The sequence below is a fragment of the Chenopodium album genome, chromosome 11, assembly GCF_948465745.1.
Source record: "Chenopodium album chromosome 11, dcCheAlbu1.1, whole genome shotgun sequence".
Taxonomy (NCBI): domain Eukaryota; kingdom Viridiplantae; phylum Streptophyta; class Magnoliopsida; order Caryophyllales; family Amaranthaceae; genus Chenopodium; species Chenopodium album.
Window position 1 is genome coordinate 6,602,374 of NC_137844.1, and position 72,089 is coordinate 6,674,462.

Sequence of the window (72,089 nt, forward strand, 5' to 3'; positions counted from 1 at the left end):
GTATTCTTTTTTTCAAGGTTAATAGTTTTCCATTGATGCTTTGGTCATACTTTAATCTTTATCCATGTTAATTGTTCTTCTACAGTTATTTAATGGAGATTTGGGTTGAAGGTTAAATACTTGGAAGTTCATCAATGGCATCGATAACAAACAGTTTTTTTTTTTCCAGTTTTTTCCCATAAATAAAGCAGTTTTAAAAAATTAATTATAATTTAGAAGTCAAGTATATGAATGGACAAGATTGATCATTAATATTTAAACGGTTGAGATTGAAAATAGTTACAATGGCTACATTTTTTATGTAGCCATTGAAAAGTCTTCCAAAAAATTAAAGGGCAGTTGTACAATTATATTAATGGACAGTTTTCAAATGGTTACAATAATATTGTAGCCACTGTATTAGATTAAATCTCAACCCTTTATTTATTTTAACTAATATAAACCATTGATTGAGGATTAAAAATGACTTTTTTACTTTTTACAAAATTGATTAAAAAAAACATATTCTTTTGTAATATTTGATCTGCAATCTTATCGATCTCATATTAATGCCGAAATTTGCAACTTTCTTGATGATATTACAATGTTCCTTCGATCCCTTTCCTCCTCATTTTGCTTTCATGGGGCAAAGTTTATGGTAGAATATGCGCCATTGAAATTGTTATTCCGAAACAAGAACATCAGTACCATATGTCCATATTCAATTTTTTTTTTTCAAAAAAAACTGCCGCAACATTTATCTCCATTATATACAAGTACATATTAATTTGGCGTAATCCTTTAACATCTAAATAAAGTAAGAAGGATTCCAAAAGAAAGAGGATCATAGATCAAATAACTGAAGGAGAAACTGAATCCATGAATGTATTCTTTTTTTTTTTTTTTTTTTTTTTTTTTGGTGTCAATTTTCCTTTTTTTTTAAAAAAAAAATTAAATAGTCATTTAAATCAACGGTTTATATTGTCAAAATAAATAAAAGGCTGGGATTTGATCTAATATAATGGCCACAATTATATTGTAACCATTCAAAAGTCATCCTATATTAATTTAACATAAGATTTAACATGATTTTAAAGTAATCCTAATAGATTTTATTGCGTATATTGACATATATTTATAATAACAGAGTAGATTATATTGAATTGAAAAAAAAAACGGATTAGAATTTATTGCACTTGTTGATACAGATATAATCCGTATTTTAATTACATGCATTGATATAACAAACTAAAAGATACGTAATATTTGCTGTCGAAAAAATTTAAGCATATCAGGAAAAGAAAAAAAAAAATGGAGTTATAAACTAATTAAGGGCACTCCGTATTTTATCCGTATTAATTTAGTTAATAACTTGGTCAACAATTTACTCACCTAAACTTTCCTTAAGTAGTGATAGATTATCTATTAGATTATGTTTAAAATTAAATCATATCCTTAGTCACGTTTGAAACCCTAAGCTTTATAAATACACATGCATGCATAAACATTATTATTACAGCTTCAAATTATCTTAGCTACAACCGTAGTATTATTCTTTCTCCCTTGTCTTAACCCTAAACTAAACAATGGCTTTTTCTGGTAATCATAATCATGTCAAAACTAAACCAAAGATTGATGATCTTGAACCGGAATTTCCGAGTAATCTAAGGTTGGAAGAGTCATGGACCTCTTGGTTGTGTGATCATTATTGTTTATACTTTCCATGCATTATTTCATCTCGAGTTGACTTAGATGACAACGAAGTTAAGTGTTACACTGATGATGATCTTGATGCATATGATGATGAGTTCGTCTATCCTTACAACCTTCTTACCACGGAAGAACTTTTCGAAAGTATGGTTAACGTTGTTTCTAGTGTCGATAATGATGCCCCCTTGAAGAACAAAGAAGAGGAAAAGAAAATGGTGGATCATGGAAGTTACGAAGATAGTTGTACGGATGAAATCAAGAACGACGAGGACTGTTACCGTGGCAGAGCTTTTGGATGATTTACATGAAAAGTGTTGTTAATCGAAGACGCCAGGAATGTCACGGATGTTACATAGGTAATCATACGGATGAAAGCGAGAGCGAAAGGTGTTGTTACAAGGACTATTTAGTTTTTCATTAAATATGTATGCACTACTCTTAGCTAGTTTCTTGGATTGACATTATTTAGTTCAGATTTTATTATCTATGTTTTATTTAAACTCCCTAATTTTATACTTTATTAAATAGAGGGATTAATCTTTATTTCATTAGATCATTTGCTATGGAAAGTACTTTAAAACTAAATCCCTCAGTAATAATGTTTTAAAGGAATTGAAGGGAAAAACAAGATCATTGCAACACAAGTATGGTTTAGTAAACGATGAATTTGGATTAAAGTCATGAACATACCATGAGCAACGTACATAATTGCGTAGCTAGTAGAATCAATTCTTTTAAATTAGTGTATCTAGTTTCTTGAATTATTATATTTTAAGTTTAAGTCAATGCTTTAATAATATAAAACACTCTTATAGTTCCTAATAAATAATTGACTTTAGCAAGTTTTTTTTTTTTAAATTTTTTTTTTCTTTTCATTTTACTATAACAAGTAATAGTAGACTATCCCGTCAAAAAAAAAAAAAAGTAATAGTAGACTAGTGTTTTCATTTTATTATAGTTTTTTTATTCTAATACTAGTAGTTATACTCCACACTAATTTAATTTAATCCTCGTGTATGTGGATCTCTTGAGGTATCCATGTAAATATTTGATCATAAATATTTCTAATTTAATGATAAATAGATTTTAAATGGGAGATTATTGCGGAACAAAGAATATTACCTAGTATAGTACAAAGAAAGTGAAGTCACCATAATTATTTTCAATATTAACCCTTTGAATATAAGGGTCAATCATGTCCATTCATATGTTGACTCTTAAAATTAAATTATAATTAAGTAAAAGAGTTTTTTTTATTATTATAACTAATTCTTCATTTTCTCCTATTAATTTGGCCAAAAAAAAAACTTTAATTAATTGTTTGTCGTCATTGATTGATCATCAATTCTATGGTAGTCATCTTTAAAATGACTACCATTATACTAATTTTTTAATTGACTGATTTAGATTTATTTTTAATGTCAAAATTAATTATAAATTATTTTTTTATTTTTAAAAATTCATATATAAATTTTGAAAGAATTTTTAAAATTTTTTAAAATAATTTTCCTAATTAATTCACAAAATTCAATTTTAATATTATTAAAATTATAAAAATATCCATAAATTTAATTATAAAAATATAAAGAAATAAAAAATTAGTTTTAAAAATAAGAAAATCATTTACATTTAATTTTGACATAAAAAATCAGTACTCCGTATAATGACAATCATTTTAAGGATGACTACCATTTCAAATTTCAGGTCTTTTACCTTCCATCTTCAATATAAATCTCCATTAAATATGTATGGGAAAATAGTTAGAGATCCCAAACATAGTTAGAATTACTTCTGTACTTCCATCAATTAATTTTGAGCCACCATATTCTCTAAAAAAAAAAAAACATTCATCATGAATACTAAAAAATTATTCCATGAAATTAATAAATTTAATTTCCGAATGTACATCTGACAATGATTGACAAATTGATGATTGTCAATAACGAACTCAACATATAAGTCTAGGGGTAATAAAATCAAATTGAATATGATGAAACTCAAACCCAAAATTAGCCAAATGAAACTTGAATTGCATGACTTGACCATAGGATGGGTTAATGTGTGAGAGATTCCAGATTGGTATGACGTCTTTGTTCTTTTTTTTTCCCTGCCAAAAAAAAAAAAAAAAAAAAAAAGGTGAGCTGCTATGCACATCAATGCGACTAAGCTTATGATCGATTGCATATGCATACATACCACCCAAAGTAAACGGAAGAACCAAAGACGAGAGCAGCAAAAACAGGCAGGACCCAAAAGTAGTGAGAGTGGTTGGGGCCAAGGAGGATTGGACTGCATATAAACATTAAACCAATGTAAAACACAACATGTCCAACCCTCTCCAAGTAAACAGCTGGTTTACGGTACCTGTGTTTTATATTAAAACCCACCACCATAAATAGAATGGACAACCATAAATAAAATGACGACTCCACTTCGTGCCACTGATTCAAAACTCTTCATTTCAGATGCCAGAAAGATCCCCCCTACAGCTAGAGGGATCAGAATTTTCGACATCAACTTTGTTGCATCAGCGCCTCTACTACCCCCCCGCTATACTCTTCCGGATAATGTGGTCCTCTTTCTTATGGTTACCCCCATGAAGTTACCGAAAACGAACTCCCATCGACAATGATGTTTCAGGATAAACTTGTGAACACTACATAAAATATTTAGTTTTCTTCTGAAAAATTTGCAAGGGTAAAGCTTTTACCGATGAAGATATCAAAGAAAGAAGGGGAATACACAAGAGATAATCAATGGATGATATTAGCAACTTCTACTTTAATTCTTAGTCTTATGCCATGGTTATCTTCAAACGGTAATAAAATCCCAAACATATTCCAACAATGTCCGAGTTTGTTTTATGTCTTCATTCGTCTTCACGCTCATGATAGCATCTCCAACTTCTCTTTGTTCATTGGATATTCCTAGTAAGTACTCTGTATTCGCGCGCTTTTGCAGTTATGTTGCCATCGTCTCCATGCTCATTGCGTGTTCTTTGCTCCTCCTTTCATCAATCCTTTGGGAGTTCAGCTTCTAAGAGAATGTAACTGAAGAAGAAGGTTTTTTTTTTTTTTTTTTTTTTTTTTTTTTTTTAAGGTTCATTGTAATGTCCCTAAAATTACATTGCTATTATATATAATTACAGTATGATAATTTTTTGTAAAACATTTAGATATTTTTATCTAAATGGCCCGGGAGATGCCTCGTGTAATAACAATAATTACAAATATGCATCAATTATATTTTATATTATGGTTATGTAATAAACTGCCTTTATTTCAGTGTTATTAATGTATCAAATTATATTGAAATCAATTAAACTAACTATTTATTGAAATTTCAAGATTATATTGCCTATTTATTTTTGAAATATTATTACAGTGCCTAAGAATTTTTTTTTTTTTTTTTTTGGCCTCTCACCTCGATAAGATCATGTTATCACAGAAACTTTAACTTTTGCATTTGAAGTGACAAAATTGTATAGTAAATTTAAGGATAAAGCATCCAAATTGTGGCACGTGTCTCGAAGTGCCCAAAATTTTAATCATCAAAATAATCACTCAAAGCACCAATTATGTTATTCTAACTTACCAATTGTTAAATTTGGGAGTTTAAGGTGGAAGAAATGAGAAGAGAGAAAGAGCAGCCATTAATGGACCTTGAACAGAGGAAGAGAAGAAGAGGGAAAGAGAGAGAAAGTGAGTATTTTTTATTATGTAGAATGAATAGAATTGTACTGAACACTATTAAATTACATGTGTTATATATACTACATACTAAACTTATACTAGTACACTAATACTAATAATACAAGTATATTCCAACACCAATGCTATATTGCAACAACTCGAAGATGTTAACATTGGTAAGTTGCTTTGTACAGCGTAGTTATTAAGGGCATGATGATCTGAGTTAGATTTTGTAGTTATTAAAACTCAAACAGATAACAAATATTAGATTATATACGAATTGGAGTAGATTTTATATATTCTGATGACCACAATTACTCAAGATTTGTGAGTAAAGGCTGTTACGTACAAATTGTGTACTTCTTTCTTTCTCTTATATACATGGCCTTCCTAAAACCCATTCTAAACCTTACAATATACCACTTGGTAGGGAGGATCGCGTGTTTGATTCTCCGCAATAACAATTGGGAGGGGATTGAAACCTAACCACCCAGAAGTGAGCTTTAAATCTGGATTAGCCCAAAGGGTGGATCGGGTGGAGCATCAAAAAAAACATATTTTCTATGCACCTTTCTTATGTATACACGACTTTCCTTAAACCCTTGCTAAATTTTAATCAGGGCAATATCAGTCTCGGATCATATATTCATATGCATTATTGTTTACATTAAAGATCAATGCAAATCTATCATCTTCATTTTCATGAAGTGTAAATAATCTACCTTAGATTAAAAAAAAAAAAAAAAAAAAAAAAAAAAAAAAAAAAAAAAAAAACCTAATTACGGCAGTGATTGAGAGTTTAATTTAGTGAACCACTACCTGGGAGCTTAGCAATTATTCTCTCCGTTTTTTTTTTACGTACTACTCACTATTATTTCGTGCGGTCTCCAACGTATATGTTTGACCAATTATAAATTTAATTGCGTGTTAAGATAAATTATGAAATATGATATTTAGATACTAAATATAGAAACAATTTAATCAGGATCACATACGTACGTATGATAAACTTTGCTTTGTACATATGCCACAATAGATGGTTAAAATTTTAATAGTTTAACCAAATGAATAGTATGGTGCAATCAGAATTAATGGAGGAAAAGCAAGCACAATTCCAAATACGAACAAATATATTTTCAATCAATAAATTTAACTCCGGAATCCACTAGAAAAGAGTTAAAACTCTCAAAATTATTATAATTGAAAAATTGATTGCTAATGACGATTTGAATAGTCTAAATAAAACCCTAATACGAAAATTAGGCAAAAATAACTTTCGGAAAATGTTTAAAAACCGTTGTTTTTGGGCTGTAAATGAACTAGAATGGTTTAAAAGCATGTCGGTCACAGCGCTGTGTGTTGGACTCGTAGACCCATTTTGAAAATATATTATTTTTATCAAGCAATCCATCTCCGAAAGCCTGACTAGTAGAAATCATGACTAGCTACTAAAAATCAACTCAAACCTTCCAAAGCTGAACTATTTCGTCGAACCATGCAGCTAATAATCTACCTACGGCATAGTAATTGAGTTGAAAAAAAACGGAGGTAGCATATAACAACATAAGTCGAATAAACATGGAAAAAATTGAACAAAAAATTGAATAGAAATGAAATTTTAAATCAAATCAATAGTCACACATGAAAAACATAGTGTTCTCAAGAAATATACATGACTAGCATTAAAGATTTAAGATGAATAATATAACAAAATATTATTAAAAATAAATAATAAAAAATTATTGATAAAAATATGAACAAACTTTTTTAGAGATCATTTTTGAAAGAAAGAGAATGAAATAAAATATTTTGAAAACTGAAATTTTGAAAATGAAATCTTATGGACAAAATAATTTAGAATGAGAAATACTAGAAAAATAATTTATTTAAAAAATAATAATTACCATTTAATACAGGTTAAAAGACATTCTAGTAAGTTTTTTTATAACTATTTCAAACAAATGCTCAGAAGTTGTCGCTTTCATTTTCATATTCTTTATATTTCAATTATCACAAATTTTTATATGTAGCAAGCCATACTGTGTGGCCGAGTTACTTATTTAGAGGTTACTTGATTGGCTAAGGGTTACTTATAGGGATTACTCTTACACAAAAAGCGCACTAACTTGTAGGGATTACTTATTCAGGGGTTACTCGATTCAGGGGTTGCTTGTAGGGTTACTTATTTAGGGGTTACTCTTACACAAAAAGCGCACTAATCAATCGAGTAAATTTAGAATAAGTAACCCTAACCGACATAGTAGCCCCTAAATAACCTCGGAATAAGTAACCCCGGCGAAAACATGTTTACCGAATGAGTAACCCCAGAATAAGTAACCTTTAATTTGACCGACTTAGTAACCCCTAAATAAGTAACCTCTTAATAAGTAATGCCTATAAGTAAGCCCTGAATAAGTAACCTCGGTCACACGGTGTGACAAACCACACATTTGAAGCAACGTTCAGTTGTATGTTTTTCCTTTTTATTAAAGGACATAAAGGTTATAGCTTTTAAAATCGTTGTGTTAATGTTTAGGGGGTGTCGTTTTGGATTGAATGTAGCCGTGTAGGAACCACTAACTATTGATAAATAAATCTAGCTAATCAATAATTACTTTTTTTTTTTTTTTTTTTTGTGAGGGAAATCAATAATTACTACTCATAAAACTAAACTAGGCCATTCCGTCAAAAAAAAAAAAAAAAAAAAACCTATACTAGGCCATAAGCCCATAACTAATCAACCATGAGATCCATGAGCTACCCTTTGTGAGATTTGGAAGACCATAAATTGGTAAAAAGGGCCTAAAACTAGAAAGAAAATGAACACAATTGGGAGACTTTCAAAGCAAAAAGCCAACGAAGTAAGAAAGCTTATGACCCTTTCCTTTTCCCTCCACCATCCGTGCACATTTGCATCGCCACCTTCTTCCACCACCCACTCTCGCTTACTCAGCCCGTGCCGCCACCTCGCACGGCCTCCATCTTCCTCTCCCTCCTCCATTAGAATGAGCTCCTCCATCGTTGACGGTGGAAAAATTGGCAGTTCCGGCAATGTTGCTGCTACTGAACTGGACCCCATTTTCAAGCAGAAACGCCTCATTCGATCCAAAGTTCGTAAATCCCTTAAGGAAATGGACCATTCTCAGCGCGCCATGGAAGGTATAATATAAAAATATCTAAACTTTCTTCAATTCTTGTTGATTTGATTGTATTTGTGAATTGGGGTTTTAGTAGAATTGCTTAATTGTTGGTGTATTGATTATATTGGGGAATTTCAGTGGAGTGTTAATTGGGAAGTGGAATTGGGTATTTTGGAAGTTTGATCATGTGGGTATTTAAATTGTGAATTTGATCAATTTCTTCTATGAATTAGTATATTTTACTACTGTATTTTATTTGGATGAACTCAATATTGGATCATTTACCAAGAGAAATTTAGTTTTTGTAAAAGATTAGACGAACAATTGGATAAACTTGCACTAGTTTCATTGATTTTGGAGGGAGTCGTAAAATACCCTATTGTGAGGTCTTAACTTGATCTTTAAATAGTGAAGGAATGGGGAGCATTGATGACTCCTACCGGTCGGGTTTACTAGTTCGAATAAAACTATTGATGTGACTATTAATTCCAGACGGAGTATAGAATAGCATTAATTTTTTTGTGTATTGGGCGTATGGCAAACTTTTTGGAAGCACTATTGTGTCCTAAAATGTACTTGTACTAAATTGTATATATGTTAGTGCAAACTGCATAAATTATTGTACACAGTTTCATTTAGGACCAGCACTAAAGTCTGGTTTGATCAATTTGAAAAATTTTAATTTTTGATGAGGGGTTGGTCATATTCTGGTTCCACTTTGGTAATAATGAAAGTGCGTGGATAGAGGTTATTGTAAGCACATCATGATCCTCATGCACACCAAACACAAATACACTCTTCTTCCTTCTCATTGACAAATGAAAGAATACAAAAAGAATTCACCTCTTAGATTTGCACTATAAGTTCAAGAAAGTTCTTTAATCTCTATGCAAAAATTGTCTCCTTAGGCATCATTTCAAAATAAACCAAATGGGCAAAATCTTTGATAAAGTAATTTTTAAAATGTTGCAGCACTATCTGGATTAATCTCATAAAACCAATGCGGGTTGGTTCTTTGTTACAAGAGTATTACACAGAACAGGTTCTTTGGTATGGGTCGGTCCTGTGGCATGGTGTGATGATTCAACCTATTAAGACCCTCTTGATCTTTGCACAGCATTCTTGAATTTAACTACAACCTGCAAAGCCTAGGAAATCCAATGCTCTGGTATAAAGTCATTGTAGTTTTACAGGAGAAGAATTGAATAACTTGAGGAGTGCTCCATTCTCATATGTGTCCTGCATAGTTGACATGGTTTGACATTTGGAGATATCTGCAGTAGTGGGCCTTCCCTGCTTGACAACAGACTTTTACCACCGTGTGCTTGCATCTTCCTGCTGCCATCCTTTTTCTGAATTTCATATGTATAAATTGTAATAACATTAATAGGTCACTGTTACCTTACTCACGTATTTTGTATTATTAACTTTCTACTCAGATGATGCAGTTCAGAGTTTGGTACTGGATGCTCCATGGTTTAAATCTAGCAGAAGGTTATGTGCATATATAAGCTGCCGTGCCTTACGAGAAGTTGATACGTCTAAAGTTTTGGCAAAGATCCTACAGACCACAGACAAAGGTTTGACTCTGTAATTTAACCCTTAACTCTTAACTTCAAGAACTCTAGTGTTTGGGCAGTATAATGATCTTCTGAAGGTCAATGATATGAAGTTAATCAAGAATGTTCACTCGTACTTGTTAAATTTATCTGTCATTAAGGTCTGGAAGTGACAGAAAGTCATAGAATTTGCCATTGGTATCTATTAAGACTATTAATTTGGAAGTTTACATGTACTCTGTATTATTGGTGGTAGTAAATAGAATTCCCGGATTGACCACTATCTTGAAAGCACTGGTCCAGTATTCTTCATCTTCTTTTGACAATTTTAAACTTAGTTTTGGCTTGCAGGCGAACAGAAACTCGAACAGAAAACGCTTTATGTGCCAAGGGTGGAGGACAAGAACAGCTATATGCGGATGCTCAACATCTCTAGCATGGATGATCTAATTGCAAACTCAATGGACATTCTGGAACCTGCTCCTGTAGATAGTGGAGGAAATCAACGTGAAAATGGTAGCTTATATATCTAGCTCGTTATTGACTTGATTCTGTTGTGTTATGTGTTGTTTAGGTGACTTATCTGTGGCTATAACTGAATGAACTCATTGTATTTATGTCATGAAGTTAACTGAAATTTGGCTTGCCTAAATACAGTAGATTTTAACTGCCGGCTTTTCTACAGCTCTGTATTGGGTATGTATAATAATAATTCATTTGCTTCAGTACCCAATCCAGGTAAATTGCTACATTTTCTTCAGCTGTATAAATTCATGCTTTGGTTTTCTCATGTCTCAAATCCAGTCTCTACTAAATTATCTGTTTATAAACATGAAAAAAAGAAGTCAAATTTCCGTTTCATTCTTGTTTGGTTGTCATGAGTAGGGATATATTCATGGTGCTCAAGTGATAAAGTTGATGTTAGGGGGACAAGTGTCCAAATTTAATTTGTGTAGCATATCTGGTAAAAAAATCCTTCATTTTGTTTGTAGTTAGTAGGCCATTAGCATCCTTTGGTTTTTGCTTTTCTTGATTATGGATCTAACATTGATAAAAGCAAGTTATGATATATGATCTCTTGTTGCAGTTATGCATGCAAACGAAGGAATTGATCTCTTGCTCTTACCTGGTAATATAGCTTATTAGTTGCTCTGATCATGTCCACATTGCTGATATTGAAAGTGTAACCTTTTAGTTGATTTATGTTATTCCCTTCTCCAGGACTTGCATTTGACAAATCTGGAAGGCGCTTAGGCCGTGGTGGAGGGTATGTGAAAAAAATTTCAAGTGCCTAAAGTGATATTTCTTGATTGGTTTTGCTAATTTTTTGTGTGTTACAAACTATTACTCTGGTGCCGTGAGGTGTGAACTCCACCACGTCTCTCTGAGTATGCTTCTCTGACATTCCAGTATTCCACCCTCCCTTTCTTATCATAAAGGGAAGATAAAAATGAAAATAGTGCCTATGTGTAGCATGTATCAGGTCACTAGCATTTAGTTTACCTTAAAAAAAAAAAAAAGCTCCATTGGCATAGACTACTAGGGTGAAATAGGAGGGCTACAAAGTGTAAGCTTAAATTTGGATGGTTGTTTTAGTAATCTTCTAATCTTTTGTGTTCCAACCTTTTGAAGTTACTACGACACCTTTCTGAAGAACTACCAACAGCTTGCCAACGAGAAGAACTGGAAACAACCACTGCTTGGTATGTTTTTTACCCCTCCCTGTATTAGCTATCATTCTTGTTAGGAATTTGTCTAAAGATCAGATATATTGATTCATTGATTTTGTTCTGTAGTTGCTTTGTCGTATTCTGTTCAAATCTTGGATGATGGAGTCATTCCGATCACGCCCAATGATGTTTTTGTGGATGCCTTAGTATCTCCAGCTGGTATTATTCCCATAAGCTCAGCTGCAATTCAAAGGTATCAAATTGTATTTTTATCACCATCAGTTGCTTTTCTTATAATTACTCTGTTTATTTTAAATGCAACACTTTGACCTGGACGGAGTAATAGCCATATAAATTAAATTGTATAATGTTTCAGGATAAAGCATGACATATGACTTCTGAGGCGCCAGTGTCTCAATCTATTCGTCAGTTAGTAGTCTCAGACTCTGATGTATTCAAAGTTGCTTATGCTTAATCTCTGAAAATGAAATGTATTCTATCAAACTTTCTTGATTGGGTTAAGTTGTTTAATACCCCGGCTGCGTAGCCTTTTTACTTGGTATAGTGACCCTCTTCATTGCTCTTTTTTAATTGAGCTGAGAAACAATGTGGTTTCGTCTGAGAATGCTACAAGGGGAGAACTTATACATGACCACCTGCTAAAAGCCAAAGGTTTTGGGTCACAGTGGAAATTGTTATTCATATATCGAATAATATACAAATTGATAGTAACTTGTGTATTTTTGTGACTAATTGAGTTTAGTGTGTGAAAGCTGGTTTATCTTAAACAAAACATGAGCTTCTTCCATGTTCAACAAGTTGAATGAGTCTTTTACCTCCCAAGTCTCCAACCACTACAACTTACCATATCAAAATCAAGGGATTACCTATGTTCTTCCCTCAGCAATGCTAAAGTTTCGTTGTAAACATCATTTGCAGCAGTCTTAATGAATATAATATATTTTTGCATGTCCTTGACAAAGTCGCAAAGATAGCCTATATAAACACCTTAATCTAATTCTTCAGACATAAAAAACACTCTTCCAAATACATACTCATGGCTGCCCTACTTTACATTGTAGTTTTCTTGCTAGCTCCTTTCCTCTCCAACGCAGCTGATCCTGATCCCTTGCTGGACTTCTGCATAGCAGACCTCAACTCCTCCCCCACGTTTGCCAACTTGCCTTGCAAGCCTACCTCAAATGTCACCTCCGAAGACTTCTTCTTCGATGGGTTGATGAAGGAAGGCAACACTTCAAACATGTTTGGATCGAAGGTCACACCTGGGAACGTTCTCACATTTCCCGCCCTAAACATGCTTGGACTTTCAATGAACAGGCTTGATATCGCGCCTAATGGACTGAACCCACCTCACACCCACCCACGATCAACCGAAAGTGGGGTGGTGATCAGTGGTAAAGTCCTAGTCGGGTTTGTGACTTCCGGGAACGTATTCTACTCCAAGGTGTTGGTTCCAGGGCAGATGTTTGTGATCCCCAGGGGATTAGTTCATTTTGAGAAGAATGTGGGGAATAAGAAGGCAGTAATTATAACAGCTTTCAATAGCCAGAATCCAGGGGTAGTGGTTGTACCCACAACTCTATTTGGTGCACAACCTTCAATTCCAGATGATGTTTTGGCCCAAACTTTCCAAATTGATTCAAGCGTTGTCCACGAAATAGAATCCAAATTCTGAAATTTGGATGGTATATACTAGTACCATGAAGATCATGTCAAAAAAAAAAAAAAAAAAAAAAAAAAAAAAAAAAAAAAAACAACTTACTGTGAAGATTTCCTTTATTCTTTTTACGATGTTTCACGTAAATAACTGAATAAGGATTGATGTTTTTAGGCATGTTATATTCATTATTAATAAATTAAAATAAATGAAGTAGTTTTTAAGCTGCTCGCCTATTCTTGGCAAAATATATCAATAAAATATTCGAGTTGTATGCGAACTTTTTATTTTGTTTCCTAAATGAATGAAGAAAGTCATGGTAGATTATCTAACACTAGTTGAACGTGGAATATCTAATCACGGCAAAGAAACTATGAAGGAAATCAACCTTTATATGACAAAAGTCAAAGTCACCTCTAGTTATATAACATGAGATCGGCTTATGTAACTTCCACCTTCATTTTCACTTCTACCATTTCTATTTTTCATCGATGCACAGGTACACTCTAGTTATAATGAATATAAACGCTATTAGGATTTCAATTTACCCAATTGCACACAAAATTAATATGTAGCTTAGAGTTTTTTATTTTTACTTTATTTTATTTTATTATTATGTGAAGCTGTTACATCCTACATGGGCAAGTTTAATTTTAAGGAAATTCTCAATGGTGCTTTCAAGTATTTTATTTTTCTCAATAGTGAACAACAAGAATTCCAATGATCTTTGGTAATCACGAATTATTAGAATTGATTAATCATAACATTAATGATTGATTTTGGTTAAAACTTTAATGAGGGTTTGATTTTTTTTTTTATTTATGTTTTTAATTAAATTATTTTCAAAATAATTAAAAAAAAACCACCCCTTCCCCTACAGCCCAGTCAACCCCGCCGTTCACCAACCCCGGGAGCTGACGCGCCTAGACCCCTCCCTCCCTTTGTCGCATCTCCCTTCTGACAAACTCCCAACTTCTTCCCGAAAATCCCGCTCCTTCCTCCACAAAACCCCCTAAAAACCATCAACCCACGATTGAAAAACCCTAATCTGCCCTCCCCTACCGTCACTAGGGTTTTGGTTGGGGTTTTTCGAGGGTTAGGGATGGTTTTTAAAGGGATTAGGGTTTCGTGGGGGTAAGGAAGGGGGATTAGGGCCGAGCGAGGGTGGTGGGTTTTTAAAAAAAAAAAATAATTTAATTGTTAAAACAATAAAGGAAAATGTGATTTTCAAATATATGTTAGACAATTTGCATTTAGTTAACTATGGTTAGACTTATAATTGTAGATTAATCTCATTAATGTCACCACTAAATAAGTAACACAAATATTAGATTACAAAGATATTTGATTTTTTTGCTTTTATCATTGAGAAAAAAAAAAAAAAAAAAAAAAAAAAAAAAAAAAAAAAAACTTAAAGCACCATTGAGAATTTACTTTAATTTAGTTAAATCTAATATATATATATATATATATATATATATATATATATATATATATATATATATATATATATATATATATATATATATATATATATATATATATATATATATATATATATATATATATATATAAAGGGGAGTTTTTCCTCGAGTTTTTAGAGAGCCACGTAGGATTTAATTTTCTTAGTGCGCCATGTAGGATTATAAATTTAAGTTGTAGCCAATTAAATAAAAGATTATTAATTTCTTTTACAATTAAATAATTCAAATGACACGTAAGCAAAATTGACGAATGAGATTTTAAAGTTTAAATTAATTAAATACAAAATATTATCTTTGAGATTAAGAATTTTATCTAATATTTTAAAACTAATATCATAACAATTTTAATCGCATAAATATGAAAAATATTTTTAAAAAAATACTAACAAACCGTGCATCGCACGGGTTTCATCTAGTTTCCCTTAATTTTATCATTTTTTGACGGAGGGCTTTAATTTACTTTTATCCAAGTTTTTTTTTTTTTTTTGTAAACAAATTTCCTAATCTTTTGGGTGCTATGGCTAATTTGTTTTCCTAAATATTCTAGGTTTAAGATATATTTTTTTTTTTTCCCGAGGGGTTCTAGGTTTAAGAAATTAAGATTATTAGTGTTCTTTCAATTTTTTGTTTTTTCCATTACATCACATATTATTTTGATACCAGAACAAATCATATTATTCCACAGATTATCATATCATAAAGCCGAACAATTGGTACGAACTATAGAGTGATTTTGTGACAATGACACACTCTATAACATGGAAGAATGATTCCGTATTTCCGGAAAGCAATCATTTACTGCCGGAGTTATGGATCGACATCTTCGCTCGATTGCCGGTAAAAAACCCTTTTAAAAATCAGGTGCGTGTGTAAATCCTGGTGCTCTGTAATCGATTCTTCAAAGTTTGTATACTTGCATCTTAATCGTTACAACAACAATCGCGACAAAACCCACGTGTTAGTCAAGGGAGGGTTTGCCAAGAGATGCATGTTTTATCTTCACAATATTCACGATTTTAAAAAAATTGGTTTTGTTCATGGTACTCGTGATTCGTACACCCTTGTCGGAAGTTGTAATGGGCTATTGCTAATGCGTGATACATCAAGCGAAGAAGTCGAAAATAAGAAGGTCATTGTTACTTCCTCGACCTCCTTATTCGCATCGACAGTGGGTTATTATGGGGTTTGTACCTCGTAGTAACGATTTTAAGGTTGTCGCCTTTGGTGGTTTTTTTTTCTACTGATGTAATGTCCTTTGCAGTTTATTCACTCATTGATCATCGTTGGAGGATCGAGACCATGACTAAGGTTAATCGCAATGTTAGTGTGATGAGATTGCAATGTGGAGGTGGGTATGTTTATTTGGATGGGGTTGCGTATTGGATAGGAGGTTTTCCATACAAACCTAAATACGAGAGTCATGTTGTCTGCTTTGATTTTGATCTCGAGGAGTTCAGCTTTGTTAAATTGCCTGATGCAAGGGAAGAAGTGACTGGTAGGATCGCGTTTCTCCTTGATGAGTCGTTAGCTGTTTTGAGTGTCTCTTCTAAAAACAGTTGTGTGTGGGTTATGGAAAAGGATGGTAAAGGAAAGGAGACGTGGAGGGCATGGTTTTCAGGGGACTCGAATTCAGAGGCTTCTGATTTCATCAAAGATTGCATTAACAAGAATGTAGTGATTCTTCATGTTAAGAAACACTGATTTGATTTTTGTAGTACTCTCTGGAAACGCATATTACTATAACATCAGGACTCAGCAATTAAGACAGTGTGTAAAAACTATTCGCCGTTTAGATTCTGTTTGTACTTATGTTGAGAGCTTGGTGTTGCACTAGGATTCAAATGATTGGTTTAAGAACAAATAGTAAAAGCATTGTATTTGCAGTCTATAATAATAATACACTTTTTTCCCCTGTTCTTACAACCTTCTTACATATCCATCTATATTCAGATGTTCTTGTGGATTTTGTATTGCTGTGTCTCATTACAAATAATCTGCTTCAGCGATTGTTATATGCCTTGCGCGATAATGATGGTATATGGGTACTTTGTTTCGTCTTCTGACCATCTGGTAGTGACAGTAAGACTAAAAATTTACCAATTGACAGCAATTTTTATCATTATTAATTTGAAACTTAACATGGGAATTAATTGTTTAGTGATGAATCTGTTCCTCTGGGATTTGCTGAAGTAAAGTAGATTATTGACAGACTGTTGAGGCTTATTTCATATGTAATTCCATTTTCTGAATACTGTTTTTCGGTTTCTTACAATTGCTGATTTCAAGTCTTAACTTGCTACATACTTTGCTGTGATGCTTGCTAGGCATCATTGTTGTCATGTACTGAATCATCTCATCATTATTTATCTCATGAAGTTGTTTGAAATTTGGCTTCACTAGATAAACTCAGTTTAGTTTACTGTCTTATATCTGCTCCATTGTTATTAATTTGTCAGTCCAAGTATATTGTTGCATTCTAACTATTCTGAAATCCGAATGCATGAACTATTCAGGAACTCATCTCTTGTAATCAAGAGAACATTAAGTTGAGTGTCCAAGATGATTGCAGGAAGAATTTGGTGTGCGAAAATCAGATTAATTAATCTTAGGTAAAACATGAGCTTATTCCATGTTAAACTAGTTGAATTAGTCTTTAATTACATCATAAATGACCAGGTCTCTAACAACTACAGCTTGTTATTTACTCGATTCTTCCCTCAGCAATGATATATTTTCTTTGTATAAACATCATTCCCAGGTTTTTAATTGATTAATATATTTTGTATGCCTTGACAAAGTCATGTTTTATTAGGCTATATAAACACCTTAATCTTAGTCTTCAGATATCAGATATTATACCAATCACCTTCCTAAAAACATACTCATGGCTGCCATACTATGCATTGTAGTTCTCTTGCTAACTCCTTTTCTCTCCCACGCCGCTGATCCTGATCCCTTATTGGACTTCTGTGTAGCAGACATCAACGCCTCTCCCTCATTTGCCAACTTCCCATGCAAGCCTACCACAAATGTCACCTCTGAAGATTTCTTCTTTGATGGGCTTATGAAGGAGGGCAACACATCGAACCTCTTTGGAGTCGGTATCTCACAAGGTAATGTTCTCACATTTCCTGCCCTAAACATGCTTGGACTTTCAATGAACCGGGTTGATCTAGCTCCTAATGGACTGAACCCGCCTCACTCCCACCCACGAGCAACTGAAAGTGGGGTGGTGATCAATGGAAAAATCCTAGTCGGGTTTGTGACTACAGGGAATGTGTTCTACTCAAAGGTGTTGAATCCGGGGCAGATGTTTGTGATCCCAAGGGGATTAGTCCATTTTCAGAAGAATGTGGGGAATAAGAAGGCAGTAATTATAACAGCTTTCAATAGCCAAAATCCAGGGGCAGTGATTTTACCCACAACTCTATTTGGTGCACAACCTTCAATTCCTGATGATGTTTTGGCCCAAACTTTCCAAATTGATTCGAGCGTTGTCCATGGAATAGAATCCAAATTTGGATCACCCATTTACTAAGAAGATCATGTCAAATTGATTTTACTCTGAAGATTTTCTTTTATTCTTTTTACAGTATTTTGTGAACAAGGATTGAAGCTATATATGTATTTTTACTTTTGTTACATACAATAAATGATGTAGTTTTTTTATCTGTTAACCTTGCTCATTGGCAAAAGACATCAAAATAAAAACATTTTACTTCTGTGCAAAGTTTTTGTGTTTTTCATGAACAAAGTCTTGGTAAATTGGTTAAAAGAGCATGCAATAAGACTGAAAATTACTATGAATAATACTTTCTGCCAAATTTACAGAGGACAGTATTTTTGTATAATCCATGAAACTATATACAAAATTAAACACGATTACTCGAGCAGTAAATAAGATAGCAGTCGGATTCTTGACTCACAATGGATCATCATGTTGTTCGTTCATAACTTTCAACTGATTGCATATGTATGTAATCACTGATGCAATCTTCTTATTTCTGCTGCCAATTCTCTTGCAGCTTGTTCCAAGATCATGGCTCTTGGATCAACTGAGGGTACACTAAGCTGATTAACTTGGATAGATCCATATTATATGCTATTTTAGTAGCTATATATATAAACCTTTTAAGTAACCCTCAGTAGGATTTTATGCTACATTGACTTCAGTTCATAGGAACTTTACCCTTGGACTTGCGATACACATTAAGCTTGAGCATTCCGATTAGACCCAAACATATGAAATCTTATAAACTAGCCAATACAGGATAGTAGCCAAAAATTCTGTGCTACATGTACGATAATCACATAGTATTAGTTTTCTAGGTGTGGTGCATATGAATTATGAACCAATTCCTCAAGTATGATAAAAGAACAAGTGTTTTGTTGTGATGTTTCTTCATATAGCTGACGTACTTTGACACTCTAGTTGTTATTAGCTATGATACATATTCTTGACAATCGGCCCTTAGATCATTATTCTTTGAGTAGTATGTATGTTGATGCTAGCCGAGGTCTTATGTATCAAAGTTTAATGGCATCTAAATACTTTGTTTTTGTCTTCTGACATTCATCTGGTTGTGACAGTACACAGTAGTATTAGATATTCATCATTTAGTATAAGAAAACTAGTACTAATGCAAGAACTAATTGCTTAATGGCGATTCTGTTAGTTCCTCTGAGATTTGCTGAACCTAGTAGTAGATAATGATGATTGAGACTTTCATATGTAATATTTTTTGTCTGAATCATCCTGGGAAGTTACTCTTAATTGGGTTGTTTACAATTGTGATTTTATTTTTACTTTTTAGCTTGCAGATAAAACAGAATTTCGAAACTTAGCTTGGTGGCCTATAACAGTCATTTGTAGTTGCTTAACATCTCTAGCTTGATGCGCGATAGCCAAATTATTTTTTAAAGCAAAATATGATCTTCTCCCAAGTTCTACAAGTTTGAATTAGTCTTTATATACATCATAAATGACTAAGTCTGCAACTACAGCTACAAATTTAGTCTCTTTTCTTCCCTCAGCAATGTTATATTTTCTACGTATAAACATCTATCATTCTCAGCTCTCTAACTGGATAATTATATACTTTACATGCCTTTGACAAAGTTACGTTTCATTGGATCTTAAATTTTTCATTACTATAGTTTGTATATGATGATTGAAGTATTATGCATTTTGAATTAATGATTTGTAAAGTAAACGAATAAATATAATGTTCGAGTTGCTTTGTTGGCAAGACACAACAAATAAACATTTGTGTCGTATGCAAAATATGTATGGAGAATGTCGGCCATATCTTACTAATTTTACTCTGAATCCGTCTCATACACGACTTTACCACCTTAAGATCTTTCATACTGCGTTCAAGAGTTAAGAAAACCCCAACTCCGCACACAAATTAGAAGACCATATCTCACAATAAAGTCATTATAATACGTAGTAGCAGATTTTTCTTAGAAGCATAATTATCTCGGTTATACAGATTCAACACTTTCAGCAACCTAGGACTCTTCAGTCTTTGGGTACTAGTTAGAGGGTCATACAACAGGGCTGACGGTTACAATGAATACTTTCTACAGAAGGTAGTATTCTTGTATTACAAATCAAGGATAACTAAATATAGAAATAAACATCCCCACCCAAACAGTAGAATGATGTAGGTAGAGTAGTTCCCTGATTATGTGAAATAATTGATTTAGTGAATTTCAAAGCGATCTTTTACAAAGAATCATGTTCGTTCGAAACTTCCACCTAATTGCATATGTAACCACTCTGATTGCGGTCCTCCTCCTCCTCCTCCTCCTCCTCCTCCTCCTCCTCCTCCTGTTGCGGCTGCTAATTCTCTTGCAGCATGTGCCAACATCATACTTGGATCAAATGAGGACATCCCTAGCTGATTAACCTGGATAGATGAATTATATTCATTATATTAGCAGCCAAATATACTTCAAGAAATTTTCAAAACAAAGTTTGTTATGTAGCCTTCTATCCTCTGGAAAATTACCAATATTACTAAGACGTTAAGCTTGAGCATTTTAAATTGACCCAGAGATGTCTCAAAAACTAGCCAAATTCACTCTTTTCGTACTCAGGTATGTCTCCTGATGTGAAGTGGAAGGCAGAACAATCAACTGAACAAGTGCTTTATGAGCACGACTGTCAATCACAGATTAACAAGTTTTAAGACATGCAGCATATATATCATGAGCTTCATAATTCCTTCAGTATCAGAAGAGGAAAAGGATAAAAGACATGCAGCATATATATCATGAGTTTACTTAAATCTCCATATAGCACACTTCAAATCACCAGCCAGGACTTCAGGTCATTAGCTCATATTCTCTTACAGAATACGCTTTAACAAAAAAAGCACACTGTTTCAGTTGCTTTAGGGATTGAGTTGGTCAAGGACATTACTCAATAAGAATATAGTAGATCCAAGAAGTAACAGATCGCAAGAGATCAGGTTGATTTACCAGTCTTACTACATTAAAATGCAAAGCAATGATATTGGGTCAAGGACTGACAGATTTTCAAACTTACATCTTTTGAATGGAATCCTCCGATAGAAGGGACCATCCCAGAATTGACTGCTTCAAGCTTCATGGACAAGAACTGCAACATAAAGAAGATAAAGTGAGCAACAAGCCAATAAGATTGTAAGCTTTGCTAACAATAAATGTAGGCAACATAGCAATAAACATCTGACAAAATTTAGGATTGGAATTTGATGGGAGCCATGAGAAGCCTAATTTTCAGAAAATCAAAATATATGACACAAAATTAAAGACAGGATCGATGACAGAAGATCCCAATGAATGGAGTATCTTCAGACTTCACAAATATCCAGATGCGACTCACCTCAACCTGTCGTTGTAAAGATTGTATATAGTTGATGATCTCATCAAGGACAAGTGCTTTTCCAATAACCTGCTCAAGAAAGTAAAACTCAATTGCGAGAAAATGATAAGTGTGAAAGCATTTCTAAAATTCAGGAAAAGATAGCTGACCACCCAGAAATTTAAATTCCCAAAAAAAAAAAAAAAAAAAAAAAAGAACATATTGTATTTTTTTAGCTCAAAGGTTCTACACATGATTATCTAAATGACTTATTCATACCCATTTATTGATCCATAATACCAACCTTGTTGCATCCAGGAACCAAATCTTGTAAAATTTTCATTCTCTCACTTATCTTTTCTCTCCTGGCCTGTCAGAAGCAAAAACAATGAGTAAAAACTGCTGCAGAAGCCACAGGATAGAGTATTTTTCCACAAATCTAGGGACTAGGATTCAATTGCAACATAAGAACATAAGAGCATATCTTGTTTGATGGTTGATAATTTTGTAATCCTCAACAAGAAGAACCTAAAACAATGGGGAAAAATATGTCACCAAAATCAAGAAGAAAATTACTCTTTCTGCAAGACTGTGGCTGTCTGTAGCTTGACCCCTTCTTGCTCTGACATGGATGTAGTCTTTCGGTGGTTCAGCTGATTTATCAGCAGGCTTGTTACCACCAGCTGAATTTGATTCAACTCCAGCCTTTGAACTGTCATTTTCATCCTGTGAGGATGTTTTAGTGCGTTTACCATTTGATTCTTTCTGTACAGCAAGAAAGAAAGGTGACAAATCAAAATTCGAGAATATAAAAGCTAAAGCCACAAGAACACGATAGTATAGCATAAACCACAATTCTTATCAAACGTGGATTTACCATAATTCCCAGTATACAGATCTCAAGAGACAATTGCAAACAAAGTCTGTGACAGGAATAAGTTATCAGTTTCTGTTTCCTTTGAGGAGCAGTTTAGTTGCACATCTGTGAATTGTTTGAGATAGATGCATAGCTACAGCCTTAATTATCCATGGTGCAAGTCATTTAAAAGAAAATCCAAGATACTGATGATTTTTAACATGGTCCTAAGAACAAAATGTGGATTAAGCAGCCTTTTTCAGAGCTAAGTTTTAGTTCATCCACCCCCAACAAGCAGAAATACGACTAGTGGAAAGCTGCATTTGGCTAAGGTAGATTGGTAATTTTACCTTTTGATTTTCATTTCGGACATCAAAAACCTGTACCTATGTCTTTGGCATATCAAGAACTAGCATTGACCGTGTCCCTAGTATAAAGAAAAAAAAAAAGGCAAGGAAGTTTCAATTCATTATCTGTTTGCGTCTTCCCACCATCTTTCTTGCCCCTCCCCCTCCACACTAACATAGAGAGTGAATTATATCTTGTTACAAAGGCCTGTCGTTTCACCTCAAGTACCCCTAATTGATACTCCCTCCATCCCCAGATAAAAGTCTTATTTGCCTTTTGCACACTTCGGCCAAGTCATTAATAGTTGAGTATGACTAGCATAGAGGGATATAAAATCATCTACGCCTGTCAACAAAGGGGTGGGGGGAGGGTTGATCACCAAAAATGGAATTCTTAGAAAAATGCTCCCACCATACCAAAATAAATTCCATGTCACGAAGTTGAGATGTCCCAAAAAGAATCACCTTTCTTTAATAATTTTCTCATATGCACCACCTTCTATAATTTTGACAGTTTAGACTTGGGAAGTTAGGAGTTATAAAAGCTTTAATATAGCAATTATGGAAAGCAAGAAAAGGTTTTTGGACTTTCAAGCCCTGCTCTTATCATTCATGCCAAAAGCATATAGGATGTCTGATTCATCACAAAGGGAAAACATCATAAGAGGATTACACATCCGTCATCAAATTCAAATGATAAACTAGGGGAATGCTTGGTTAAGGATAAATGGGCACTCCTACTGTAAAAATATTTACACTCGTTTTATGCATCACAGTATTATAATAAATTTAACATTTCATAACTTTACTATATGCTGCGGTGGCAGAAACCAATGATCAATAAGGGGATGACTTATCGATTGTTATCAATCTTATCATAGCTTTACCCTTCTTCATCCTCTAGTTCCTGACACTTTCTCTTCTCACTCTATTTATCCTCTGATAGTTGGTTAATTTTGGTCAGAAATAGCCCAATTTTGAAGAAATTCAATCTTTTCTATTTCTGGCCCCTTCTTCTATTTCATCAAATTAATCAAAAAATTGCATGTATCCTCTGTAAGTTTCTGACTTTCTGTAGCTGTCTTTCTCGTATGTGGGTGCTCATATAAATCTTCTTTGGACCTTTTATTGTAGTTGCATAAGTTCTCTAGATTGTCAAGATACTATCATGGATGTAAGTTGTATAGGAATCCCATAAAATTGAAGAGATAATGCTTTCAAGGAACAAGAAAACAACAGAACAAGATGTGTGGATCATCGATCAATTAAATTCAATGAGTTCGAGTCTTGTTGGTCATAGTATCATATGGCATCTTATTAATAAAATTATCCCTTACAATCGAACCAAATGGGATAATGATCAATGCAAGTTTAAACCACAAAGCTAATGATGGCCTACTGCCCTATTAGATGGAATGAAAAAACTGCATTTGCTCTTCTTTTAACCTCAATTTCAAGAGGGATTTAGCTAGAATTATTTTTTGGTAAGTTGACTAAATCACTGACACCAAGGTTTGTTAGTTAAAAGTCTATCACTGATCAACTCAAGTCAAAATAAGATAACAAACACTAAATAGAAATGCTGAATTATGAACATAAGGATGCCAAAACTCTAAGAACACACATTATTTATGAACATAAAGATTACCACATAAACATCCATAAAATTATAACCCAAACTTTCAAGCTTCAAAATCATAACATAGTTAGAAAAAACAGCAAATAACTAGTAAATAAAAAGGGAAAATTACCAATTCATTGCCACTACTAGTAGTGGAAACAATCTTAGAAGACTCATCCTCTGAAACATTCTCTCTCCTCTTTCTTCCGCCGCGACTACCACTTTGGTCAGTGACAGTTGATTCGTCAATTGATGCATCTCTATTCATCACTCCAACAACACTATTATTCAATAACCCATCAATCAAACTACTCACAAAACCACCACTACCACTACTCATTCTCAACCCCAACATTCCGCCGCCGTCAGAATCGCCGCCGCCGCCGTTAAACGGCCAAATCTCCGCCATTGAAGGGTTTGCTGTTGAGAATGAACCTTCACTAATCAATGGCGGATCCATTAGATTAGTTTACCTTTAATCACATTCAAAATTTGCAGTTTAAGGTTGACCTAAAACGCCAAATCCCCAGAAAAAATTGGAGGAATTTCGAGAAATTGAGATGTGGGTATTGCAATTGGATAGTTAAATTCAAATGGGTGATGCTTAAATTGGTGAAATTTGTCCAGATTGTTGATGAATGTTGTGATTTAATTGAGGGAAAAATGAATTTAAGAGTGAGCTTAATTATATAAAGTCTAGAAAGAGAGGAAAGAGATCTGTTTGAGTTGGGGTAACTGGTAAGTGTACACTGCGCCCACGGCGCACGTTAAGCTAAGTGAGGTCAGAGAGAGAGAGAGAGAGAGAGAGAGAGAGAGAGAGATGGATCAGAGTTTAGATCGGGCATAAAAAGTCCCACGCGCAAGGGAAGAAGGTTGTGCTCTAATTTTACACTCGCACTAAAATTTACAAGTACAAAAATGTTAGGCACGTGTACCACACATGTTGACTCGTAAAATCGTGAGAATGGGTGAATTATGCATAGTTGGAGTGTGATATGTGTGATTAATGAGCCGATTATGCACATAGCTTTTGTACATTTTGAATTTTTGACGTATGTGATGCATGTAAGAATTCACAAATAATGTGAATGTGTAACTAGGGGTGTACATAAACAGGACCGGACCTGAAAACCGACCTGACCCGGACCTGTTGGGACCGGACCTGACCCGGACCTGTAGATTCAGGTCCGGTCCCGGTCCTTGAAATTCAAGCTTTCCGGTCCCGGTCCGGATCAGGTCCAAACCCGGGGTTTTCAGGTCTGGACCTGAAAACCGGTATAGATGTTTTTTTTTTTTTTTTTTTTTTTTTTTTATAAAAAATATGAAGTAAATATTATCCTATTATTTCAACCCTAATTCTCAATCTCTATAGTTTATCTCTGCCTCTCTCTCTCCCATGGTCTCATTTCCTTCAATCTGACCACCTCTCTCCTCACCAAGTCACTGGTCACCAAGTGACCACCATGAAGACTCCGACGAACTGCAGGTCCGTAGCAAGCCAACAACCTCGCGCGACACAAGAGACCATGACCACCGGATCGCGCGACTCCGATCCAGCAGCCGCAGCCACCAGAACGCGCGACTCTATCGGCCGCAGCCACCAAATCGCGCGAATCCCAGCGACCGCAGCCACCAGAACGCGCGACACCAGAGGCTACAACCACCAGATCGAGCGACTACTCCAGCAATTGATAATTATTGGTAGATCTGCCCGACCTTCCTATGCGACCACCTAGTTTGAAGGTGGTAGATCTGGTGGTTGCGGTTGCGATTGTTTAGTATTTTTGGTGCTTGGGAATTGGGACTTTAGTCAATTTATACAAATTATGTAGTATTTCTGTATTTGTGAATTGTGATTGATAATTTCAGATTTTATGTTATTATTCAGGTTTTTTTTCTTTAAAAAAAAAAAAAAATCAGAAAACAGGTCTATTCAGGTCCAAACCCGGACCGGACCTGATTGTTCAGGTCTAACCCGGAACCGGACCTGTTGAATCAGGTCCGGTCTCTGGTCCTCAAAATTCCCTAATTCAGGTCCCGGTCCCAACAGGTCCGGTCCAGGTCCGGTCCGGTTTTGGACCGGTGTACAGCCCTATGTGTAACACTCTTGAACAGGTAACTTGTAAGTGCAGTAAATTGTGTTTTGCATCTTGTCTTATCTTGTGTCTCAAATAATTCAATAACTTGATATTTTTAGGTCAATATCATCCACTATTATGATGAATAATTTGACTAAATTAATATGGAGTACTAAAAAGATTATCAAAACAAATATGTGTATAATGAAAATAAAATGTTCTACGTAGTATCATTGTATCCTATATTGATTTTGGCATATCAATATATTAATCTATATGATACGAGTACTTAGTTTTAAGCTATAAGCTAATTGCTTATTGCTCTTTATCCATTGTTATCAATTATGTTAATTATTACAATACATCTCATCTTAAATTACAAAGATATACTTCCTATAATCATCCTGTTTAATTCCTATGACTCTAATTTTGGGGATAACACAAGCTTGACAAAACTATAGCTAAGATTCCTTTAAAAAAAATTTAAAAAAAAAAAAAAAAAAAGTTATAGCTAGTTTCCCAAGTTTAGCTACAAATAGATATCATCACTTGATCACCTCTCAATCTCTCAAAGCACTCACATCAGTGAGCAAAAAAATTTTGCTCGTTCTCTCTCTAGCCACTTTCTCTCTCTTCCCACCTTAATTTGCTCATGAGCATTTTTTGTGAGCATATTTTATCCCACTTGTGATAAAAAAAAAATGTTCACCATTTTCTCTCCTACTTTTTCACATACCCCTCCAACATTTCTCTCTCTTACACATCACCATATTATTATTAATTAAGTTTTGGTTAATAAAGTTTTAATGCTACTAATTACAATTATACTATTCGAAAGTATACCAAAATATGTCAAAATGGATCTCTATTTGTAGAGAAAAAAAAATTATAACCGTTGATGATTTTTTTTATTTTTAATTATAAGTCGGCCAAAATAGCCGTTTAGATTTATTACCGTTTTAAAACGGTAACAAATCAGTGATTGGGTGTTGGGTTGACAAGGACGTGTGTTAGCTCCCCATTTGCTGTCTGACGTGCCTTTGTCAGCAGGCTGAAGATTATTTTTTTTGCTTTTCACACATCAAAACGCGTCGTTTTGATGTTGGGGTGTTGAGTGCGCTTCCCAAAATGCGTCGTTTTGGGGTGTGGGAAGCAAAAAAAAAGAAAAAAAAAAGCGTCAGTTTTGATGATGAGTAGGGCCCACGCTTTTATTGCTCATTGTTAAATTTGCTCATCCTATAAGCATTTTCTAATTTGCTCATTGATATAGTACCTTTTTACCCATTTTTGCTCATCAATTTTGGTGATAAGCAAAAAAAAATGCTCACTAATGTGAGTGCTCTCATGGAAAAAAAAAAATACTTCCTCTATTCCACGAATATTGCAATACATAGAATTTTTGTGAAAATTAGAACTTAAAGCATTCAATTCAAATCTTTGTTTATGTTTGTTTATAATATTACATTATACGCATAGTATTATAATGAGAATAAATTCTAAAATAAGAACATAATCTGATAACAGGTCTGTATATGAAGCATACGAACTTCGCCACGTGCCACCTTTTTTACGAACTTAGTACATTGAAGTAGAACTAGATTGACTGATAATTAAGTATATCGCACCCTCATTGTCACATACACTAGAGTATCTTTCTCTCGGGCAATGCAAGTATGTAACTCTAGAAGTAAATACGCACGGAGTACAAGATAAATTAGGGTTGGAAAGTGGAAACCTAATTAAAAAAAAAACTATTACAAACTCTATCACTTTCTTATATTATTATGGCAAAAGTTAACGAACGTCCCGGGGACGTTGGATAAGCTAGCTAAAAGTAGAAGGATTAAATTAAAAATTAACATTAATTACACCGATCGACGCGTGATTTTGTCATGCTTTCCCAAATTAATACCACTTTAGGTAATATTTTAAATGTTTATCAAACGCCTCGGGGGCGTTCGTTAGCAAGATCCTATTATTATTATTATTATTATTATTATTATTATTATTATTATTTTACAGCAGACCAAGTTAATCATTAAGTTTAAAGAAATCAGAAATGTAATTAAATGACAAATTGAAGTATTATTGCAAATTTGCAAGCCGTAATATAGTATCAAAAGAAGTCAAAATCTTAGAAAATTTGAAAATAATTAATAATAAAGTGTACAACAAATCAGCAAATAAGAAGGCGAGTACGTAGGGTCTGGCACACTTATATTTGAGACATCAATTATTTGAAAGAAGTTTTGGGATCATGCACTCCTCCCCTCTTCTGATTGCTGCTACTCTCTGACTTTCAAATGAGAGTGTTAATTAGTTTAATTTAATTAATTAAGATGCTTAATTGTTTCAAGCCAAATAGCCAATACTAGATAGCTTCCTCCCACGAGCTAATCCTATTTTATTAATTAAATTTTTTAGCTTAAACATACAAGTAGTTCTTTATTTGTTTTGTACTCCGTATCGTTTTGTTTAAGTACTACACTTTATATTTTATTACTTAACCCATGATTTATGACCTTACCATGCATTTCATAATTTATATTATAATCTATGCCTACTATTATCATAGTCTTCTGTTGAATTTTTTAATCATGGATTAGATTAGATGTACTATTATTGATATTTTTGCCCATCCCTAGCCATTAATTAAATGCTTTCTTAATGCTTATGTTTTGTTGTTCCCTTTATTATTCTTCTCCAAACTGATGAATAACGCACATATACGGATGATACAATTAAGTTTGATTTTAAATTATACTTCGTATTAAAGTAGGGTACGATTGGGTCAAAGACATATAGGGTTTGTATGATTGTATACCCTCAAAGCACTTTAATGCCACCCCAAGTGGGTCATAATATTGTGATTTGAGATTTTAGTACGCAGTAATCAGGGGCGGAGCCACGGGGGGCTGGTGGAGGCCCGGCCCCCGTGGTCCAATCGCCAACCCCTTTATTTTAAACCTAGACCCCCCTAAATATATAGTATAAAATGTTAATTTCTATATAATTATAGTGATGTTAAGTTATTAGCTCAATTGGTTATATACGGATATACCTGTAGTTGTCAACACTAGACCCAAGTTCAAATCTTATAAGCCTCAATAACAAGTAAAAATTACCGTTATTTTTTTTTTTCTTTTTTGAGAACTAGTCAAATTTAATTAATACTAGTGCATAAAAAAAAAAACTTTTACAATAAGAAAACGCAGAATACAATTATACATTACTATTTTACTTAATACGTAGTATAAGTGTTTGCCTTTATTTCCTGATTTTGTCCCTGACAGTAATTCTATTTTGTTAGGATTTGAGCCTTTTTCGATTGGCATAATCTTACCACAATTACAATTTTTTAAAAGGATTTGAAGGACATGAGGAAAATTGAAGGAGGCCACACACATTTCTTATTAAGGAATAAACTATACATACTGATTTAATAAAAAGATCTACTAACATGTCTTTGTTAATACATCAATTTATGTCTCCTTTCGGTAATTCTTTTTTTCATTTTAGTGAGAAAAAATGCTCTCCTAAATTATTCTTTTCTTTTTGAGCTTTTTCCAAATATACTTTATTGTAGTTAGCTCTAGCTGAATCATACTTCTGGTTGCATTAATGATTTTTCTTTATTAAGATATAGTTTAATTACTTTAAATTGACAAGTCTTTTAGATCGATTAATTTTTACATTGTTCAACTTAATTAAACAACTATTGTACATTTGTACCGGTGCCGCCTTACTTCTAATTTCTCTAAATATCTAGCCAGCTTATAGTTAAATATCCATTCATTTCAATGTCATTTTCATAATATTTCAATGATCAGGTATTACATTTATTGAGGAGCAACAGTAGTTCTCCCTCCGATTCTATATGCATTAGAAACTATGCAAAAAGAAGTAATTAAAGCACGAATAGCAAAAACATAACCCTATAATATGAATAAAAGGCTTAAGTAAAAATATTAGACATTTAATAATAGCAAACAATGAACAATATTATCAATGAATTCCATAATTGTTACCAAAAACCAGCAAAATATACATCATATATAACGTACTACTGTAATACATAATCTTTAGGACTACATACATTTTCTTAAAGTACGATGATAGGTCCTAATTTGTACATATTTTAGGTGCTTATCTACAGTCAATTGTTTATGGATTTAGAAGTCTAAGTTGTATTTTTACATTATTTGCTTAGGTTATGCTCTACTACTCTCCGTTTGTGTGTTTTGATGAATTTCAGGTGATTTAGATGCAAATGGACTATGGTTAGCTAATCTTGAGTATAATAATATTGAAGTATGAAGCTACGTTGCTCTAGGATATCATATCATGTCTTCGAGATGAAATAAGGATAGAAAGAAGCAAGGGCGTTGATGAAAGACTTGGCAAATATGAGTCCCGTCCACTATTTTGATCATAACTTTTGATATACAAATGATATTGGAGTGATTCAAATTGCATTGGAAAGTAGACTTCAAGAGCTTTCCAACGATATATTACACGCCTCAAACAAAGATCTGGAGCTCAAGTTATGACCGTTTTAAGAAGAGCTACGCGTGCAGCAGCGAGATACACGAACGTGCCCTATGCTTACACGCCCGTGTGTGGACAATTCCTGGACAATTAAGCCCGAATTAGTTTCCTAATTCTATCCTAATTCCTAGATTTATTATAAATACTCCTTGGCTTTATTATCCCATAACCCTCATTAGTTTAGAACCCTAGTTTTCTCTCTAGTTTTATTTTATTAATTCTAGTATTATATTTTCTTCATCTCATTCATTTATTTTATTTCTTTTATTATGTCAGAGTAGATTATTATTCTAGGGTTAGGTTTAACCTTAGCCATGATTGATACTTGATTTATTCTTTGAAATTCTCAATTAATTGTTATATTGTTCATGCTTAATTAATTATGCTTATGCCAATACTAGATTAGAGATAATTGGTATTGTTATTATTCCTTTGTTTTAATCGCAACGAAAGTTGGGTTTTAACGGAATCGAATAGATTAATTAAGGGTTTGAAGTTCATCATGAAAATAGTTGAATGGATGATTAGGAAGTTAGAGTAATGTGCTTAATGTCTCTAATTTGCATGATTCCATGAAAATAGGCTTGATTGCGATTAGAGAAGCCATTGATAACTCGAAAGAGACCTTTGGTATTATATCTTGGGATTACTTTTCCTTGTGAACATATAATTAATTGGTTGGGGTAAGAATTTGTCTTACATTGATTATGCTAGTGGGGATACTTAATTCTAGATGTTTTTATTATTTGATTTTCTTGCTTTAGAAGTATAATATTTTCAGCCCTATTTTGATTGACTCGACTAGTTTTGATTCATAGTAATCCATTATTGATATTACCTTCTCTGTGGGATCGACCCTGACTTACCCTACTACGTAATTAGGAGGTTTAGTTAGGTATTAATTTTGTTAGGTGTGCGACCGCCTATCATACGAGATAAGAGATAATTTGAAAGAAACCCCGATAACAATAGCTCTCACTCAGCTTCTCTCTATGGCATGAAATTTTATGTTAGATGGAAGTACTTATCACATCATAGGCAATTGTGAGACCAAACAAAAGGTTTGGTGATTGAAGGTGATAAAAAATAACCAAAAAAAGATGAGAGGCTAAATATTGTTAGTTTTTTCACGAGGAATATTGTGTAGTTGATTGCCTAACTCCTTTCAACTTTGTCATAAATTTTGACATTTGCCTAACTTTGCCTTAGCAATTACTCTTGGTATTAAGATCAGTTAAACATCTTCTTAATCCTTATAAAAGCTTTTTTGAGATGCTCCTAATATGGGCATTATTATACTTATGCATGTGGCCTTAATTATGTGCCTACCGCATTTTTATTAAGGGATAATTAATTAACTTCTAATTGTGTAATAAGGAGTATATTCATCTCATTTTTGGTATATAATTGTGTTAATTTTTGTGGAAGGCAGTTGAGATGGACTTCATTGAATTGGATGCATTGATATGTAAAACGTAGTACTTTGATTGCCTCATCTTTTGATAAGCAACTTCATTATGCAAAATGAGTTAAGTCGGGTTGCTACTTTATATGTAATATCTCTTGCGCAAAGCCATTTTCACACTGTTATACATGGATTACTTCAAGATTAAGAGCAAAATAAGTGTTTTTGTATGTTGCTTTACTTGACCTATGAAAGTTAGATTACTTTTAACATCATCTTAGTCGTTACTATTTGATAGAGAATATCCATAGAATATTCTCATCTTAGGTTTAGGATATATTTTGTATAAGATTATCTTTATATCTGTACATATTTTATAGTTACCTAATATGATTAGGTTTCTCATTGTAACCCTATAAATATTGATCAATGGAAATCACTCTAATCAGAGAGTTTATATTATCTGACATGGTATCACAGCTTAGGGGCCACGGCCGCGGCCCTTGCTCCGACCACCGGCGCCACTACCCCTGCCGGCCGTCGAGTTTTGCTGCTGGGCTGGGGTTGCGGTGTTAGTTCCTGAAGAAGCCGTGTTGGAGGTCTGAGTCACAAAAGATGAAGCTTGAGCAGTGGTGTCATTAGCACGTCTCGATTCCTCAAGTAACAAGCGAGAACGAGCAACTTCGAATGAAGGAAGAGGGTCAGTTTGCTGTATCATAGCAGCAACCGTATCAAAATCAGTGTTGACGAGTCCCGAGACCAATCGAATAACCAATTTTTGCTCCGACACCGGTTGATCAACATTGGCTAGTTGATCTTTTAAATTCTTCAATTCACGGCAATAAGAAGAAATATCTGAAAAATTTGAGAGATGTAAGGCATTGAACTGATTTTCAAGATAGACGGCTCTAGTAGTTTTATTGTCTTGAAAAATCGCCTTAAGCTTGTCCCAAATCTGTTGAGCCGTAGCTCCTTTTTCTATAACTGTTTCTAGCAAATCCTTGGAGATTGTGCTATAAATCCAGTTCTTGACAATGGAGTCAAGTCGTTTCCACATCTCATCCGATATATCCGTCGGTTTAGTTGTTTTAGGGTCAATATGATCAAGAACATTATAGGCATGTGTGTGACACTCAAATAATTCAACCCAATTGGAATATTGGACTTTCTCTCGATCAAGAATAAGTGGAAATACATTCTTGATGTTATTAACACCTAAAGCAGGATGATAATCAGAGGAAGAAGAGGAAGAGGGGATTTCGTCATCTTTGGCCATGGGATTAGTGGCAGGAAGTAGGCAGGCACACCAAACTTAAAACAAAAGAATATAACTGAGAAAAGGAATTAATTGTTAAATGGATCAATTAATGGCGGTGGAAAAGAGCCTGCAAAAGCACTAATGAATAACTTTCCGTGGAAAGAGGACAAAGATGGCTGCTAAAAAAATAATAAAATTGCGGAAGCTAGATCGTAACCTAAAGCTGTGATACCATGTTAGATAATATAAACTCCTCAGCTTGGAGTCGATTCCATTGATCTCAATATATAGGGTTACAAGTGTGAGTCCTAATCACGTTAGGAAATCTCAAAAGATAATTACACAATATATACAAAATATATCCAACGATAACAGAATACCTAGAATATTAATCCTATATTCTATCATGTTAGATAATATAAACTCCTCAGCTTGGAGTCGATTCCATTGATCTCAATATATAGGGTTACAAGTGTGAGTCCTAATCACGTTAGGAAATCTCAAAAGATAATTACACAATATATACAAAATATATCCAACGATAACAGAATACCTAGAATATTAATCCTATATTCTATCACACCCCCGCAGTCATAGCGGGAGGAGGACGTACGCTAAGACTGGACCTGAAATCCATAAAGAGTTGTCGGGGTAGGCCTTTCGTGAAAATGTCTGCAAACTGATACCGAGACGGAACGTGTAATACCCGTACATGCCCCAACGCCACCTTTTCTCGAACGAAATGAATGTCCATTTCGACATGCTTGGTGCGTTGGTGCTGTACGGGATTGTGAGATAGATAGATTGCACTGACATTATCACAATAAACAAGAGTAGCCTGCCGGAGAGGGCAATGTAGCTCTAAAAGAAGGTTGCGGAGCCAACACGCCTCAGAAACAACATTTGCGACGCCCCTGTATTCTGCCTCTGCACTTGATTTAGAGAGAGTATGCTGACGCTTAGATGACCAAGAAATGAGATTGTCACCCAAGAAACAACAGTAACCGGAAGTGGAGCGACGAGTGTCTGGACACCCGCCCCAATCTGCGTCAGTATATGTAATCAAGTTCTTTGGAGCCGAAGGATATAAATGTAACCCATGATCAATGGTACCCTGAATGTATCGCAGAATTCGTTTCAATGCATCATAATGAGCCACTCTGGGATCATGCATAAATAAACAAACCTGCTGAACTGCATAAGCTATATCAGGGCGAGTAAAAGTGAGGTACTGTAAAGCACCTGCAAGACTGCGATAAAGTGTTGGATCATGAAATGGGAGTGTGGAGTATTGATTCTTGCTACCTGGGTTTCTCTTTTGAGATTAATTTCAAGCGGTGGAATTTAATCTTTTCTTGCGCAATTTTATTTGTTTTTATTCAACTGTGATTTCACGTAGTAGTGTAGTGTCTTCTCCCCGATGATGGTTTGATCCCTTAGCTGCTTCTTCTCTGGATCTGCAACTTAGCCCAAGTCTGTGTGCGGCTCTTCTCCTTCTCCTTCTCCTCCGGCCTAGCAGTGCTTATCTCTACTCTATGTAGGTCGTGGCTGTTGCTTCTCATCGTCATCACCGGCACATGTCTACTACTTCTCTTTTGATCATGGGTTACCATACTATCCTTACCGCTCGATGCGTGATTCAGATCCAGTCTGAGCATCCGATTTTCTCCCGCTCTGACTGCGAGGGTGTGATATAGAATATCCATAGAATATTCTCATCTTAGGTTTAGGATATATTTTGTATAAGATTATCTTTATATCTGTACATATTTTATAGTTACCTAATATGATTAGGTTTCTCATTGTAACCCTATAAATATTGATCAATGGAAATCACTCTAATCAGAGAGTTTATATTATCTGACACTATTTATTGATACGTAATCTATGATTCTAGATGCAATGGATGCAAATAGCATTGCTGAGCATAGTTTTGGAAGTTACTCCCTGAGTTCTTTTTTATTTTTGGTGTTCTAATTTGACTTTTGTACTATTCACATAATTCACTTTGAATAATGTTTGTGATTTATACATAAATAGAAAATGAGTTATATGGTATCTATTGTGTTCATGTTAATGTATAATTTTCAAATATCAACTTTATACAGTTTGGTAAAAAAAATATTATTACTTAAAATTTTACATTTTCATAAGTGCTCACCAGTTAAAACCGAACACTTAAAAAAAAGTAAGTATTCCACTAAGCTATGTCTAAATCATTTGTCCCTTAATTAAGGTTCTATCTAAAAAAAACAAAAAAAACAAAAAACAAAAAACAAACTTAAATTACCAAAATTAATTTTTTTTTTTTTTTAAAAAAAATAGACCTTGGTGAGCTGATGTAGCATGTATCCTGGGAATTCTAGAGCCAGTTACTATGTATGATCAAGGTCGGGTTCAACAAAACTTAAGGTCTAGTAAGAATGCTCACGTACAATTAAGGTCAACATGTTAGATAAATGTAAAAGTTTTGTTTTCTTCATCTTATGTTTACAAAATCAAAAGGTTTTGTGTGAGACCGGACTCACGTGAGACCGAGCTCAATAACAAAAGTCCAATAAAAAGGCGCGGGCTAACTAAACTCGATCACGAGGCCCGCAACACCAAAAACATGATAGTGGACTCACGTGAGTCCGTCTCACCCAAAACTTTACCTTACAAAATATAGAGTTAAATTTTACTGATTAAGGTGTGCTCAATTTAGCTAATTTTCACTTATTGAACTTAACTTATACGAATTATAAACTTATTAGACCTTATCAAAACTTATTATATTTGTAATTTAAATTTGGATAACTCTTATCAGAACTTATCTTTCCTAGACTGAACTTATGTGAATATAAAATAAGTGAAAATAAGGTGAACAAAATTTTTTTACGAAGTACTTATATTTGCTAAATTAGATTTAATTATTTTTCTTTGAAACTTAATTTTAATTATTACAAATCTTAATTTTAAAACTTTTATTAAGGTGATAAGTGCAACTGTTAAAGGCATAAGGCAAAATATTAGCCAACAATCTATTTCATAGGAAATGATTGGATCTAACGTGGTTCGGTAAGTTTTGTACTTCCAACTTCCGAAGAGTGCAAATTATGGTACCATAAACTGGGAAAAAACATAATAATTGTATTTGATGTGGTTTGGGTATTTGAGAATATGATAACTTTACTTTTATTTTAGACCCTATTTCATAATATAGCTCCTCACCTAGCATAAAAATAGATTTCCAACTAATTGTTTATCTAGAAAGTTTCAATAAAAATACGCATAAAAAACAAACATCATAAATTCGATACATACTTCTACTCGATCAAACTAGAAATTTAATTAAATCATTAAACAAGTTAATTACAAAAGGCAATATGTGGAGAGAATATAATCCAGATATGAGTCAGGAAGTTATCTGTTATATTAAAAGTCTTACAAATCTGTTGGACTACTCCACCTATAACAAATGGCTAAACTTATATTTGTAATTAGACTCTCTACTATTTGGTCTTCAAAAAAAATTAGACTCTCTACTATTCTACTAACATGGATCTGGTTTAAACAAATGAAGATTTATCATGGTATCATATTGTATCATGATCCTATAAACTACCACTCCCAAAATGGAGCCCATTGACTAAAATATGCAAGATGAATGAGTTTTAAGGATTTGCTCGTATATTTGGACAAGTAACCCAACAAAATTTATTTTCCCCAAATTTCGGTCATTGGACCTAGTTATTGAAAAAAAGAAAAAAAAGGGCTTCCAGTAAGCATATTGGTGACCTACATTTTAAAGATGGGCTCGCGTGTGAAAGGGAATGGAAAAAAATATTCCGCATGTTAATGTTGTTCACTTGTTCTACATCATAGAAGAACAAGGATGATGAGCTGAAGACTAATACAAGTACAATCGCACAATCTTATCTATTATCGATTTATCGAGAATCAAAGTTGGTCAAGTGATTGGAGGCTTTCCTTTTACCCCGCAAATAAGATTCCTAGTTTCTCCCCTACTTACAAAGGAATTTTCCTTATCTTAAAAAAAAAAAAAAAAAAAAAAACACTATTATAGAGTACTCCGTAGTTTTTATAGTGACCATAGTTCTTGTGTTCAGGGGCTGGGGCTGGGGCTGGGGCTGTTTGAACTTCAAAGGTATACAATGTCTAATGTTTAGTGTCTAATAATAGTGAACAAATATCCGCTTGGAAAGATCAATATGTTGGTACATAGTGGATCTGGATCATGACCTTTGTTACCTTGGGCCTTTTATTAATTGGTTCAACTCCAACTAAGCAGTCCAATTTTAAAGGTTAAGTTTAATTACAATAGGAGGTGCAGTCATTATGTATTACTCGTATTATTATGATGTACAGTATAACAATTGTTATCAAAAAGAATAATTTACCATAGAATAATAACATTATCATCTCCAATACAATCTATTAGTCTTTGCTAAGAAGATTACGTTAAATGACCCCAAATATTTAGAAACAACATATTTGTAATGATTCATGATTGATTTAGAAAGTAAGTTAAAAGAAAAACAAGTTTAATAAGTGAATATCAAGTGAATAGAGCATACCCTAATTCATGCCTTAGATTCACAAATAAACATGTACGTTAAACGCAGATTCGCATGTGTCCAACAAACAGCTTTTTTTAGCTCAAATGCAGCCTCTTATGCTAATGTAAGATAGTACTAAACTTTTAAGGCATTGCTTAAGCAAATGCTATAAATGTACTCTTTTTCGTAATTGGTTAGCATTTGCAGACATTGTAGTACGGTACTGTCCTATTCACAACTTGAATTGAACTTTCCCAGTTTGCAAAGGAGTCCTGGATGTTTTGAAAAGGACCTCTCAACTTAAGACCATGCATGTCATTGTTGTGTTGGGACACTTCTTCCTCGAGCATACGTCAAAGGAAGTACACATTTATAACAAAAGAGGATTGATGCGAAATATCAAACGAAAATAGATCTATATGTTACTCCGTATGGAAGTAGTAGTAGACTAGTAGTAGTAAAAGAGCACCTCCTCACTTCGATTTTAATATCGAAGATTGTTTACAATTACACTCGTTCCATCAATGCAGCCATTTGACAAATGACCATAACTATGATCGATCAAGAATTGTTCAAAAAAGTTAAGCTTAATGGTTACAAAGGATACATTCTATTCATTCTAATTTTCATCTTTATGAACGTAAGATAATGCGTGGCTTGGATGTGTTAATGTTAATTAAGGGTCTGTTTTGATTTACTGAACTGAACTGAACTAAGCTGAGCTGAACTGAATTGTTTATGAGAGAAAAAAAAATTAGGAATTGAACTGAACTGAACTGAAATTAAGCTGAAAAGAACAGGCCCTAAGTATTCTATAGGACAATCCATAGCTTTCAAAGAGTTAAAGCTTGAGACCATTCATAAAGCATACTACTTCAGTCATTTGAACATAATAGAAATAAACCTTGCACCTTGTACAAATTGTTGTAAACTTGTAATATAGCCGAAATAGTCATAAGATCGTCACCATTCCAAAAACAATACAAGATCATACATTCATACCATCTCCTTAATTATACACCGTGATCATAATGCATAACATACACCACAAAAGCATCTAGACTACGTAAAACATCTACTGTAAGTCATAACTTGATTAATCGTATTAATATTTGAAGTGGCAAGAAACATGTACAAGCTGAGCTTTCCAAATTCCAACCCAAAAATATACTATAAGCAGACAAACTTTGGTATACAAAACTACAAAATGTGTTTCACTATTTACTCCCTAGGAAACCTTTTCTTTTTCTTCTGCATCTTCAATTCTTCATTCACCAAATCAAAATCATCTTCATTTTTGTTTTTTCTAATTTTTTTGATACCATTAATCAGCTCTTTGTACAGTAGTTTTAAAAATCAAAACATACAATTTCTGATCCAAAGAAAAATAGAGAAAACCACCAACAGAATGAGTGACAAATGACCCAAAACTGGTCCCAACAATACAATGCCAAGCAGGTCCATAAACTCCATCAAGTTCCTGCATTCATTCAATTCAAAGCTAGTCAAATTTTCTACGCATTTGACCAACCAAACCCTTTATATGGATTTATTTGACATGACCAACAACAATATGGGTCCCAATTTTGGACTAATTTGAAGGTCTGAAATTCATGCAAATCTTATTGCCCACCTTAACATTAATTATATTATATGGTTTTATTATATTGGTCACATTTACATTGACTGTTCAAACCTACTTAAGGGTGTCAAAGATATGGTTTATTTAAGTTGATTTTTCCCATTATTATACCAATACAGTATAATTGCATTGATGCATTCATGATTCATCAAGTGTCAATTGGAAACAACTTAGGTCTGTTATAGCACTTAAACGTATGTTGTTTTCACTTGAACTTATTAAATTAGATTGAATTTACTCGGCTGTAAACCTGATTAGAATGCACCCTAAACAAGGTTGTGCACATCTGAATATCTAGTCCTTTCGACCCTCGCTAAATGGGAAGAAGGGAAACCTCTCTTCAAGGGTATTGCAAGTTGGAACAATGTTGTTGATGTTCAACATTATAATGACTAACCAAAGATTACTCTAATTTACAATAGAATCATAATAACATTACTCTAGTTTTCCTACCTAATGTTTTTTCAACTATAGTCATATTTTTTTACCTACTCTTCAAAGTTCAAATGCAAAAAGGCTGAGGGTGGACCCCAAATCTGACCAAAAAAATTCAATTACACACCTATGACCTACTGTCATATCATTTCTCTGAGCATGAATAGTCAATTAAACAGTATTCATCTCAAAATTTGGCCCTGTTTCTATTGTTTTGGGATCATCAAATCATATTCAAAACAAAATAACTGTAACTAACTAAACCATTTAGTCATTCAACAAATCATAATCTTTCACTTAAAAACTTTATTTTATCCAAAACCAAATCTATTGGACTGATCTTTAATGATTTTACAGCCAGAACATTTACTACCCTTCTTTTCAATAAATTTGGTGTATATCTTCACTCAATCTCATGAAAGCACACATTTCAAAAACACGAACTCCCGCGTTACTAGTTTAAACTACACTATCCTATCAACACGACTATTAATCCCGAACCAACCATAAACAACAAAAGCATTAGGAAAACAAGAGTAGTAATAGTACCTTTTTGAGTGACAAAGCAAGAGTCTTAGAAGTGAATTTCTCAAGACTATCTTTAATCTTCCTAGCAAAACCAACAGCATGAATCTGCATAAATGGTGGCATATCAGCAGAAACAACTTTAGCACAATTAGTCACCAAGAAATTAGCCAACTCCACTTTAGCATCACTAAATGACCTTTTATCAATCCCATTAACCACTAATGATGGTTGTTTTACCACCATAACCTTACTATTATTAGTATTATTACTTTCTTTCTCTAAATTTTTCACTTCTTTCTCTTGAACAACAACCAAAGACTTATTTTTGGCACTTTCTAAAACAACCCTTTTCTCATTTTTCCCAAATTTTTGATTAGAGGGGTCTAAATTAACAGATTTAGAAATGGGTTTAGCTTGTAATTGGGAGTTAATTTGTTTGATAGGAAGTGGGTTTTGGGTGTTATTGGGCTTTGTTGGATTGGGCCGAAGCCGTGAGAAGTGGTTGGTGAGGTTGTAGACGGTGGAATTTGCGGTGGTGGAAGGTTTAGGGTGGCGTTTTCCGGTGGTGGGTTGTGGTTGTGGTGGGTCCGGAGTGGCTAACTTGCGCCGGTGGGTCGGATTGTGGGCCATATTTATGTGGGTTAGGGTTTGGTTTTGGGTTTGATGGTGTATTTTTTGAAGGTTGAGTTGAGAAGTGGGTTTTGGTGCTAAGTTGCGCCGATTGAGGACTCAAAATATGACTAAGTTTTTGGGGTGTGGAAAAAATGGGAGAAATGAAGGGGGAAAAATGGGGAAAATGGGGAAATGGTAAAGTAGGGTCCTTAAGTAACATGCTTTTACATGCGTTTAGTGCAGAAAGTGTATGAAATGGGGACCACTTTACGTGAGTTTTGACATATTGTCTCTTTCAACCAAAGTTCAATTACAAATTAACAATGTTTAATTGTTTGATTAATTAGCCATACCTTTTAAGGGCCTGTTCACTTTAGCTTCATTTCACTTTAGTTCAGTTTAGCTTAATTCAGTTTCAATCAGTTCAGTTTAGTTCAGTTCAGTTTAGCTTTTAATTTCCTTCTCTCATAAAATATTCATTTCAGCTCCGTTCAGTTCAGTTCAGTAAAATGTGAACATGTCCTAATTTTATTCAGCTTATCTTAATTAGTTATAAAGTTTGTTTTTCTTAGACATTTTTACACGTACATAAATTAGTTTATTGGAATTATTAGTATAAATATAAAAAAAAAAATAAGTTTGAAATAGATAGAATAAATAAGTTTAAACAAAATAAGTTTAGACGAGTTTATATAATACTACACACTTAATTGTTCTGTAGGTTAATTCTTCGGTAGTCTAGGCTCTTTGAAGTACATGGCAATTAGATCATGATACAATATCTAACTCCCACAATTAATAGAATCACATGTTAATCAGTGTTACAAATATTTGATTACTTAAAGTTTTCATTATGTAGTCTAGTTGTACACATTTTTTTTAAGAAAAAAAAAAGTTGTACACATATTTCCCTATCTACTTTGCACTAAAGATAGAAATTACGTGAAAGATATTACTAAAATTAAAGATAGAAATTCAGTGAAAGAAATTACTAAAATTTCAAGTGAAGGAATCACCAATGCTCCCTTTCATGAGTATCCATATGTCATTTACATTTATGATAAACCTATATTATTTTTTATTTAAATTAAATCACAAGGACAATACAAATTGCAAATGATCCAATGAGAATGAAATATTAGATCTTGTAACCTACAATAATGTACACAGACTATCAGCCTTAGGGCCTGTTCACATTTGAGCTGAACTGCACTGATTGAAGCTGAATTGAACTGAATAAAGCTGAAATGAATATTTTATGGGAGAAAGAAATTAGAAGCTGAATTGAACTGATTGGAGCTGAATTAAACTAAAATTAAGCTGAAGTAAATATGCCCTTAATCAATAGGGGAAAGAGCTCATTAGTTGCTGCAACAAGTATTTTATTATTTAACTTTCACTTGTGTGTTAGACTATTTGTAGAGTGTATGCAACACATTTCTGGTTCCTAATTGAAAAAAAAAAAAAAAAAACGTGCAGGCAACACGTGAGATGGAATATAGACAAACTTAATCAAAATTTGGCATTCGTTTAGGTTGTAATTGTCTGGTAGGCTGCTTTTGTCTCGTGCTGTAATTGCGATGATTAACATTAGATACTAATTTAAATTGTGGTCCCCACTTACTAATTCTGGTTATGTTATAGCCAACATAGCTAGGTAATACTTTTTCCCGCAAATGAATGCTCAAGTAATTCATGTGATTAAACCTATAAACCTAGACATTCAAAATGATTTGCCACTAGTACTAATAATACAAACCAGTCAAATCAAGAACAATGATTTATTTAGACACTAACAATTCAGGCTTGCAATTCAAAATTTGGGGAAATATATTTTGTTGATGATAGTTCTCTTCGATTTATTTTCAGTTCAGTTCAAATCAATTTCTAATTTCCTTCTCTCATAAAATATTTAGTTCACTTCAGTTTAACTCGGTTTAGTAAATCAGAACAGGCCCTTATAATTAAACATTTAAATCCTTGTATTAATGATAAGTTGCACTATGTATATTACACTCTTATTACCATTTACCTATTCATAAGAAGATCTACATAATGTCAATGGTTGATTACAGTTTGAGGGTAAGGGTCTATTCACATTTACTGAACTGAATTGAATTGAGCTAAAATGAATATTTTATGATAGAACGAAATTAGGAGCTGAACCGAACTGAACTGATTGGAGCTGAACTAAACTGAAATTAAGATGAAGTGAACAAGCCCTAACTAGTATTAAAGATAATTTTCAACATCATAAGTGAGCTGGAGCGGAATCTCATCCATTTCTACACAAACTCCTTTCAACCATGATGACGAGTGCATACTAAAGGATAAAATTTAAAGCTTATCTCGAATGTACCAAACTTACTATGTTATACGAGTACTGTAATTATGTATTGGTTCAAGTAATGATGTGCTCTCTTTGATCATTTATAAGGATGAGTTAAGAAGTTCTATATTGAAAAATAACTTCTTTTTTACATAAATAAAATTTCAATTCAAGGGAGAATTCTTATGGGAGCACGTATATGATAATATGCAAAATCGACATGGAAAAGATTGGTACACGTTTCTTCAAGTGTCCTTTCCTATCAAGCATGGTTTACGAGTACAATACTCAACTTTAGATCTTTAGTGGGATTCACAGTCCAAAATAGTAGTTACAAAAATACAAGCCCATGGATAGAGTATTTCACTTTCAGCTAAAAAGTGGCTGTGTGAATACCATAAGCAGGCATCATATAGCAGAAGTTTGTGCAAGATCAAACAATGGCTCCCACGGACAGCAACTAGTCTTGTACTCCTAGGCAACATGGATGGTGCACACGCTTGCAAATGACATACGTGCAAGGCCACACGACACGCAATACTTGCATATAAGGGCCAGCCGTGCAAAGCATGAACTTCTATTATTTGAATACAGAGACGCTTGGTGATAGAGAAATTGAACCTTGTAATGAAGCACATGTGACGATATAAGTCCAAACTTGTCCTTTGTTGGATTATTATCATCCATCCACAGGCGGTGTAGGTTTGCACAGGATGTGTCAAATTCTTATGTATAAATTCGTGGTCCAGCTGAAATTGAAGAGTAGATCATTTGCTGAAAATATGCCGAGGCCTTGGCTCTTTTAAATAACATGCCAAAATCCATAAAGCTGAACTTTCTAGGATTCAGCCAAATCATCTACTTGGGAAAGACATGCATCGATGACTACATAATAGAAACAACATGAAGCAGAAGCAGTATGAATTTGCATTATTCAATACGAGTTTACCGGTTATATATATATACGAGTTGGTGCTAAACCAAATGGACTTTACACAGCCTCATAAAGACATTAAAATTGCATAAAATTCTGTTTTTCTATCAATTCATTTACATCCATTACAAAAATCACCCTGATATACAACCCAAAATGAACACCAAGAACCGAGATAACAATAATGTACGTCGAAATTCCATGGCACAACACCATACATCAGGAACTATATGTAGTACAAGAAACAAATACTGCTAAATCAGTACAGCCGCGTCTATATTTGCAAATTTAATTATCTAACCTAGTAGATACTACCATTTACTGCAAGCAATCAACAAAATCAAGCTTTGTCCACCAAAACGGAGCATTAAACCTTATCTAATTTATACGCCTAGTATGTCTGAACTTGAGATTGAATACAAGGGCATTAATTCCATGGGCTTGGGTGCCGAGCATCTCTAAAACCTGAAGTGCCACCAGAAGCAGCAGGGGAAGGTGAAGATGCAAAATAGTTTGTCCCAGGTACAGACACGGTTGGCAAGTTTGATGGGTGACCCTGATTTCCTGAGGGAGCAAAACGTGAGGGACTGCCAGCAGCAACCAATGCTGCTCGTGAAGGATGAGGAGCCTGCACAAGCAAATAACATCTGAGCTGAATGTAACTAATGGATCTTTATTTCCTTCATTACATTATTATCACATACTCCATAGAGCCACAAAAAAGTAACAAATTTCATTATTAGTCTTAAAGACACCTTAAAAGGACATCCATGCAGGACAAAACTTATTTACGGACAGCTATTTCAATGATTTGTATTCGGTATTAAAAGGCCACTTGTGTTTAAAATGAGGCTTTCCAGTGATTCAAAGATAAGCCAGCTTGAATATTTTTTAATATATTTTCCAAGAATACAGGATGCAACTGATGGTTTTCTTTTCTTTTCTTTTCTTTTCTTTTTTTTAATGCTCCCACGGAGCATGAACTTCTGATAGCGAAACAGAACAGTTATTTATCATTAATTAAATTGAATAAACTGTCATGATCAAAAGGCACTAGCAGAGAGCAAAACAAAGAATTCTTTCTACAAATTAAACCAGTTGATTAACAAATCATAATAGACAAGAATCAGAAAAATCACCCACCAATTATTGATAGCATTGTTCCCAAATGGTTGATTTAAGTAGTGCACATGTACATATATACACTTGGCCTGTATATCATGGCCATCTAAAAATAAATATTTCCACTTTACCTCATGGAGAAAGATTGAGAATAATTTGCATCAGATCACTTGAATTTTCCTATATGTAAATTATATATACATGTAGACATCCTCCCTTATACGCAGATGTCACTGAAACTATGTCATTATCTTATCAGGCTCACCAGCTCCCACAAGGCACCCCGTTCATCTATGCAACAATAGCTTTTAACATTTATACTAATTATATATCTTATCTTCTTACTGCTTTCTTCTTTCCTGGTGGGTAATCTTTTTTTTTTTTTATATAATTATAGTAGATTTTGTTATCCATAATTCCCCCTGGATCAACAACAAATTCTTCAACCTCAATTAATTTTACACATCTTCAATCATTGTTTACTTCCCATTATAGAAGGTCTTCAATTCCAAACCAATTAACACATAGTATGATACTGTCACAAAATATGCATGCCTATCTTCAAAAATCAAAGGAATGCTAACCACTCACAAGTCTTGCAGTCATAACATCTTGAGATGTGAGCCATGTGACAAACAAGCATCCAAATAAAACTCATTCTTACTCAATGAGATCTCTTCAATCGTACTATTGTAAAAGGAGGCTAAGAAGATTTCAATTAATAACATCCTACTCACTCTTCATCCGACATTGACAGCTTGTTTGGTAGTTTCTAGTGAAAAGAAGTAAACGGAAAGAAATAGAAGAAAATGAAAAAGAAAATAATTATACATTATTTTTAGATGTTTGGTTAAATGGAAGGAATTGAAGAAAATCCAATACTTGGTTATATATTAAGCCTGTTAAAATGAAATACAGGACTGTAAAAAAATGAAATCAAGGGAAGGCAAGTGAATAAAAAGGTTAACACTTTTAGATTTTTCTTTTATCCAGAGTGTCTCAATTCCTCCAATTTTGGAGAGATGGAAACTGGAAAGTTTACAATTTTCCTTTCCTTTCCTACCAAATCCAACATACAAATTATATTATAAAACCAAATGGAAAGTCATTCATTTCCTTTCCCTTCCTTTCTTCTCCAGCCAAATCCTCTACTAAATAAGCTGTAAAGATCCAGCAACCAAATTTTTAAAATTTTAGAAAAAACTTCTTACTAACAAGTTTCCATAAATAATCACCAAAAGAGACTTCCTATCCAACTTTAAACCTGTATCAAAACCAAATCGCCTATTACACTTCAGATCTCAAATTAACAAACAATACAGGATACACCAAACAAACTTACACTACCACCCCCCTCCCCCCAACCCCCCGCATCAAATTAAAGATGCAGTAGCCCCATATTCACATGGATAGAGCAGTTAAAACTAGCACTACTTTGACATAATGATCAACAATTACACAGATCCACCAAAAAAGGACAAAGGTAAATTAACTAGCTAGAAATGACAGAAAATCAAGGGAACAGATAAATTTTTGCACATCTAGGCTCTAGCAGTTTTCACAAGTCACGTCCTTAACACTTTACAATATCATAGAAAGAAGGGTAAGTGAGATAATGAAGTTGATAAAAATTTACCGCATTATGCTGGAAATATGGCGCTCTTCTGAGAGCAGACTCCGCAGAGGGTGAAGTACTGCTCATGCGGAGCAATTGTCTAGATTGTGGGTTATTATTTACAGCATCATCTCCTTCACCTCCTTCCATATCAACATTAAGATTTGCCTCTGAACCAGTTCTAGGTGTAGCATGACGAGTCATTGACCCAGAGTCATTTGAAACATCCACTTGAAGAGGAAGAGGAGGTCGGCTTGCTTGCATACTACTTCGTCTCTTTAGTTCTTCTTCTGCATTCAAAATCTTTATACAAGCAACCAAAAAAAAAAGTCAAGTTAGGGATAATGAAAGGGTAACATATGAAAGAAGTTAGATTGGTGCATGAGGAAACAAAAGCAACTATGGTGGACAAATGAAAGGATAACAAGTGGAAACAAAAGCTACTATGGTGGACAAGATTGGCACTACTAAACCCATATGTAATGAACTAAATACACCAAGATGAGTCCTAAAGAGTAAAGACACAGAAAGAAACATTCAACTAAATGACACAAGACTTTGACTAATTACAAGGATAAAAGATACTTGTATAACCATAAGATCAGTAACAAGGGAATATAAATCTGGAGGAAATCGCTCTGATATGATGTGCAATCTAGTTCCATACATGAGATTCATTCAACAAACAGCCACAAACAGCTGAAGTTATGCAAAACAAACATATCTAAAACCTATACGAAAGTACAAACCCCATACAGAGAAATCTAGAGCCAACACTAGCAAGTCAAAGACAACAGCTGCAAGGAAAGTACCCAGTCAGACAAGGCATAAATAAGCCTTACCTGCTTAAGTGCTTGTACTAAATTGTGTTTCTTTTCATTTAATATATGCAACTTTTCCTCAACCTCTCTCTTCCGCTTCTCTTTTTCATCAAATTTGTCATCGCCCTGTGTTCAAAGGTAAACAATTTCAGTTATGAACCACTGTAAGCTTGATAAAGATCAATACATAGCAAATTGGAAATGCTTGAAACTATCAAAGAGAAAAAGGAGAAAAATAAGCTAATGTCTTCCGCTTCAAGTTTCAGGCCATCAACAGGAGCATCTCACTAGCACAAACGTTCTATGAATTGATTACATATATAATTTCTCAACTATTCAATCATAACACTCATAAGCAACATTCTATTGACATAAAAATAAAAAATAAAAATATTCTCTTTGCTAGTCTATGTCACACAAAAACAATTTCATCACTATGTTGCAAGCTAAACTTAGGAAGCCTGGTGTTCATATGACGACTACCATTGAATGAACAACATACAAAGGACAAACAGGCAAACAGCATAGCTCCAACAGAATTATAGACATACAAACGATAATACATGGAAAATGCAGCTCACAATCTTACCATCTCTAGTCAACCAACCATCACCACCTCCCCATTTCCCAATTATCTTGCCTAAAATATCAATGCACTAATACTTTTCCATTCAAAAAACCCAATGTACTACGACAACACAATATAATTTCAAACACATAAAACATAATAAATTCAAGTTATCTAATTTAACAATCAAATTTGAAATGGGCAAACCAGTTAACCACATTATCATAATTGACAGTAAATTGGCAATCAGGCATAATAATCCAGCAGAAAAAATCCAATAAATTGAAAATTATAAACTAAATTACAAAATTGGAGAAGAAATTATACCTCTAAAGTAGTAGCAATTGGATTATCTACAACAGGAGCACTCTCCTTCTCCTTCTCCTTCTCCTTCTCATTCTCCTTCTCCTTAATTTCAACCAGCATCTTAACACCCTCATCAATCACCAATGGCGGATGATCCAACGGCGCAGAATCACCAGCATCACTCATTCTAACATCAACAGTAACGACATCACTAGATGGTTCATGACCCAAATTAGGGTTTTCAACACCCTTTAAATCCGATTGATTAGGCGGCGGTGGTAAGGAATTCACAGGATTCAAATTAAAATTAGGGTTAGGGTTTTCGACGACGGAAGAAGAGGAAGAAGGGAGAAGAGAGAGAGCCTTGGAACGGCGGCAAAGAAGAGATCGGAAATCCTTGATAGAAATACCATGCGTCGGCATTAACCACCTTCTTGGTACGTCGGAAGGTAATCTATGGAGGTTTCCTCTGTACAGTGAAATGGCCACCATTGTTGTTTCTCTCTCTTCTGTTATCTCTTTGCTTTGATGTTTCGTTTTCTGTTGCTCATTTCATGTCCTTTCTCATGTTATTGTTGGGGACTTGCGTCATTGCGTGTGTTATGTTGGTTGCCACCCGACGCCTTTTTGTGTAAACGGAAACGGATGCAAGAAAGATTAACGTAGAGCGTACCACAAGCTCGTATATCTCTTCAACTTAATTTCAATTCAGTTCTTAATTTTCTTCTTTCATAAAATATTCAATTTAATTCAGTTTAGTTTAGTTCATTTCAGCTCAATTCAGTAAATCAAAACAGGTCCTTAGTGGTTCACTTATGCTCCTTATAGGCTAACCCACTAAGCTTGAAGCTTTATAAATACAATGCAAATTTTTGCCTAGTCTAAAGACCATCTACCATTTGATGGTCCCTCGCCAAAACGACACCGTTTTGTGGTATGGAACCCACTCTTATATGGCTGATCCTTCCTCTAAATGACGATGCTTTCTTTTTTAACTTTTATCTCCAATTTTATTTTCTAGCTATATTGGTTTCCTTTGTTGAGTATATAAAGTATTTGTTTTCATTTAATTCAACATTTCTCTCCCTTCTGGATTTACAATATTTTCTCTCACATTTTTTTTTAATTTTTAATTTCTGGTGTTGAATTGTTCTACATATTCAAGGTATTCAAGATTTTCAATTTTTTTGTTTATGAATAACATTGGAGTTTGCTACTGATTGTTCATCTGTAATTATTCCTTCATTATTGGATGAATGTAAGTTTATTTATTGCTTTTTTGATTCAAGGCAGTTTTTATTTATTGAATAATTTTGTGTGTTTTTTTATTCCTTCTCTACGGTTGATTGTGAGTATATTCCTTGTTTAAGTTTATTTACTAGAAATAACATAAACATTTATTAGAAAAAATGAACATTTGTAGTATAAGAATAAAATAAAGAGACTATGAAACTGAAAAAAAAAAAAAAATTGTACATCTAATGTTATATAACTGAACATTTCAGTTGTAAAAAATGAACATATCATTTCATAGTCTCTCTTTAATGTTATTGTTTAACGTCTATGCAATAAAAAGTGCGCATGTATTTTGTACACTTTCGTGTAAGTAAATGTTCATTTAGTAATTGAACATTGCAATATATAAAAATAAACATTTATAATATAAGATAAAATAAAGAGACTATGACACTGAAAAAAAAAAATCTAATACTATACGAACATTTATTTATTAAGAATGAACATCATACTGCATGAAAATGAATATTTAATTATTGAGAAATACAAAATTATTGTAAAATATGTTCAGTTAGAAAATGTTTATTTTTGTTATAGTAAATGTTCATTTCTGAACGAGGAACCATAAATATCTACCTGGTCTCGAGACCAGCCTTCAACAGCTGTAAAGTAGGCAATCGTTAATAGTTGGACTCGAGCCCAATCAACTATGGCCAGTCCCTCGTCGAGAAATGAACATTTACTATAAAAAAAAATTAACATCTTAAATTGAACATATTTTACAATACTTTTGTATTTCCCAATAATCAAATGTTTATTTTCATGTAGTATCATGTCCATTCTTATAAAATAAATGTTCATTTTCTTTTTTAATTAATACAAATTTTTGAGGTTTGTTTAGTTGTATAAAATTTTTGTTTTGTTTTGTTTTTGTTTTTTTTTTTTTAATAATGAAGGATGTTCAATTAACATTAGCATTAATAATGTTTTTTTTTTAATTTTTTTTATATAGAAGCATTAATAATGTTCTATATTAGCATTTTGTTCATTATTAAGAAAAACATATTATTGACTTATTTAATTGGTACTCCGTATTAAATCATACAACGAATTGCAAGATATCCATTTAAGAGAATTGAACAAATCAAGGTATTTTACTTGAAGCTTAAAAATATGTTGATGAATAAGCAACAACATTATATGTTCATTTTTATTTACAACTAAAATATTAAGTTATATAATATTAGATGTACAATTTATTTTTTTTTAATTTTTTTTTCAGTTTTATAATTTTACTCTTATATTATAAATTTTCATTTTTATATATTGCAATATTCAGAAATAAATGTTTTTTTTTCCAGTAAATGTTCATTTTTTTGTTGTTGTTGTAAATGTTTGTTTGTGTTGCGCGAGACCAACCAGCTATGGATGGGCACGATTCCAGCTAAAAGTTTGCGATACAATAGGTCCATAGTAATTTAAGGCCATGTTTGGTTCAACTTATTTCTACTTAAGCCCCGTTCACTTCACCTTATTTTTGCTGAACTGAAATTATTTTTGTTGAACTTAAATTATTTTTATTGAACTTAAATTATATTTTATTAAACTAAAATTAATTTTACTAAACTGAAATTAATTTTGCTCAACTGAAAGTATTTTTACTGATTTTATGTTATATATCCTCTTTAAAGTTACTAATTTTTACTAAACTGAAATTATTTTTACTAAACTAAACTTATTTTTAATATACTGAACTGAACATGTTATTGCTAATCTGAAATTATTTTTAATTTTTATAAGGAGAAGTGAACATGTAGAGGTGATCATTGGGCAGGCCGGACCGGGAAGAATAAGCCCACTTCTCGGGCCGAGTTTGGTCGGGCCAAGCTTCGGGGCAGAATTTTTTGTGCCATACGTGCCCAAAAATGGTCGGGCCGTACGGGCTTTTCGGACCATTTTCAGGACGGGGCTTAAAAAATAAATTTAAATATGAATTCCAAACTCGCCAAAAACAAATAAATTTTCGGGCTGGGTTGGACCCAACCTGATTTTGGGCCAAAAAATTCTTCCCAAAACCCGCCCAAATCAAGCCGAGTTGGGCCGGGCTAACTTTAATCACCTCTATGAATAGGACCTTTTTTTTTGATTAATTATGTACTAATAAGGGCATGTTCTAATTAATTTACTGAATTGAAATGAGTTGTTTATAAGAGAAGGAAATTAGGAACTGAAATGAAATTAAGGTGAAGAGAACAGATCCTTATTATATATATTATTGATCCTTATACTCAAATTCAATACAGAGTTTTTTTTTTTTTTTGACAAGCATTACGGAGTATAAATTTGCCGAAGTGCTTAAAATAGCTTAATATTTTATCTCTAAAATTAATTATAAATTAAAAAAAAAAATTGTGATTAAGTTTGTTAATGTAAAGGCAAAAATTATACTCTAAGTAATGTATGGATCATAGTTTAATTTGTTCCCTTTGTTTTTTTTTTTTTTGAAGTAACTGGAATGGCTCTTCAAATGGTGGAAATTAAATATGCTGCAAATTGCTTACTATGATGGTGTGTCTCAATTATATTGTACTAGTTGGCCTTCTGTTGCAATGACATGAGATACTGAAGAAACAAAAACAAAAACACATACACACAAAATACAAAAAATTAATAGGAAAAAAATCGAAAATTTGGTTGATTTGTAAAATATTCAAACACTAAATAACATGTATGCTAAAAATTAAATTTTAAAAATGTTACTAGTACAAATTGATCGATTAACTCGTATAATATTCAAATTAAATAAGAAAATCGACATCTAACAGTTAAAAAAACTTCTAATACAAATCACATAACTGGTATAATATTCAAATCATCAAATGAGATAATCAGCATCTAATAATTGAAGATTTCAATTATCTTCAAGTTTTGAAAAAATTGAAATCTGAAACCTAAGCTAAAGTAATACCATAAAATGGATGAACAAAAATTAGGGAAGTTATTATGCATTGGGTTCATTCTAGACTTTGTATTGATGGAATTGGTTTTAAGTTTTTAACTTTATATGTTTTGGGTAAAAAAAATACCCCTTACACGTGGTCCAATCCCGTAGTGACACGTGGCCCAATCAAAGGGTAACACGTGTCCCTATGGGAAGATGACACGTGTAAAAGCTCAAAAGACCACCTGAAATGAGAGAAAAAGGGCTTTTCTTACACCAGAGCCCAAATCCCGAAATTACTGTAGAAAGCCGCAAAACGGCGCCCCAATCTGACACGTGTCATCACCTGATTGTGCAGCCAATCAAGACACGGAAATTTAGGGCACAAACCCTAAAGGAGCACAAATTCCAAGCCCTATAAATACCCCAATCATTTATGATGGGAGGGGTGGATTGTGACATAACATTAAAATAGAGCACTAAATAACTTTAGCTTCTCTCTACTTTCTCTCTCTCGCTTTTTCGATTTCTGGTTACTAACTTGACCGTCGGAGGCAAATATTCCGTCACCGGAATATTCATTGTTTTGCAGGTGTCCAAGTCTTGCTGCTAGCAGGGCGTGACCAGTGTCCCGAGGGATTCCAAAAATCCCCGAAACATTTGGCGCCGTCTGTGGGGACACTCGTCCGTAATGGGAATAGATGGTCAGACACCTAATATCGGCCCTGACCCTATTCAGGACGGCCATGTAGAGGATATAGCCACAACAATCAATTCTAGTGACCCTCTGATCACCACTTTCCATGAGGTCGAGGATCTACCAGTTACTGCTGCTTCCCTAAAGGTCGCTCTGAATAAGCTTCGAAAGGAGTTGGAAGAAAAGAGGCCATCTACCTCCAGACAGCCGTCCAGAAGGGTGAAGGATGGCACTTAGAGAAGAAGTCAGAGCAAGGCCGTTAATGCTGAAGATGCTGGGAATACCCCTTTCCGCCGGCCGCATGGAAGGTCTCCTAGGGTGCCAAGGACGAATCTGTCAAGGCTCCTTGAGAGAACGTAGTCGGCTGGGGGGCAGACCAAACAGCCTCAAAGGGAGGATCCTGAGCCGTCTCAACGCTGGAGGGACGCCAGGGAGTACTGTAATACCTCGTATTTTTATACGTATTTTCCTAATTAATTAATTAATTGTTATTTTCTAAAAAGGGTATTTTAGTAATTCAACTTATTATTTAAATCTTGGAGCCAAAATGATATTTGAATTTTGGCACCAAAAGTATTTTAAAAACAAATTATTATTTTGGATAAGATTTATTATCCATTTATCCTATTTTAAAAATCTGATTATTTACATATTTCGGATATTTTAATTAAAGCAAAATAATATTTTAATTAATTAATTATTATGGCCGAAATTACCTAATAACTAGCTAGGATTTTTGGATTTTCCATGAATGGAAAGTCTGATTTTTCTTGGTTATTTATTGGTAAATAATTGGTATTTAATTAATTAATTATTATTCTATATACAATTATTTTATTCCTTAAAAACCGAGCAAAATATTCCTAAATATATCTAGAGGAATCCGAAAATTAGAGCTATGGTAAGCTCCATATTTTCGGCCCTCATGAAATATTTTGGGGGAATTTAATTGGTAAAATTATATTTTTAATTATCTCCCAAAATCTCCTATTTTCCTTAATTCTAATTCTCCATCTTTTTAATATCCAATCATCATATTTTCTTGCCATTCATTCTTCTTAATTATTCCTCAAGTAATTCCAATTTCCTTACTATTTTTCATGACATACATACCTTCCATATTCAATTATACACAATATCTTTAATATCAAAACTTTCCTTAAATCTTTACTCTTTTCTCCAAGTAATCCCTTAAACCCTACTTACCATAATTCTTCCCAAATTCTCTTGCCATAATTTTTGCATGAGCTAGCCTATAAATACCACTCCATACCTCTCACATTCTTCACATCAATTCTCTTCTTTTCTTCTCCTCTTTTTACACAAATCATCCCGTTTATCTTTGAAGCCAATTTTCGGGCACTTCTGGTCAGTTTTTGGGGTATTTCTGTTTCACAGAAGATTGTTTCTCTCAAAAAATCCTTGAGGTTAGGCTCAAAAATCACCCAATTCGAAGTTATATCGAAGGAGTTATAGCCTCCGCAAGTTCTGCCTATTCTTTCCAACAAAAATCCAATTCTTCTCTTTTCCTTGGTTTCTTATCTTTTCTTCTTCTCTTCTCTTATTCAATTATTATTATTATTATTATTATTATTATGGGGGATTTATAAAAATTATTATGAGTAGTTTTAATTATATAAAATTCGATTTTTAATGATGTTTATGAAAAATAATTTAAAAGGTTCATGTACATATAGTTGAGGGTTTTTAATTTAATTATTTGTGATTATTTGTTAACCTTATATTGATTAAGGTTATATTTATTTGTAGGGTGTTTTTGATCAAGTTACTTGAGAGTTCTTTTGAAGTGTTTTTGCTAAACGAGGATCAAGGTACGTTAGGTGGCTAGATACCTTGAAAGTGATTGATTTGAATGAGCATGTTTGAATGATTTTATGGTGATTGAATTAAATTGACTTGAATTATGGTTTATGAAATAAAAGTATGTTTAAAAGATTGGTTTTAATAATTAAATTGGAGTATTGATTTTTATAACATGTTTCGATTAATTAATTTATTATTCATGTTTAAAAAGGATTGGTTTTGAAAGCATGTTGGATTTATAAAAAAAAAGGGTTTGAATTATTATTATTAAAGGTTGGAATTATTGGATTTAAAGAGGATTTATTGAATCATTGAATTAATTTATTATTTATGCTTTATAAGCATGTTAGTAATCCCACTATGAGGATTTGGTATATTGATAAGGCCTTGGACTTTGTATGATCGGGTCTTTCCTCAAGAATAGCCTTGTTACATAAGGAGACTAGCTTGGGGGGTGTGCACACTTGGGAGAGGAATTGGTTTAATTGGTTTTATTGGTTTATTATGGAGGAATTGGGTTTTTAATATGAGGAATTGGTTTTAAAATAATTGGTATTGGTTTTATTGATTATTGATATTGGAATATTGAGAATCGATTTTGAATCATGAGTTTGGAATTCTTGGATTAACTATTGGAATTGATTTCAAATGCATGTTTGCAAATAAATTGAGTTTAATTATCTTACACTTATCGTACTTAGCATATTTTGCTAACCCGTACTTCTTATTTGTTTTGGTTCACCCTGTTTACCTTAATGGTAAGCAGTGTTGACTAATTTCAGGTGGAGTCAATAATTGAGCATATGGAGTCCCGGGAATGGTTTCATCTAAATTAGGAGTTTTGGTCTTGTATTTAATTTGAGTACTCATGACATTGGTTTCTATTTATAGTTATTGTTAATAAAGAAGAGTTTTGAAGTTTTCGCTGCAAAGTATTGGGTTATTTTAGTAGGTTTGAGTAGCCTTGCGTAATCACGCGGCAGTAATACGCCTAAGTCTATCTCTACGGTATAATTATACGTATTATACTAGTATTTCCGTAGAGGGAGATTTGGGGGTGTTGGACCCATTCCAGTTCAGCCAATTCAACCAGTCCAATATCAGATTCCTCAAAATTTTAATGCTTTTCTGCCGCATAACCCAAACGTCCTCTGACAGTTTGGGCAATTTACCCAGCCGCTCGACCAGGTGCCATATCTGGGCGGACCGGCTAGCCAACCTCAGCCCATGGTCGGCCAAAAGTGCAAGCAGGTCATGGTCGATCAGGCGTAGCAGTTAATGATCGTCGGACGGCCAGAAGAATTGAGACCCCAGCCGGCCGGCGATCATCAGGATGTAGTGTTGGACCTGATCAACCTGATCGGACAGTCAAGGTCGGCACTATAGCAGCGGGTTTGCTTGGAGATGATTTAATCAAGTTATTGAGAGAATTCAAGGATGTATTTGCGTTCGAAGTAAGTGAAATGCTGAGTATCAGCCCAGACCTGGCCGTGCACAAGCTAGCTGTAAACCCACTTGTTAAGCCCGTTCGACAGAAAAAGCGGAATCATGGGGAGGAAAGGAATCAGACGCCAAGCTGATGGACGCTGGTTTCATTCGGCAGTGCTACTATCTAGACTGGGTAACCAATGTTGTGTTGGTGAAAAAGCCGAATGGAACCTGGAGGATGTGCGTGGACTATACAGATCTCAACAAGGCATGCCCGAAGGATTTCCCTTGCCTAAGATTGACCGACTGGTTGACTCTACGGTTGGACATGCTCTCATGAGTTTTATGGACGCAGACTCCGGATTCCACCAGATCCCATTATGGGAAGAAGATCAAGAGAAAACTGCATTTGTGACTAAGCAGGGGATGTACTGTTATAAAGTTATGCCATTCGGCCTTAAGAATGCCCCGCTACATTTCAAAAGCTTGTGAATACGATCTTTAGAGATCAGATCGGCCGGAATATGGAAGCATACATCGACGACATGATAGTCAAGTCGAAGGAGCCGGCCGAACATCTGAAAGATCTACGAGAAACATTTACCGAACTCATGCGGGATAAGATGATGCTAAATCCAAAGAAGTGTGTCTTTGGTGTTGAGTCCGGTAAATTTCTCGGATTTTTGATTGATCAACGAGGAATTAAGGCCAACCCTGAGAAAATTCAAGCCGTCTTGGACATGAAGTCGCCGAGGATAATGAAAGAAGTGCAAAGATTGACGGGATGTTTAGCCGCCCTTGGCCGATTCTTGTCAAGATCAGGGGATAAGTGCCGATACTTTTTTCAGACTATCAAGAAGAAAGAAATGTTCGAGTGGACAGAGGAGGCCGAAGAAGCCTTCATTCAGCTGAAAAGCCATTTGCATACATTGCCTCGGCTCGTCAGTCCACTCAAGAGACGAGAAGTTATACATGTACCTTGCTATTTCAAAACACTCTTTAAGTGCCGTCCTGCTTGCTGAAAGGGACGGCTATCAGATTCCGGTATATTTCATCAGCCATGTTTTGCATAACGCCGAGCTTATATATCCCCCTATTGAAAAATTTGGCCTTGCATTGTATATGGCATCAAAGAAGCTTCGGCCGTATTTTCTGGCGCATTCAATTGTGGTCTATACGGACCAGCAACTCAAGAAGCTGTTTGCAACTTTGAAAGCCAGCGGCCGCATGCTTAAATGGGCCTTAGAGCTGAGAGGTTTCAACATCATGTTCGAACCCAGAAGGGCAATCAAGGGGCAAGCCTTTGTTGATTTTATAACTGAGATGACTCGGTCGGATTTGCAGCCGGCTGGGGACCAAATCTGGAAAGTGTATGTGGATGGTAGTGCAATAGCAACCGGATGTGGTGTTGGGATCATTTGTCAGTCTCCCGAGGGAGATAAGTTTGAATATGCAATGAGATTTCAGTTCCAAGCCTCTAATAATGAGGCTGAGTATGAAGCCCTACTGGCCGGCCTTAGAATGTGTAAGGCGGCCGGGGCAACAAAAGTTAATGCAAGCTCAGACTCTCAGCTGATAGTCAACCAAGTGAATAGTGACTATGAAGCCAAGGAGCTGACCATGATAAAATACTTGCAGATGGTCAAAGAGGAGGCCGAGAGCCCAGAGCATTTTACCCTGCAGCAAGTCCCCTGTTCTAAAAATCATCAAGCGGACGCGCTCTCAAAATTGGCATCCTCGGCATCATGCAATACTCCCAAATCAGTGTTTTAGGAAGTAAAATAAAAGAGGAGTATCGATGTCGAGCCTGTACAAATCATTGATAGAAGCTCCTCATGGATGGACGGAGTTATCTCATACTTAAGGGATGGGGACTCCCGGACGATCCAAAAGAGAGATGGCTGATGAAGAAGAGAGCGGCCTGGTTCGAAATGAAGAGAGGGAAATTGTTCAAGAAAGCTTTTGTGAAACTATACTTGAACTGTATCACCCCAAAAAAAGGGCATGATGTGTTGGACGACCTCCACTAAGGGCATTGTGGATCCCATATAGGCGGATATGCCTTAGCTGAAAAGGCTACCCACCTGGGGTATTACTGGCCAAGCATGAATACAGACGCCATGAAAATGGTGAAAAATGTGACAAGTGTCAGAGGTTTGCCACCCTGATCCATCGACCGGTCAACAGCTTATCGACTATAAGTAGTCCCCTCCCTTTTGCAAAATGGGGCATGGACATCTTAGGGATGTATACACCAGCATCCGGCCAAAGCCTATGTGCTTATAGCTGTCGACTACTTCACGAAATGGGTTGAGGCAAGGGGAAATGCAGCACTTAAACATGAAATCTACCGTCATTGAAGCCCTACAGTTCAGCATGGGGCCGAGGAAGCCCTCATTGATCCCCCTTAGCTTGTCTCGCTGCTCTTGGGGGACGGCCCTAACCGTGGATTCTCTCATGGCTTTTCTGTCCGCACCAGTCAGCGACTGGCCGGGCAGCTTCATGTTCATCTCCTCCGCAATATCTGCGCGCGGCCGCAAAAAATGTAAAAACAAGCCAACAAAAAGCTTGCAAGAAAGCACAAGTATGAAACTTTGACTAACCGTTTGAGAAGCTGGGAGGAGAAGGAAGGTTGAAGGTGAAGGGAGGAGGAGGTAGAGGTTCTTCCCCCTCTTCACCCGTACGGCCGGTTGGTTCCTCAGTCATATGATCGGCAGCTGCTTACCAGCCTGACTTTTTGACCCTCTTAATAGGGCCGCCATTGTCCGCCTCAACATATCATGGACCGACGTTGTTTTCGGATCCACGGACTTGGAGACTCCCACTTGGTGACAGCTGGGGTTGCTCTCCTTTGGATTGCTTTGCAGCAATCCGCGGCATTGTCTTGGCCGCAGGATCGGAAGGGGTTTTAGAAGTGACCAACTTCCTAGTCTTGGATGCCTTGTCCTTGGAAGAGGTGGCCGGCGCCTTCAGCTTCGCCCTTGGGGTAGGAGTGGATAAATGGAGAAGACAAAAAAGGAAAGAAGTTAGTACAAAAAGACACTAAAACAAATCCATGTCCGTGTAAAAAAGGGAAGGAGCCTCTTCCAAGTATACCAACGCGGACGCAGAGAAGAGCCTGTGTAAATAAGGGAAGAAGCCCCTCCCTAGCATGCCAACACGGACGAAAGGGAAAGTCCGAGTGAAAAAGGAAAGGATTCTCCTCCCAACATACCAGCTCGGCAAAAGATATAAACAAAGGAAGAAGAAAAGAACAGGAAAAGAGAAAGAGATGGTCCGTACCTCCTTGTTCTGCTTGTACGCCCGTTGCCGAGCCTTGTACCGAGTAAGGTCAATCTCGGACATATAGATTTCCCCCTTCTGCTCCTGGTCCAGCATGGCATACGCTTCCTCTGCAAAAAAGAGATTTGGAAAACAGTTAGAAAAATTTACAAAAGAAAGTATGCGGACGTCATGTAACACCCCAATAATTCTCTCTTTAAACCTGCGAATACCCTGAACAAAATTCAAGAGAATCACTGGCGTGCTACCACCACATGTTCAAACGTTAAGGCTATATCAGAAATTAGCAGCGAAAATACTAAATCAGTTATAAATAAATTTCAAAACCAACGAATAAAACCAAATTAAGTATTACAAGTTGGAACCGTTAAGGCCCTTATTCAAAACCCATCAAAAGTAGTAAGTAAATAAAACTGGAGTTGAAATAAATTCAAATCAGAAAAAGTAGTGTAGAAATAAACCAAGTTAGAATAAATTCAAACTTGCAAAAGAAAATAAACTGCGAACATTAACCAACTCTCCACTCAAAATCCCACAACCCTGATGCGGATGCTGCATGTGTAAGAACCTGTGGTTAATCTGCTCCCCAATATTACAAGTGTAAAAATTGGATCGTCACAGGGTCATTGAAAGGCGAAGGCCATGACCAAAGAAACACACACACACAAAAGCACGCAATCAGCAAAGCTGAGTACATACAAGCTGTGAAACAGAATAAGAATTCCATGACATGCTACTAATAATCATTCATCATGCATCATTAAGTTATAGACTCAACACACGACTCAACTATCAATTTTATTAAGACTTCATTAGTTAATAGTAGCTAACTCATTTAAATTTATTCATTGGATTAAGCAATAGACAAGGTTGTCCAACCCATGCTCTATTTAGAACATCAATAAAGAAAACCCCATGCCTCCTTTTCGGAAACATCAATAAACATCCAACGACCACGGGCGCGACTCCGTGACCGTAGTTAGTATGAGATCTCACCTAACTCCTAGTTTTGAAAAATATTTGAAATAAGAGACTCGTAGATCAGACGGCCTCGAGAAAAGTACACGGCTAATACCCCAACCCCTGATTGTCATTACTCCAGAAGTGCACCAATCCAGAGTTTTATTGCTCATCCATCTTGCACTTTACGTGATTTACAGGTTTAGACTTGGTGATGACTCATATGCATAACAATTCAATCAATCCAATATCAATTCAATCAAGTAAAACAACTTTTCAATTTCAATTCTTGATTTATTAGTGGCAAGCAACATTTATTATTTATTCCTTTACCACCTCGGTGTATAAACACCTTGAGTGCATAAGGCACCCCAAACTCTTAACCTTGTCTTATAAGACATGAACCATTCCTTTACTCATCCTATTTCATTAAATCATGAATGAGTAATAATTAAATCATTTCACCAATCACATACCTTTGCCTCTAAGCGCACCTTGCATAATTAGTACATAACCAATAATTGCAATAAGGAATAGTGCACATCAAATGAAATTCACAATGTATAACCAAACAATTTAACCCAGTCATCCCTAGACATGATACTAAGTTCTCGATCCATCCTTAAACATGCACCTAAAAGCAAGGTTTTGTAACTTGTACGTACCTTGAGTAAACAAATTGGTTGGCCACTTAACCAACTAGAAATCACCTTCTATAAAGTCCTCTCCTAAACCAAACAATAAGATTTCAATCAATACCCAAACAACCAAATTTACAGCAATACCAAACTACTTTAAAACCCCCTAAATCATTGAAATAATGCCTTTAAATTACTCACAATAGTCAAAGTTAATATTCCAATAGTTCAACTATAAGTTTATATGTCAAAATCATGAAAATATAGCTTATAACATAAAATTCCAGCAACTTTAAGGTACGGATTATAATCTGAAAATTATGTTAAAGGTTATAAAACAAACTCATAAACATCTCTACTTGAAATAATCATTATATAGTAGGTTAGTATGTCGAAAACCTAAAAATTCATCATAAAACCATGATTTAAAACCCTTAAAACCAAGACTAAAAATCTGAAAATTTAATTTAATAATAGAATGTATGAATGCAGCAATCTAAACTTGAAATACATAATTAGAATTCAATTAGTTTCATAAAAACTTAACCAAACCATCAAATTTCACAACTTAAACCCTAAAATATACATTATTCAAATCTGAAAATTTATTAATAATCAAAATAATTGAACTTAAACATAATTTACACATAATATAATTAGATAACTTAATTAGCACGTTTTAAACCCTAAAACCATGAAAAATCAACATTTAAACCCTTAATTTTTAATTAAACCAAATCTGAAATTTTATTCAAAAAATTAAACATGATAAAACTCATAAATTTATAATCTTCTATAACCCAAGTATAATATCATACCATAATAATAATAATTTAGAATCAAAAAATCAAGCAAAGATTAGAACTTTAAATCAATTGAATAAAATAAAAAGAAGTAAAGAAAAGGGGAGAAGAAGAGGGGCAACTACTGTAGCTGCGGTGGCTGGGCAAAGGTCGACGGCGAACAGGAGGTGGTCGGAGTGGTGGTGCGTCGGCGGGGCAGCAGCAGCAGTTCGAGTTTCAAGGTTTTTTTTTTTTTTTTTGTGAATGTCGTGAGAGAGGAGAGAAGGAGGAGGAAAAAGGGTGAATGAATTTTTTTTTTTTTTTTACGTAAGAGGAGAAGGGTTTGAGGGTTTTGGGGTTTTTATTTGGGCTTTAGTTTCCTAATCCAAGTAGGAGTAGGATTGGTATAGGCTTGAGTAAGATTAAATATTGGGCTAACATAAACTTAAAAGAGAATTATAATTTAGATTAAGACTTAATAATTTAGCTTACTAATAATGAAAATATTGTTACTTTTTCATCAAAACAATTCAAACTATAAAATTAAAATAAAATAAAATTATCTGTATAAATAATAAATAAATATAATTTTATTAGTTTGAAAATACGGGGGATTACAATCTACCCCTCTTAAAAGAAGTTTCGCCCTCGAAACTTAACCCAAGAACCATAAATTTTCCAAAACCATTCTAACTTTTATGTTTTGTATTGCTGTAAATTGCTTGATCCTCATCATGTACACTCAACAAACTGAACTTTATACTCAATGAACTCATACTTGGCCAAAGTTTACACGCTTTTATTGCATGTAAACACAATAATAATGTATAATAATAAGCAAAATCATGCAAACTCAAGCAATAAATAGCATAAATGAGGTAAAAAGCATGGAATTACATCGCACTCTACCCCTCTTAAAGAAAAGAGTTACGCCCCCGTAACTCACCTCAATAACATCATTAGGCATTTCTTTTTCATTTCTTCTTTCTGCAATAATTTATCCACAACTTGTTTTTCTATAATTTCCTCAAATTTGAATAGTTCATTTCATAGGCACTCAATAATCCCTTTAACTCTCCTTAGCTAACAACCGAAGGCTATTAAAATCTGTAAAAATCTTACAGGTTACACTGTATTTCAAATGAATCTCCAATGTAAACAATATATATGCAATCTCAAGATCATGGTCGGGTAATTGGTCTCATAAGATTTGTCTTGGCGAGAAGCATTATCATTTTCCCATTTTGTTGCAACACACACCTCAACTCGTTTTTGAGAATATCAGTATAAACTTCAAGTCCAATGGTTAAATGTTCTTAAGAGTTAAAAAGCTTGTTTACACTTCTCATCCCATTCAAACTAACTTTCTTCCATCAAGGTATATACAACAATCCTCAAAAATCCTTCACAAACCTCCTTAAACATCTAATCCCAATAAACTCCTTATATTGGTCACAGTGTTAGGTGTAGGCCACTTACTCACCACTTGAATTTTTGTCCCAAAATGTAACTTTCAGTCATTAATAAAACTCACACTTCGAAAACTTAGCATATTACAGGTCGTCCCTAAAAGTTGTCAACAAAATCCTCAAATGTCCATTATGATCATACTCACTCCTCACACTTTATGTATAAATTTATCGAACTAGTGTAATCATGTAATACTCTATTCATTAAGTCCATAATGATTGTTAATACATTAATTAACCCAAAAGGCCTGATTTATATTTCCATGTCTATGAATCCGTTGGCTCCTCAAAATTTTCTTCTCTCCAACTTGGTTTTCAAATTCTTCCAACGAAAGTCAATTGTCTCACGAAGCGTATCTCTATTCTCTTTCCACCAAAGTTATGCTCCTTAAATTCTCATGGCAATTCAAAGCAACAAAAACTCATCTTTCACTACCTAGTTCTACAGAAAAGCAGGGTCTCCACTCTCCTTAAAGTATGGCGGCTTGACCAAAGCAAAATTCATACACTCCTCTCTTGTAGTTAATCATCACCAAATATATATCATCAATTCTCCAAGTATATTCCTAATTTGATCATAATGTGTCTCAAATAAACACTCATTGGTTGCAAAGATTAAAGGAGATATCAAATAATAAAAATATAGATCTCACCCATAACCTAAAGCACCAAATAAATAATATCATTAAATAAGCATAAACAAATAGTCACATAATTACATGCTTTATATAATGATCATCCATATATACACATTACATTGCACAAATCATCACAAATTAATCTATATTGTATTATTTAATCCTTACACATGATTCTAGGTGATCACAATACCCAAATTTGCATGATTATATAAAACATATACAATTAAATATAATTTGCATAATAACTACATTCAAAATAAATAGCACCAAGAATTAAATTACAATGCACATAAAAAGAAATTATCTGTCCTATATGCCCTTCTTAAGACTACCCCAAATCTCACACATAAAATTAAATAAATAATACTAAGGTTCAAAGAATAAAATAAGTACGCAGATTCAACTAATTCAAAAAAAAAAATAATAACATAGTAATTTATAAAGATACATATATTTTATTTAAAATGCCAAATTATTTTAATTAAAATAAAATAATTTTTTGAAATTAATGTTTAACCTTAAATCACGTCACAAAATCCAGAATCATAAGATTTAAAACGTTAGGCGCCAAAAAAAACTTTAAAGTAACTTTAGTGGTAATTAAATCGAACCTAAGCTCTGATACCACTTTGTAACAACCCCGATTTACTAACTAATAATAAACAATAAATAGAGGAAAAATAGACAACCTTTAAATAAAATTGCGGAAGCATACACCTAAATCAGAGGTATTACCGCCACACTCGACAACCTGTCAAGTGCTAAGGCTTACAAAATCCCAATAATTACAACCCAATAAATCTAAGTGAGCTATTTGTACAACTTTATAAACTCGTTATAACAAACTAATCGAAACACTTGAGCTCCTTTAGCTATGATCACTTGCTTAACCTGCTTAGAAAATCTTGACTGCTCACTATTATGGACAAATTCCAAAATAGATCGTCGCAGGGCCACCATAAGAAAAAGACATGGCCGCAAACACAAATAGCACAACAAAACAAACAAACCCACACACGTCAGCAAAAGCTGAGTAATCACCACATATCAGAATACAGAGTATAGCAAAATAATCAACATTACTAGCTCAATTAAACAATGTAGTTCAAACTACATTACACATTGTACTCTGAGAAAAGTAACCATTGATCAACTCAACCTCGAATAATAATACGAACCTTTACTCAATCATCAACTCATATAACCCATAAGTGTGCCATGCTCATTGTTCTATACCTAGCCTTGGACATGGGTAATTCGAATAAAACCAACAAGTATAAAAACTTGAATACTCACAACAACTAGAAAATACCTTAAAGCAGACCACATACGGGCCAATTCCCACTGTAGGGGACCATAGAAAAATAAATTATTAAGATTGTACCTCATTCTTAACTCATGATCATTATCTCCTTACCAACATGCCAAGGACTAAGTTATATAACGCCGAGCCTCAAACCAAGAATAAAATATAATAATTCTCAACCTTTTGATCTCATACTTGATCAAATAATCTTTCATATGATAAAAAAAAAATAATATCTCAATATTGGCACAAGTTCCCAATTCATATATGACGACATATTCGGTTCATAAAATATCTCAACTCTTATAGGGCTAATACTAGTACCCAAAATTAATCAAATCTCAACCCAATATAATAATCTTCATTGATAATCCTAAAACCTCTAGAACAATACTCTCTATAGCAACAACATTAAAAATCCTAATATAGTTGTACGATCAATTATATATACAACAAAATAATACGAAACTCAAATCCAATCAAATCACATAATATCATAATAATTAATCATATATACATACGTACACCATTACAAATACTAAATCATATAATTCACACATAACTATACGAAATATAATATAAACAACTCCAATATAAGGTTCGTGTGATTACCTTTCGGAAACAATTAAAGAAATATAAGAGAAGGGTAATACATTGCGTTCCTCTCGACTCATGAATTGCACTCCTTGCGAAACGACATGTTAAATGGAATACGTGGACTTACATATAGTAAGTAATTATCATGACAAAAGGTTTGGTGGAGAAATAAGATAATAATCAAAGGCCTGAAGTTATAAGAAGAGAATTACATTGCTTAATTGCTAGTGGAGCTTAAGCAATTGCTTGTTCCAAATTAAAGCACAGCATAAGAGGAGGAAGCCAGATTACGGCAACTGGATTAAAAAAAAATAATAATAATAATGAAGCAACAAAATATTTATAATGGTTAGGGTTTAAGAATTGTTAGAGATATCGGAAAATATATGTGTGATATATTTTACGTATATATCATGTAAAAGAATAATATATTTAGGATATTTATGTTAAGATATTATTTTGAGAATATATCATTAGGATATATGGTATATCTTTTAGGAATATTGTTTCCTATCTTATGAGTATATAAATTAGAGAGAAGAGATAATAGAATGGTTTTTGTATTGCTTGCTTGTTTATTATTCATCAATAGGTTGAGTATTTATACAAAACCTAACCTCATAAGATAGGAAACAATATTCCTAAAAGATATACCATGTATCCTAATGATATATTCTCAAAATAATATCTTAACATAAATATCCTAAATATATTATTCTCTTAAATGATATATACGGAAAATATATCACACATATATTTTCCGATATCTCTAACACCCTCCCGCAATCGTAACGGCAGTAACACGAACGTTGCGATTGGAAATTCTTCACTTTGTTGAAGCCGAGATGCACACTCTTGTGATGTCGCCTTCAATTTTTGTCTCTTCTTTTCAACGATGAGAACGTTTATCTTTTCGAACTCATCAGTCATCAATCAAACAGGAACGTCATTCTTTTCGAACCTGCAAATATAACAATTTTTGGTTTTTCCAGAGCAAAACCGAGCTCCAATCAAATATTGGTTTGTCAGAGTAAACCACACTCAAATTTCTTATTGGCCTTTCAGAGTAAACCACACTCAAATTTCTTATTGGTCTTTCAGAGTAAACCACACTCAAATCCAAAGAAGCAAAATTATGCTCGAATAAACTCACAAACCTCGTCTCACGGCACAAGGAGAACCAAATATATCTTGTCTCACGACACAAGCGAGCCGTTTTTTTTTTCATCTTTGAGAGTCAAAGACACACCAACAACTTTATTTTGATCTCAATGCTTAGAAAAGCCACGCATGATGTAATGTATACATCAAGTCATCAACTCAAATTCTGCACCAACACTAACTTGCACAGCGGAATAAACTAAAAAAAAATTTGGTAATTTTTGCTAAAGGATCATCCCACCGGTGGGTTTAATTTCTAACCCACCGGTAGGGGGGAAATTTTTATGAACGGTCCCAAGATTTAACCTGCTCTGATACCATGATAAATTAGAGAGAAGAGATAATAGAATGGTTTTTGTATTGCTTGCTTGTTTATTATTCATCAATAGGTTGAGTATTTATACAAAACCTAACCTCATAAGATAGGAAACAATATTCCTAAAAGATATACCATATATCCTAATGATATATTCTCAAAATAATATCTTAACATAAATATCCTAAATATATTATTCTCTTAAATGATATATACGGAAAATATATCACACATATATTTTCCGATATCTCTAACAAGAATATTAATAGGCCAGGTGTTAATAAAAGAGTCCTATTTAATTAAAATAGAGTTTTAAAAACTTTTCGAACCCTAAAATAAAAATATGAGATTAGAAAAGAATCTTAATAAATAAAAATAACTATTTTTTTTAAAAAAAATATAATATAATATTATAAATTATTCGGGTATTACAATCTACCCTCCTTAAAACAAGTTTCGTCCCGAAACTTCATATAAATAACTTACTTGTAAATTTGAAAGAAAGTAAAAACTAATAAACCAAACTTTTCTGTATAAAATATACAGATAGAGTAATAAAATAGTAGGGGTATTACACGTCAGAAGGTGTTAAAGCCCCACCTTGGGGAAGGTTCTTGTACAAGCCGCATGCGGGCATAAATATTGGGTCCCGGAGCCAGCCAGCCAAGGGGATCCAGTTCTGGGGCACGGCCACCAATTTGTCGTCTCTCCTAACCCTCTTGACCTTGAAATAGTCAAGTTCGTGAGCTTGGCTAGGGTGGACGGTTGGTTTGCATGGTTTGTGATCCCCCCGGCTAAGCTAAATTGGCTTGGCGTTAAACCGATTCATCCGCAGATTGAACTCCGCGTCCTTTGTCTTGATGCGGTAGAATCGGTTCTTCCCGTCCCGCCATTTCGACACACGATCCATCACCACCATATAGTCTTTGGTGGTGCTAAGGATGAACCAACCGTCCGTGTGCTTCTCAGGCGGGTCATAGCGTGCATCTCGCAGAAAACCAGAAAGTCCAGCTTAAAGCCTGTCCGGATGCACGTCACCAAGTACCAAAAATGTTTACCCAGCTGTTCGGCATCAGCCGGAAGAGAGCAATATCGTACTCGTCCAGGACAGTACGAATAAAGGGATGAAGGGGGAATCGAAGTCCAACATCCAGGGCGGCCCGATAGACGCTGAATGACCTGCGACGCGGTCGCTCGTCTTCCCAGGCGGCCACCGAAAGAGACCTTTTCGGGGCCATGAGCTCGAACCCTTCTCCCAGCTGGAGGAATTCCTTGTACTCTTCCAGGCCCTCATTCAGGTAGCCCAAGGCCGTGCTACCCACCGTACAGGCGTACGGGTCCTTGAATGTGTCAATATTGCAACGGCCTCCTCGGCCGCTGCCTCACCTTCGGCCGTATTCCCACATTCTGCTGCATTCTCTGCCTCCTTTTCTTCAGGGTGAGGAGCAGCTCCAAAATCAAAGGACAGGACTCTGTCCAAATCAACAGCCTTGGCCGAGCTCCTACTTCTAGAGCAATGGCCGCCCCTTTAGGTGCCATAGGACCCTTGCCTTTGTCTTCGCAACGGCCGCCTGATTTTCCGAAGAAGGGGAACTGTGAGGTGGCAGGTTGGACGGTTCATTAATAGTAACGCCTGTCCTAGGCCTGTCCGACCTGCTATGTTGGAGATGGGGTGGTTTAGGAATTGGGACGAACGGTCCACCTCTGTCCGCCCCAAAAAAGGAAGGAGGTTTCTCCTAAGATAGCAACTCGGCCGGGGTTCATGATCGTGTTGTCATATTGGGGGTCCCTTAGTTCCGGGGTTTGCCCGGACGCACCCCTAGAAGAAGAGACGCCCTGAGTCCTTCGGCGCTCCTCAAAGGAGGCGGTCATCTCGACCACCGAGCATCCAGTGCCTCCAGTAGAGGCCGTGTTAGTGGTGGATTCAGTCTGTGAGTTCACGTTGTTTGGGTCATAAGGGACCCTTGGATGTACCGGACTGCCGTCTGGATTTCTTGTAACGTCCGTATCGTACGTTTGCCTCGTAAGGGCCATTTTCGACTGCAGGGACATAGAAGAATAGGTGGATGAGAGTTGGTACTCATTAGAAATGGACCCACTCCATAAAGGAGACAACTCGTCTCCGTCCTCTCTAGACTCCTCAGTCCCAGGCGAATGGTCGACCTCATGAGGAGAAACGGACGAAGCCGAGTGTAGAGCCAGTTTAAAAAAAAAAAAAAAGAAAAGGTAAAGTAATAAGAGCAGTCAGCCTACCTCTATCCGTGTAGAAAGCTTTGGAAGATGGTCGGAAACTTCAAAATTTGGCCGAGAAACTCAAACGAACGGCGGAGCTCTTGAAGATTCAGGGGAAAATCACTTTCTCTCTCTATAAGCTCTGATTTCTCTCTAAAAATACTTAAAGTTCCAAAGTGCCAAAATGAGGTCAAAGCCCCTCTATTTATAGGCAAAATTTATGGGGGCAAGATGGTAAATCCATCTTTCCTGCTCAGGAATCCGAACGGTTATTTTTTGAAAAATTTAACCTAGAATTCAAAAGGGTTAAAAAGAACCCCCTGTTAACTTAGATCGAAAAAGAGGCGGACGTATAACGACACGTCCAAATAGACGGCCACGTTAGTAGAATAAGAACTGCCACCCTAAAAAGCCGGACGTCCGAGCTCTCCTCTAAGAAGATGATGTGTCGGGTTTCGTTCGCTCAATTCCCAGACTCAGTCGTCCGTTTGAGGGAATTGCAGGCGGATGGGATATGCCATCTTGCCTAAGACAGTCATCTATTAAGTAGGCAAACATATTCGTCCTCCTGTTCCACCATATGTCTTAGGCCTTCTTACGCGGATGCAGTAAGAAGTATAAAAGATCAGAGGAGGCGGCCCGTAGCGTACGAGACACCCCCTTTGAGGGGCAAATGTTTAAGGTAAAAAATACCCCTTACACATGGTCCAATCCCGTAATGACACGTGACCCAATCAAAGGGCAACACGTGTCCCTATGGGAAGATGACACGTGTCAAAGCTCAAAAGAGCACCTGAAATGAGAGAAAAAGGACTTTTCTTACATTAGAGCCTAAATCCCGAAATTATTGTAGAAAGCCGCAAAACGGCGCCCCCATCTGACACGTGTCGTCACCTGATTGCGCAGCCAATCAGGACATGGAAATTTATGGCACAAACCCTAAAGGAGCACAAATTCCTAGCCCTATAAATACCCCAATCATTTATGATGGGAGGGGTGGATTGTGACATAACATTAAAATAGAGCACTAAATAGCTCTAGCTTCTCTCTACTTTCTCTCTCTCGCTTTTCCGATTTCTGGTTACTAAGTTGACCGTCGGAGGCGAATATTCCGTCACCGGAATATTTGTTGTTTTGCAGGTGTCCAAGTCTTGCTGTTAGCAGTGCGTGACCAGTGTCCCGAGCGATTCCAAAAACCCCGAAACATTATATATATAATTTTTTTTAAAT

General features: G+C 34.6%; 5 protein-coding genes and 1 pseudogene across 5 annotated transcripts; 3 read left to right on the plus strand and 3 right to left on the minus strand.

The window, feature by feature from the left end:
• The first annotated feature begins 8,200 nt into the window (after positions 1 to 8,200).
• Positions 8,201 to 12,312, plus strand: LOC145568404 (5-formyltetrahydrofolate cyclo-ligase, mitochondrial-like). The gene is made up of 8 exons (XM_081627827.1): positions 8,201 to 8,540; positions 9,961 to 10,101; positions 10,432 to 10,596; positions 11,168 to 11,209; positions 11,302 to 11,347; positions 11,713 to 11,783; positions 11,877 to 12,003; positions 12,127 to 12,312. Exons 1-8 carry the CDS (start codon positions 8,201 to 8,203, stop codon positions 12,143 to 12,145), a joined length of 951 nt encoding a protein of 316 aa, XP_081483953.1. The 3' UTR covers positions 12,146 to 12,312.
• A 244-nt stretch (positions 12,313 to 12,556) lies between these two features.
• Positions 12,557 to 13,448, plus strand: LOC145568405 (germin-like protein subfamily T member 2). The gene has a single exon (XM_081627828.1). The coding sequence runs from the start codon at positions 12,808 to 12,810 to the stop codon at positions 13,444 to 13,446; it is 639 nt and encodes a 212-aa protein (XP_081483954.1). The 5' UTR covers positions 12,557 to 12,807; the 3' UTR covers positions 13,447 to 13,448.
• A 4,324-nt stretch (positions 13,449 to 17,772) lies between these two features.
• LOC145566166 (germin-like protein subfamily T member 2 pseudogene) lies at positions 17,773 to 18,450 on the plus strand (annotated as a pseudogene).
• A 1,922-nt stretch (positions 18,451 to 20,372) lies between these two features.
• LOC145568406 (transcription factor bHLH79-like) lies at positions 20,373 to 25,390 on the minus strand. Its single transcript, XM_081627829.1, has 6 exons — positions 24,720 to 25,390; positions 22,342 to 22,530; positions 22,070 to 22,135; positions 21,787 to 21,855; positions 21,469 to 21,540; positions 20,373 to 20,827 (listed from the first exon to the last, which is right to left on the minus strand). Exons 1-6 carry the CDS (start codon positions 25,047 to 25,049, stop codon positions 20,654 to 20,656), a joined length of 900 nt encoding a protein of 299 aa, XP_081483955.1. The 5' UTR covers positions 25,050 to 25,390; the 3' UTR covers positions 20,373 to 20,653.
• Positions 25,391 to 39,495: 14,105 nt separating this feature from the next.
• On the minus strand, positions 39,496 to 41,825 carry LOC145568407 (uncharacterized). Its single transcript, XM_081627831.1, has 2 exons — positions 41,064 to 41,825; positions 39,496 to 39,917 (listed from the first exon to the last, which is right to left on the minus strand). Exons 1-2 carry the CDS (start codon positions 41,670 to 41,672, stop codon positions 39,762 to 39,764), a joined length of 765 nt encoding a protein of 254 aa, XP_081483957.1. The 5' UTR covers positions 41,673 to 41,825; the 3' UTR covers positions 39,496 to 39,761.
• Positions 41,826 to 44,987: 3,162 nt separating this feature from the next.
• Positions 44,988 to 49,980, minus strand: LOC145568408 (uncharacterized). The gene is made up of 4 exons (XM_081627832.1): positions 49,371 to 49,980; positions 48,497 to 48,601; positions 47,676 to 47,957; positions 44,988 to 45,545 (listed from the first exon to the last, which is right to left on the minus strand). Exons 1-4 carry the CDS (start codon positions 49,839 to 49,841, stop codon positions 45,345 to 45,347), a joined length of 1,059 nt encoding a protein of 352 aa, XP_081483958.1. The 5' UTR covers positions 49,842 to 49,980; the 3' UTR covers positions 44,988 to 45,344.
• Positions 49,981 to 72,089: the final 22,109 nt, after the last annotated feature.

Coding starts and splice junctions, on each gene's coding strand:
- LOC145568408 (XM_081627832.1), bottom strand. CDS start 49,841: ATGGTGGCCATTTCACTGTACAGAGGAAACCTCCATAGATTACCTTCC. Junction 48,602..49,370: donor CAATTGCTACTACTTTAGAG/GTATAATTTCTT, acceptor CTTTGAACACAG/GGCGATGACAAATTTGATGA. Junction 47,958..48,496: donor TAGTACAAGCACTTAAGCAG/GTAAGGCTTATT, acceptor GCTTGTATAAAG/ATTTTGAATGCAGAAGAAGA.
- LOC145568407 (XM_081627831.1), bottom strand. CDS start 41,672: ATGGCCCACAATCCGACCCACCGGCGCAAGTTAGCCACTCCGGACCCA. Junction 39,918..41,063: donor TTGCTTTGTCACTCAAAAAG/GTACTATTACTA, acceptor GAATGAATGCAG/GAACTTGATGGAGTTTATGG.
- LOC145568405 (XM_081627828.1), top strand. CDS start 12,808: ATGGCTGCCCTACTTTACATTGTAGTTTTCTTGCTAGCTCCTTTCCTC.
- LOC145568406 (XM_081627829.1), bottom strand. CDS start 25,049: ATGGATCCGCCATTGATTAGTGAAGGTTCATTCTCAACAGCAAACCCT. Junction 21,856..22,069: donor TGGTTCCTGGATGCAACAAG/GTTGGTATTATG, acceptor TTTCTTGAGCAG/GTTATTGGAAAAGCACTTGT. Junction 21,541..21,786: donor CTTTACAACGACAGGTTGAG/GTGAGTCGCATC, acceptor TTTATGTTGCAG/TTCTTGTCCATGAAGCTTGA.
- LOC145568404 (XM_081627827.1), top strand. CDS start 8,201: ATGAACACAATTGGGAGACTTTCAAAGCAAAAAGCCAACGAAGTAAGA. Junction 10,597..11,167: donor AGGAAATCAACGTGAAAATG/GTAGCTTATATA, acceptor CTCTTGTTGCAG/TTATGCATGCAAACGAAGGA. Junction 11,348..11,712: donor CGCTTAGGCCGTGGTGGAGG/GTATGTGAAAAA, acceptor AACCTTTTGAAG/TTACTACGACACCTTTCTGA.